Source organism: Calidris pugnax, unplaced genomic scaffold (genome assembly GCF_001431845.1).
Source record: "Calidris pugnax isolate Ruff unplaced genomic scaffold, ASM143184v1 scaffold448, whole genome shotgun sequence".
Lineage (NCBI taxonomy): Eukaryota > Metazoa > Chordata > Aves > Charadriiformes > Scolopacidae > Calidris > Calidris pugnax.
This window is the reverse complement of record NW_015091198.1, coordinates 654,475-725,964: the sequence shown is the minus strand read 5'-3', so window position 1 is coordinate 725,964 and position 71,490 is coordinate 654,475. Positions and strand designations below refer to the sequence as shown.

At 43.6% G+C, this 71,490-nt stretch overlaps 2 protein-coding genes across 3 annotated transcripts; both read left to right on the top strand.

Moving 5' to 3' along the window:
- The first annotated feature begins 22,018 nt into the window (after positions 1-22,018).
- Positions 22,019-41,661, top strand: MYL1 (myosin light chain 1). Of its 2 annotated transcripts, none has more exons than XM_014959611.1 (7): positions 22,019-22,311; positions 33,965-33,992; positions 37,196-37,339; positions 38,961-39,134; positions 39,650-39,727; positions 40,254-40,306; positions 41,349-41,661. In XM_014959611.1, exons 1-6 carry the CDS (start codon positions 22,189-22,191, stop codon positions 40,280-40,282), a joined length of 576 nt encoding a protein of 191 aa, XP_014815097.1. In that variant the 5' UTR covers positions 22,019-22,188; the 3' UTR covers positions 40,283-40,306; positions 41,349-41,661. The 2 variants fall into 2 exon arrangements, with proteins under 2 accessions (XP_014815097.1, XP_014815098.1); XM_014959612.1 differs by lacking the exons at positions 22,019-22,311; positions 33,965-33,992 and adding exons at positions 32,822-32,905; positions 33,688-33,712.
- Positions 41,662-54,335: 12,674 nt separating this feature from the next.
- Positions 54,336-71,123, top strand: ACADL (acyl-CoA dehydrogenase, long chain). Its single transcript, XM_014959640.1, has 11 exons — positions 54,336-54,409; positions 56,572-56,733; positions 59,331-59,468; positions 59,881-60,045; positions 61,004-61,070; positions 62,468-62,632; positions 63,417-63,518; positions 64,758-64,871; positions 66,539-66,666; positions 68,849-68,935; positions 70,470-71,123. Exons 1-11 carry the CDS (start codon positions 54,336-54,338, stop codon positions 70,561-70,563), a joined length of 1,296 nt encoding a protein of 431 aa, XP_014815126.1. The 3' UTR covers positions 70,564-71,123.
- Positions 71,124-71,490: the final 367 nt, after the last annotated feature.

Below are 71,490 nucleotides of genomic sequence, written 5' to 3'. Positions count from 1 at the left end.
CAGCCACACGGGCAGGTTTTCAAGGAAAAGCTCCACATCTTGAGCAAAAACACTCTATGCCTCCCCACATCACTTTTACAGAAGTTTTACCACCAACTGCTCCCAACTCCCAGGAGCCAGAGAGCCAATAACCCCTTTCCCCACAAGGCTGCCCTTGGCTCTGTGAAGTCTCCTGCACTGAACGTGCCTCCACTAGAACACCACAGGGCTTGGGGGCATCCCAAAAGGGCAAAAGCATCAAGAAAATCCAGCTGGGCACACGTGTAAGGGTACTAAGGCTCACCACTGAGACATTTTGATGGCAAGGGAAAAACCAAGCCTAGGTAGGGCTGAAATGGCTCCAGCAGATAGGCTTGCAGTGCTGTCCCCATTGGGACATGAAGCCAACAGGACCAGAGCAGCCTTGGGTCTCCTTGACCCTGCTGACGGACAGTCTTGGGAGTTTTCAGGCAACCCCTTGTTTCAGCCACATGTGGGGATGGAGGAGCAGAGAACTGGGCCCCATGGAGTGGGGGGTTTCAGACCAGTGGGTTTTCCCAGGTTTTTGGGGGGATCCCTGTGCACAGTGGGGTGCAATGTTAGCATCCAAACTCACTCTCAACGCAGCAGGAAGCGGATAACTAAGTTCAAACCTGCATAGACCCACAACCCCAAATTCAGTACCGTAGCTGGTGGGGATGGACACTGCAGCATCTGTATAGCTGAGCCTTTCAACTTAGCAAGCATAGTTCATTAACCTTGGCAAACAGGTAAACATGGATTTCCAGACTACGGCTGAAACTGAAAGCGTCGCTTGATTGACTGTTTTCCCTGAATCAACACAGCTTATACCTTCTGCTTTTTTTGTTTGTTTGTTTTGTTTTTCCTCCTTACCTTTGCTTTTCTTGGTGGCAGTAATGTTCTGGAAAAATTGTCTATGTGGGCCAGATCCTGAGCTGTGTAAAGCCCACAGAGTTAAGCTGATTTAGAGCAGTTTAGGACCCAGCCCTTCTGCAACAGCTGAATATAGGAGTCAGGGGGAGTTTAATTAACTTGGAATAGTTGATCAAATGTCAGTTCTAGCTAATAAACCTGTTTGTGCCTGACCTTAACAGCAAGTGTTGGCATATTAATTAAAGGATCCCAGCAAGATATGACAGGTAGTTTTTTGTTCTGGGTTTTGTTTGGGAGGGGTTTTTTGCTTCTTCTTTTGGAAAGAAGCAGCAAAATCTTTCATCATTCAGGACACCCCTCATCGAGCTTCATCTTACCATGAGCTAGAACCACCACTCTCCCTTTAACACAAACTTATTTCCAGTCCTCCTGTACCTCTTGTCTTTGCCAAAGATTACAAATATCACTTCATACCAGCTGGGCTTCAGAGAGCTCCTTCCCAGCTCTGGAGCAAGGATCAGGGATGCTGCTACCACAAAAGTGACGTTGCTTGGCTTGGGTGATGCTCTGCAAGCCCAGCGAGGAGATGAGGGGCTCACCACTCCGATGGCCATGCTGGCACTACCGTGAACGTGGCATTTGGTGTCTGGGGATGAGCATTGCCCACCATCCTGGTACCACCCCTTTGGCACAACTGACCTTTGGAAGCTGGATGAGCGTGAAGATCTCTGCCGGCCTGGCTGGGTGCAATGCACGGCTGCTCTGAGACCCGAAGAGGACCATCATATCTTTACATCCTGCATGATTTTTGCTGTTTCATAATCCAAACCACTCCCTCAAAAGCTGTTGGGGAAAAGCAGAACAAAACAGCTCTTAATACAGCTGCTGATTCAAGACAAGAGCCCACTATGGTGGTTCCTCCTGTTTCCTCCTGCAGCAGAGCTGCCTGAAGACACTTTTGTTTCTTATCTCTTTCCCCCATTCACTCTCACCCACTTGTTTCTGTCTCCATGCTGCCTTTATTGGGGAAGGAGGGTGGTGGCTTTTACTCTGGATCATTTCACAAACGCAGTTTGTGGCATCACAGCAAGGGGAAATCAAAATGCAATGTGGGAGGAGGGCAAAACCAGCTTAGCACAAGGCAACCTCTGCCCTCCCTGCTGCTCATGGGGAGGAAGCATTTGAGCGCAGCCCAGGACCACCCAAGAACAACCTCATCCCCAATATTTGGGCAATCTAGATGCTAAGAGTTGCCAGCAAAAAGGGGGAGAAGAGGATTAAATTCTCTTGCATGTAGCCATCAACTCCAGAAGCACAAGAGCCATTTGGTTTTGCCGCCCTCTGTGCTGGACAGGACACTTTGCAGCCACTCTTCACCCTCAAACACCATGCATCCCCTCTGCTTCCCCCAGAAAGTGAGAGACAGCAAATTGGCCCAAAAAGTACAATAGATCCTGTAATGAATGGTCACCCTCGAAACCTGTGGATGACAGCACACTGCTCTGCTTCCTCTGCAGCAAGCAAGGGAGAAGGTGCAGGGGCGGTGCTAAAACCAACTTGAAAGCCTTAAGAAGGGAAAAAAAGAGAGGCTGGCTGTGGGGAGCCATTTAACTTCCCTCTCCTCAGGGCTGGGGAATTTCTCGCTGGCAGGACAACGCGTGTCGGGCAGCCCTTGCGACAAGCTCGTTCTGCAGCCGTTGCATTTTGCTGCAGCATTTGCAGTGATCTCAGGCAGTAACCGAATCCACTGGTAGTACTTCTCCATCCATAAATCCCATTGGAGCCGGGCCCATAAATAGCTCCGCCACAGTCTGCAGCTGCATACAGGGCAGCAGCAAATGTCCACATAACGGCTGTCGGCTCTAATCAGATTAATTGAGGAGTTGATCATATTTCCACCATTTGGCCGAGTTTTATTATAGCTACCCCTCCCTTAAGGATGCCCCCCACTGGTAAAGGGGAGACCACGGTAGTGCCAAAATAGCTACCCCTCCCTTAAGGATGCCCCCCACTGGTAAAGGGGAGACCACAGTAGTGCCAAACAGCTTCACAGAATCACGGAATTGTTGGAGTTAGAAGGGACCTTCTAGAGACCATCCAATCCCACTCCCCTGCCAAAGCAGGGCTGCCCAGAGCACATCACTCAGGACGGCATCCAGGAGGGGCTTGAAGATCTCCAGAGAAGGGGACTCCACACCCTCCCTGGGCAGCCTCTGCCAGGGCTCTGCCACCCTCACCCCAAAGAAGTTCTTCCTCACATTGGAGTGGAACTTCCCATGTTCCAGCTTGTGCCCGTTGCCCCTCGTCCTGTCACTGGGAACCACTGAAAAGAGTCTGGCTCCTTCCTCCCTCAACCCACCCTTTAGATACTTATAAGCATTGAGAAGGTCTCCCCTCAGCCTTCTCTTCTCCAGGCTAAAGAGCCCCAGCTCTCTCAGCCTTTCCTCATCAGGGAGATGCTCCAATCCCTCCATCATCTTTGTTGCCCTACACTGGACTCTTTCCGGTAGTTCCCTGCCTCTCTTGAACTGGGGAGCCCAGAACTGGAGGCAGTATTCCAGTTGTGGCCTCACCAGTGCAGAGTGACTTGCAGGGGCAACCCAAAGCACCCCTTAGTTGCAGAGGTTTGCCCTATTCCCAGAAGCTTTTTGGAGCCTTTTGGTAGCACTTTGCTCTGTCACCAAGGGGCTCCTCATCCGTACTGATACTCTCAGTAGTGGATTGTGAAGTGATTGATCGGATTTTTACAAGTGGCTGAGAAAAATAAGAGAGACCTCAGTAGAGGTCTATGTTTAAGAGACTGCAAGAAGGTCACTATGAACCACAAACAGTGGATGAGAGCATACCCTCCATCCAGTGATACCCTTGTTAGGAATTTGTAGCTCATTTATCGCTGTGGGAAAGAGGACAAACCCCAACTGGGTGGCAGCTGCAGTGGGTCACATTTAGGTGAAAGCCACACCAAGATACAGCACAGCAGTTTCCAGAATAGTGTCCACCATCCCACCAGCCTGTAGTGCTTAATATTTACAAGCCTGACATTTATCTGCAAGAAGCTGGACTCTGGATCAGAACTGGGAAATTGCCAATAGAAGCATTTGGGAACTCCCTGGTGGTTCATCACCACAGAGGATAAATTCCAAGGTGTTTATAGCACCCAAAGCTGGGAAATATCCCATTCCAGCAGGGCTGACCCCCTGCTTTACAAGCATATGGAGAAGACAGAGCCTGATGTAGGGCTCCCAGATTAGTACAGGGTTTTGGGAGCACACAGACCCTTTTTAAAACAGGATAATCATCTTCCATTATCTTTCCCCCTCTCTTTTGTTATCTTCACAATACCAATAGTTCAAATTCCCTGGGTTTCATCAGCAATAATCTCATTCATTCACTCCAATAACCACTTAGCCTTCCACTGAATAGTCTATGCATTCAAGTGTTAAATTACTGCCTTGCAAAACCAGGGAGCAATGATATTAGCACTTACTTCCCATACCCCTGATTTGTGTCAGGCGATATCAGCGCGGGGGAAATAAAAGAGACATTCTCTGTAACGAGAGAAAAATGGCCTGACATCCTTTCCTTGCTTTTCTCACTTTAAGATTTAAATACAATATGTGCTTTATAATCAGACGGCCTGATTTGGGACCCTTCCCAGCTGCATTTTCACAAAACCTATAGGAAGATGACCACCTTCCTACACTGTGGTCCTTCTTCCTAATTTTGCTGGAATAGTTCAAAAGAGGCAGAAATATCACTGGGAGAAAAAAGAAATATGGACAAGCAAGGCAAATCCTTAAGCATCAACTTCTTAGCAATATAGACCAAGAAGAGTGAACCATATTACTCAGAGTATAGACGTTGCAGCCAAACTATTAGGTTAGCAAATGGATTAAATACACCTGAACATAAGTCTTTAATGATCCATGTGCAGCTTGGATCTTCCTTAGAAAAAATGAGAAATAAATTCCCCAATGAATTACACCATTTGTAAAAAGAAAACCCCGCTGCATTACTAGTCTTGACACATTTTCTGCTGTACAAAAAGTTCATGCCATGCCCATACAGACAGAGCTGAGCCCTTTAATAATTTCAGAAAATGGAAGTTTCATATGCCATCCTGCCACCAGTTCTGATCTAAGCACAAGATGCAGCATCTACACTGAACAGATTGGTTTTCAGGTGTGCTCCACCACCTGTCTCTTCTGTCTGTTCAGCTCAGGACACTGCCTCCGCGCCACTTCTAAAGGCAACTTTGGGAGCTCCACTATGAACTCAGAGAAAACTTCCATCCACTTGGGACTATCACAGGGTTGGACTCAAGCCTACAAAGTCTCTACGTGACACCCTGGCAATTCTCTAAACACCACAATTTCATCAAAAGGGAAGAAACTTAGAGAACAGGGGCTGGAGGGGATGTTTGAAAGCTGCTCAGATCAGACAGTTTATTCCAGTGGACATGCTTTGCCTTGGACCGGGACTCAGCAGACAAATCTTTCTCTCTCTGCAACTGCCAAGCTGGTCCTCCTCCAACAAGTCATTTGGCTGCTCTCTGTTTTGGTTTTCTCCCATTTCTTTTGCTCATTTTCCAGCACCTGAGGCAGGGTTTCTCATTATTTCTCGGTGTAGCACATCACATAGGGACCCCTGTTAGAGCTTGAAATCTGAAGATGCTTCTTTTGCATTTACTATACTGTAAATAGGAACATTTTTACAGCACTTTTAAAATGTTCAAAAGGTGCTGAGGAAGAAATAAGTGCCTAAAAAACCAAATGTACAAATACAGAACTGAAAGCAAAGCAAAATTAATACTATGTTTCCAACATTATGCCTTCCAGGTCTTGTGAGAGAATATCTGGGGGGAAAAAGGTCTTTACAGAAGTGCTTTATTTCCCAGACAAAGGAACATCTGAATGATTTCTCCTCTTATTAACCCATTATCATCATGCTCACAGTCCACCAGCAACTAAACTGTCATTAGTTCTTCAAAAGGACCATGAAAGTTTGAGGTACTTCACCTAAGTGCTGGAAAGGTCATTTGCCTGCATGGAAACCGAGTTATAATGAAGTGTACCACATTTGCTGGCCAAGACTGTCAGAGAGCTATTAAAAACAGCAGGGATCTCTTGGCCATCTATTCTACAGCAGGCCAGGCACCCCAAGAGCTCCAGTAGCTATTGGGCACATTTTTTTCATCTCCAGCTAAATCACTGGACATAACCCTTAGACATGACCCAGGGTTGGGAGCCTTGCATGGACACAGCTTTAGGGCTGGGAGAAAAGATAACATGGAGAGAAAAATCCAACTGGTAGTTTGCAATGCTTTTGAGAAGGTGAAAAGCTCCATCCCTCAAGAACATAAAAAGGTGGGAAGAAATGCACACACAAAAGATGATTATCTTTTGACCCTGAAACAGGGAGCTGGAAACCACACTGAATTGTAATCCTCTTAAAGTGAACTGGAAGTAGATACTCAAAACAGGATGCATTTCTGTCCAACCTGTTCTAGGTGAGCCTGCTTTGGCAGGGGGGTTGGACTAGGTGATCTCCAGAGGTCCCTTTCAACCCCTACCATTCTGTGATTCTGTAATTCTGTAATAAAATTCCCCATATCTTTGCTTTCCAGAGGGGTTAAGCACTTTCTGTTTTGTCTATGACAGCACTGGGATGGGAATTTACGTCCCATGATGTGGCCACTGCGCAGACATGTCCTATCTCCAGAGCTCAGAAAGGAAAGGTGTGCCAGACCCCTGTTAAAACTGTTCCCATCAACTCAGCATCCAAGGATTTGGACGTCATACCATTTCAATGTGCTGGGTACCAAAATCCTATTTGTAGGAATTTTCCTATCTCTCCCTATGCCTTGAACACACTTCCCAGATTGCCTGGCTGTATTTATGTCTTTGCTTTTATCCTCCTCATACCATTGTTTCCCATTAAGTTCTTTTTCTCCTTAATTTGAACCCTAATCATGCAACACACCATGTACAGCGTACTACACGTTCTTGTGGCCCCAGAGACATCATTAGAAGCAGACTTAGCTATCGCTTGCGCTTTAAAAACCCATCTGTAGTAACGGATTTTCAAAGTGAAGCGAGTTGAAACACCTTGATTTGGAGGATGTTCAGCTTAAAAATCCATGAGAGGCGGCTGCTTTTTTTTTTATAAAGAGCAGAGTGTTCATCACTTTCTGAAAACCCAAAATTGGTCTCTGAAAATCACTTGTGACTACTGAAATCCTTGGCCAATAAATAATAATTATCATCCTCATTACTGAGCAAAGGATGACAGGGAAAGTGGGTCTGCATCAGAGCACACGGAAGGGAAGAGCAACCCTCAGAGGCCGCTGAAGCTGCCACCAACATGTTCCTCCTGGCAGATGTCATCTTATCCCAAGAGCTGCCGCTGCCACTTTCTGCTGGACCATTTTCTTCAGCTGTCTAATCCTGAGCTGCAGCTCTGGCAGGCGCAGGGCTCCTCTCCTGGTGAGCAGGCAGATCACGAGAGGGGGTGTTCACAACTATGCTATGGGTTTGGGTTTCTCCTTGCCTTTGAAGGGACGGGACCGTGAAACAAAACACACTTGTCGAGCTAATTAGGAATTAGGGAATGTCAGTTCTGAAGTCTACTGTGAAGAAAGCAGATCTGCTAAATTAGATGCGCTGGGAGTGGGGGTAAGGTGCTTTTCAGCATTCACCACCCTCAGGTAGGGAAGCAAATGTATTAAATATTAAAGTCCACAGCAGACTGAGAGACTGGATTGTGGTTCTTCTTTAAATACTGTTAAAATGATAAAAAAGCCATAAAAAATCCTTGTGGAAATGGAACCTTTCAGAAGAGGAGATAAAAATTTTGCCTCAAACGTAATGGCAACAAAAGGGAACTGTAAGAAGTTTTAAACAAAAAAGAAAAAGAAAAAAGAAGTCATGCAAAGAGAAGATGGCAGGGATTGCATCCACACTGGAAGCTTCCTTGGGGATTTCTCTACAGTGATGCTCTAAAGGAGCATAAGGCCCATCTAATTTTAGAAAAGACTGAGAGTCTCAAATGATTTCAGATCACAAAAGGTACAAATGGGAGAGAGATGCTCACAAATCCAAAAGCAGCGGGCACAAAAATGACATTCCAGCCTCAAAACTCACAGGCTGGTAGCTATGGCATTATTAACTGTCCCCTCTCCTCAAGCTATCCTATAAAAGCTGGGCTAAACAGGAACAGTGTGGTGAGTAGGACTCAGGAGGTGATTGCCCCCCTGTACTTGGCACTGGTGAGGCCCCACCTCGAGGGCTGTATCCAGTTTTGGGCCCCTTACCACAAAAAAGACATTGAGGGGCTGGAGCGGGTCCAGAGAAGGGCAACGGAGCTGGTGTGGGGTCTGGAGAATAAGTCTGGAGAATAAGGACCGGCTAAGGGAGCTGGGGTTATTCAGCCAGGAGAAAAGGAGGCTGAGGGGAGACCTTATCACTCTACAACTCCCTGAAAGGAGGGCGTAGAGAGGCAGGGGTCAGTCTCTTCTCGCAAGTCACAGGCAATAAGACAAGAGGAAATGGCCTCAAGTTGCACCAGGGGAGGTTCAGGTTGGATATTAGGAAAAAATTTTGGACTGAAAGGGTTATGCTGAAGCTGCCACCAACATGTTCCTCCTGGCAGATGTCATCTTATCCCAAGAGCTGCCGCTGCCACTTTCTGCTGGACCATTTTCTTCAGCTGTCTAATCCTGAGCTGCAGCTCTGGCAGGCGCAGGGCTCCTCTCCTGGTGAGCAGGCAGATCACGAGAGGGGGTGTTCACAACTATGCTATGGGTTTGGGTTTCTCTTTCCCTTTGAAGGGACGGGACCGTGAAACAAAACACACTTGTCGAGTTAATTAAGAATTAGGGAATGTCAGTTCTGAAGTCTACTGTGAAGAAAGCAGATCTGCTAAATTAGATGCGCTGGGAGTGGGGGTAAGGTGCTTTTCAGCATTCACCACCCTCAGGTAGGGAAGCAAATGTATTAAATATTAAAGTCCACAGCAGACTGAGAGACTGGATTGTGGTTCTTCTTTAAATACTGTTAAAATGATAAAAAAGCCATAAAAAATCCTTGTGGAAATGGAACCTTTCAGAAGAGGAGATAAAAATTTTGCCTCAAACGTAATGGCAACAAAAGGGAACTGTAAGAAGTTTTAAACAAAAAAGAAAAAGAAAAAAGAAGTCATGCAAAGAGAAGATGGCAGGGATTGCATCCACACTGGAAGCTTCCTTGGGGATTTCTCTACAGTGATGCTCTAAAGGAGCATAAGGCCCATCTAATTTTAGAAAAGACTGAGAGTCTCAAATGATTTCAGATCACAAAAGGTACAAATGGGAGAGAGATGCTCACAAATCCAAAAGCAGCGGGCACAAAAATGACATTCCAGCCTCAAAACTCACAGGCTGGTAGCTATGGCATTATTAACTGTCCCCTCTCCTCAAGCTATCCTATAAAAGCTGGGCTAAACAGGAACAGTGTGGTGAGTAGGACTCAGGAGGTGATTGCCCCCCTGTACTTGGCACTGGTGAGGCCCCACCTCGAGGGCTGTATCCAGTTTTGGGCCCCTTACCACAAAAAAGACATTGAGGGGCTGGAGCGGGTCCAGAGAAGGGCAACGGAGCTGGTGTGGGGTCTGGAGAATAAGTCTGGAGAATAAGGACCGGCTAAGGGAGCTGGGGTTATTCAGCCAGGAGAAAAGGAGGCTGAGGGGAGACCTTATCACTCTACAACTCCCTGAAAGGAGGGCGTAGAGAGGCAGGGGTCAGTCTCTTCTCGCAAGTCACAGGCAATAAGACAAGAGGAAATGGCCTCAAGTTGCACCAGGGGAGGTTCAGGTTGGATATTAGGAAAAAATTTTGGACTGAAAGGGTTATTAAGCCTTGGAATGGGCTGCCCAAGGAAGTGATTGAGGTACCATCCCTGGAGGTGTTCACAATACGGGTTGACATAGTGATTAGAGACATGGTTTAGTGATGGTTTTTGTCAGAGTTAGGTTGATGGTTGGACTGGATGATCTTAAAGGTCCCTTCCAACCTAGACAATTCTATGATTCTAAACCGACATTCAACTCAGGAACAGGGAGAAGGGAGGTCCTGGCAGCAGGTTGCAAACGCGATACCACTTCCCACCTCTTGGGAGACACATCCAACAAGCTGACGGGTCCACCCATAACCACAGACAGATTTCCAAATGTCTTGATTACCAGATCCCTCAATTTTCCCAATATGACTTCACATAATAAGAAACGTGTATGCTCATTGCAGGGAACAGCATTGAAGCCAGGAGATCGTACCTTTTTATATAGCTGCTATACAAATGCTAAGTCCTCAAAAGTTTATAATTTAATTCTAAGCAATCTCCTTTGCCCCTGCCAATTCATTTAAGACCAATAAGAGAAGAATTGATAAAACATTTTCATCAATCATTATCTGTAACATTCACAAGGACAAATCAAAACACACACAAGAAATGATTTCACAACAGTTTCTGAAGGAAGAGCACTGGCTTGTGTTCACTGCAGCACGTACAGTTTCATGTTATTGCCAGTTAAAATATTCAAACATTCAGTTAAATTGTTTACTTTAGACATCTACCAGGAAAAACAACCCAGCTCCAGGCGCCCCACAGGGGATCAGCCACAAAACACATCATCGATAAAGAGGAGCCAAAAAGACACATTCAGCAGTACCCACCAGGCAGAAATGCTCCACAGCAACAGACACCTGGAGACAACACAGCTACGTGGATCCCACATCCATAGCATGACTCCTGCCATGGATCATCCTATGATCCTCCCAAGGAGGCTAATGCTATGACAAGGCATTTGGGATCACAAAGGCAGAGGAAGCTCCTTTGTGGTGAAGCCAACGTCATTTCATTTTATCATAACAGTTGCAAAACACTACTGGAGTTCTGCTCTCTTGGGACACTACAGATGCCACAGACCACTTCTGAAATAGCAGATAAATACCAGTGTTTCATTTCTACATGAGAGATTAAAAACATATCTGAATTTTGTAAAAATTGTGTAAAAAACACTAAATACCTTCATGGATAACACTGTTGTACAAATACAGAAAAAGAATTACTACAAAACACACCTGAATTTCAAAATCACTTCCATTTTGTGGAAATCTCTTATATTCTTTGGCAAAAGCCTTTACCAAAGCTATTTACTTTACAATTTTTTTAAAAAATATTTGCTTAAAACTAATGATGAACTTGTTATTGCAAAAGTTTTCTGCTAGCATCGCATTCTGAGAGTCAGACAAACCAGGAAGTATATAAAAATACTATGCGGTCTACTTGTTAATCAAGACCACCTAGATTTTAAGTTATGAATAGTCACATTTACTCATATTTGACAAACCCAGAAATTAAAAGTCACTTGCCAAAATGAACGAGTAAAAACTGTTTCATGTGACCAATGTCAAACAGAAAGGGTGGCACAACTAATTTAAAGAAGTCATGAGGCTGGAATTTGTGTCAGGTGACTCTTGAGTGGCAGCATCACCTTCCAGGATGAGATCTCCCACAGAGCCCCCAAAACCACAGAAGTGGTGACTTCTTCCACTGTACTCACCACTGTCCTTGCTACTAACATTCATCCAAATCAGCTTTGGCACTTAGGGTCCAGCTGCACATGCTGTTCCTACTTCTAAGATCCAATATTTCTCAAGGAGAAAGGTAGAAATAACCTCATAAGCAAAAAGGGTTAAAAGTCACACCTGCACACACACGCAGCAGCCCCCAGCCAACTGCTGCAGTTCTATCAGCTTAACACAGTTGCTTGGGAGAGATGAGTTTGGGACAAAAGTATTTAATAAAAATAACAGGCATTTCTGAACTACCTTTGGGGGTAACAGTCTTCTTCAAGTATGTCATCAGCCTCTTGCTGGCAGCTCTGAAGGCATCTCATGTTGCAAAGCATCTGACTTTGACAGAAGTTTAACAAGCAGGAGAGAAAACCCTCAGGGATGGCTCCTCAAGCAGAAGCAGCTGAAACTGGAGCCTTGCTCATATCCCACTCTCTAAGTGGACCCCCAAACTCCTGATTACATGCATCTTACGCGAAATAGCAACTTTAAATGTAATAGTTAAGAGAGCTGCAGGCGGAGGCAGAGGCAGCTTGCACTGGCTGCCCAACACGAAGCTTTCACAGGGTGTTTAAGGTGCTCAGTCCCTCCCTCTGGCCAGCGAGTCCCCACCAGGGAGTCCTTCAGCCCTTGTGCTCTGACATCTCGCCCAATCCCCCAGGATTTTCAGGTCCTGGATCCAGCAGCACCTTCTGTAAGAGGTGCTGTATATCTCCTGCTAACAACCTCTGATCTCATAGGTCACGAGAAGCAAAATGACATTCTTGAGCCTAACGGTGTCACTTGCCTCCCTACAGCTAAATAAGGGGCGCAGCAGCAGCGTGCTATCTAAAGAAAGCCAGCACAGCGACCCGACACATCCTGGAGGAGAGACATTACATGTGTATACATCACTGCTCCCCCAAAAACAGGCTTGCACCCCCAAGCAACTTCAATGGGAGGACTTCACAGAGGGTTTTTCCAACCGCAGAGGGAACTCAGAGGTGCTACAAGCACAACGCAAATGGCCCAGCTCCATCACAGGTACATTTAAACAGCTGGGCCAGGTTTATCCAGCGTATCACTGGCAGCAGTCAGACCTTCCTGCCTCCTGTAAGAAGCATCTGGCAGCTCACTGTGTGCTCCGTCCCCTTGGGCCACAGCACAACTGGTTGCTGAGTCTCCCCTCTGCCACTAAAGCATTAAGTGACCCGCATCATCTTCTCATCACGTTTGTAAAAGGAGGGTCTTTACCCCTGCCCAGATAAAGAAGTGCAAGGAAACCCTTGTAGGCCCTGCCTGCAGCCTCCTTTGCCTGCTGGTTGGAGGACACCTCTCCAGCCATGGTCCAGGCACTGGAAATGAAAATCCTGCTGGGGTAGGAGGACACAGAACCACCAGAAAGCACCTGTTAATGCTATGGAAGAAAGCAAGTCCATAGACAATATTGACCTTAGCACCATGGTGGCTGGGAGGCTGTGTCAGTTATAGAGGGATGCTACAGCTCAGGTGCCACAGGAAACACTCTGCCACCGGGCACGATAGCTTCAAATCCTCAGACCTCCAATGCAACATGTCAGCTCCATCATTCCACGTCAATTCTCTCCATACAAACATTTTTTACACAGGATGCTCAGAAACACTCTCATAGTGATTCACAAGAAAGGAAGAGCTCATCAAATGCTTTATGCTCATTTGTGTCCACTCAGACAACCATGGTACAGGTTATAGTCTAGATATTTGCCTTGACAACGTTACTTAAGAGTCTCAAAACAGTTTTCTGAGATATGTACAATCCAATTGATCATACGATAGTGTAGTCATAGCCCTCTCTCCCCAAAGAATATAATCTTCATGGATATGATTTAAAATGCACAAGTATAAGCAGGAGAGAAAACCCTCAGGGATGGCTCCTCAAGCAGAAGCAGCTGAAACTGGAGCCTTGCTCATATCCCACTCTCTAAGTGGACCCCCAAACTCCTGATTACATGCATCTTACGCGAAATAGCAACTTTAAATGTAATAGTTAAGAGAGCTGCAGGCGGAGGCAGAGGCAGCTTGCACTGGCTGCCCAACACGAAGCTTTCACAGGGTGTTTAAGGTGCTCAGTCCCTCCCTCTGGCCAGCGAGTCCCCACCAGGGAGTCCTTCAGCCCTTGTGCTCTGACATCTCGCCCAATCCCCCAGGATTTTCAGGTCCTGGATCCAGCAGCACCTTCTGTAAGAGGTGCTGTATATCTCCTGCTAACAACCTCTGATCTCATAGGTCACGAGAAGCAAAATGACATTCTTGAGCCTAACGGTGTCACTTGCCTCCCTACAGCTAAATAAGGGGCGCAGCAGCAGCGTGCTATCTAAAGAAAGCCAGCACAGCGACCCGACACATCCTGGAGGAGAGACATTACATGTGTATACATCACTGCTCCCCCAAAAACAGGCTTGCACCCCCAAGCAACTTCAATGGGAGGACTTCACAGAGGGTTTTTCCAACCGCAGAGGGAACTCAGAGGTGCTACAAGCACAACGCAAATGGCCCAGCTCCACCACAGGTACATTTAAACAGCTGGGCCAGGTTTATCCAGCGTATCACTGGCAGCAGTCAGACCTTCCTGCCTCCTGTAAGAAGCATCTGGCAGCTCACTGTGTGCTCCGTCCCCTTGGGCCACAGCACAACTGGTTGCTGAGTCTCCCCTCTGCCACTAAAGCATTAAGTGACCCGCATCATCTTCTCATCACGTTTGTAAAAGGAGGGTCTTTACCCCTGCCCAGATAAAGAAGTGCAAGGAAACCCTTGTAGGCCCTGCCTGCAGCCTCCTTTGCCTGCTGGTTGGAGGACACCTCTCCAGCCATGGTCCAGGCACTGGAAATGAAAATCCTGCTGGGGTAGGAGGACACAGAACCACCAGAAAGCACCTGTTAATGCTATGGAAGAAAGCAAGTCCATAGACAATATTGACCTTAGCACCATGGTGGCTGGGAGGCTGTGTCAGTTATAGAGGGATGCTACAGCTCAGGTGCCACAGGAAACACTCTGCCACCGGGCACAATAGCCTCAAATCCTCAGACCTTCAATGCAACATGTCAGCTCCATCATTCCACGTCAATTCTCTCCATGCAAACACTTTTTACGCAGGATGCTCAGAAACACTCTCATAGTGATTCACAAGAAAGGAAGAGCTCATCAAATGCTTTATGCTCATTTGTGTCCACTCAGACAACCATGGTACAGGTTATAGTCTAGATATTTGCCTTGACAACGTTACTTAAGAGTCTCAAAACAGTTTTCTGAGATATGTACAATCCAATTAATCATACGATAGTGTAGTCATAGCCCTCTCTCCCCAAAGAATATAATCTTCATGGATATGATTTAAAATGCACAAGTATTACCTGAAACCTACATAGATTCCATAAATCCCAAGTAGTTACTGCTAGACATGGAAATAGGTGAAAAATTTTAGTTCCTACAGCTTTGTTCTTGCTGGGCTGTCTCAAGGTTTGCACATGACTGAGCTACATATGACTTAAATTCTAACACAACAGCAAGATTCATGGGTGCAATTAGAAAACAGGGTGTTCTGGTGTATCCACCACATTTTGGAGTGTCTGGAGATTTAGCAATATTTAAGCAAATGCAGACTGCATGCTTGGCAGAGACAGGATTTCAATGACAAGGACAGAGAACATATGACCTTAGAGAGTGATGCTCACATCTCCAAGCCTTGTGTCTTGAAGGCTGAAGGGAAAAGGAGGTCTAGATTGTGACAGCGCCAGATTTCTTAAAAACTGATATGATTTCGAGTTTTGAGAGGTTTCAAGCCCAGACCATCCCTAACAAAAATTAGCAAAGCTTAACCCACATCATGTTAAGTGTGGTGATTTATCCCACCCGCCAGTTTGGCCTTTTGATCCTGGACTGACTCAAGACCTTCTGGAGCACGTTATGTCAAAAATGAGAGGGAGGAGAAAAAGTGAAAGAAAAAAGGTTGATGCCCCACAAGTCACGGGCAATGCAGGTATGTGGAGACTCTGCACTATCCTTTAACGCCCTTTCCAAGTCTGAAGTCACTTCATCTCTTCCTAGACTAAAATGGAACCTAAGACACAGTTCATTTTAAATGGCCAGTAATTTAACTCTTCTATTGTATGCTCCAGGGAAAAGAAAGAAGGGGAAAGGCACCAAATCCTTGCAGCTCATGCAGAGGCTGTGGGGCCCTGAAGCTGCAGGAAGCCCGATTGCCAAAAGCAGCACAAGGGGGATTTTATTCCATGTAGTGTGAGAGAGCGTGCAGAGATCAACGTCTCATGAAGTGCCTAATCTTCATGTTTAAAACTACATAGTACCCTTCCAGGCCCGTCAGCTAGTGCTTTCCTTGGTAAAGAGTCCTGCCTGGTGGGATTTGATTTGCACATTCTGCCTCAACTGCAGCCAAATCCTTGCAGCTCATGCAGAGGCTGTGGGGCCCTGAAGCTGCAAGCAGCCCGATTGCCAAAAGCAGCACAAGGGGGATTTTATTCCATGTAGTGTGAGAGAGCGTGCAGAGATCAACGTCTCATGAAGTGCCTAATCTTCATGTTTAAAACTACATAGTACCCTTCCAGGCCCGTCAGCTAGTGCTTTCCTTGGTAAAGAGTCCTGCCTGGTGGGATTTGATTTGCACATTCTGCCTCAACCCCAGCCCTTGCCAAAGGAGCTGGGCAAGAGGGGGGGCAAGACACAGCCCTGCTCATGTGTATTTTAATTCCATTTATCCAGACACTTGCATTTCAGAGCCTGATCGCTCATTGATCTACAAACTGATGCTTGTGCAGAGGAAACTGAGGCACCAAAAAAATGATCGAAAGCTTTTCAGGAGAGTGGGATGCAAACTGCAAAGGGCACTCGGGTGACACTGTTTCTTCCCGGGGGAAGAAAAGCACTGGGAAGGTGAGCTGCCCGAATGTGAGCTGAAGGCAGCCCCCGAGATGTCCAGCAAGAGCTGAGAAACAGGCACACCTTCAGGAAGCGGCTTCCCCCCTCGTTGGCCCTCCTGGAGCAAGGCTGAGGGAGATGCTCGCAGGCTCTCTGAGGAACGCCTTGTATGTCTCGCTGCCAGTTGCTGGGGGACGCTGACATCGCCTGGGACAGAATTAGAAAACCTTGAGCAGGAGGGCAACGCGGCACAAGTGCTAAGTCAGCCACAGGCTATATGTGGCACACCAGTTGGTGCCTGCCTTCTTTCCCCTTCTTCAGATAATCATTCCTTTGCCTGCTCCGTCCGCACGGCTTGACTTCAGCCCGCGCTGCCCTCTGACTGCTGGGTGCCTCTGGCTGCAGTCAGGCTACCAGCGCCTTACGCAGCACTTGGAGGAGGCAAGAGGCAAAACCTCCCCCTAAAACACACCCATCACTTCTCTTGAGCCAACAGAGCCCTCCATTTGTGCATGGAATCCAACCTTTTGTGCCATTCCATAATGCTGTCTCCAGCGTTCCTCCATCATTGTCCTATTTCCCACCACATGCAAATCCCATGGTGTCAGCTAGTCACATTCCTGCACGGTCACCTCCAGGTCTCCTCCTGTGCTATGTCCTGCTCTCAGACCACCTTCCCAAGGACAGGACACTCTCCTTGAACCAGGACCTCTGAACATGCTGACCTGGCCATTTATTGGGCTTGACTCTCTTCTGCACAAGCTTCCACAGCTTATCAGGGTGTCCTGCAGCTGAGAGCATCTTGCATAGCAAACGGCTTTGCTTTTCTGTGTCGAAAGAGTCTTGCACATTGTGAGCACTGACAAAGCCAAATCATTAGTAGATTAATTAGGCACCCTGTTGCACACAGTCAGCATTACAGCCTGAAGCTGAGATCCTGAGAGAATGTGCTGGCAGCAGATCCCTGGCTTGTTACTTTAAGCCTGTGGTGAAACGTGTGAGAATCAAACCAGCCGAGCAGGCCATCCGAGGCAGTCATCTCATTCTCTCATGGCCAAACCCACAAGTTTAAGAGAGAGAACAAGATCCCTGCAGCATCTTGATGAGGAAAAATTCACCCAGTCTCCATCACTTCAAGGACCACTTAAGCACAGTGGGAGGAATACGTAATCTATTCCAAAATTGTTATGAATTATAGTAACTCTTATATTCTTGATAACTACCTAAATGCTCAGCTCTTTTCTACACCTTGTTAAGTTCTAGTTCCTCAACTGGTCCCCCAGCAACAAGTTTAACAATCTACTGGTGTTGGAAAAGATAACATTCCCACTTCTTAGTCTTGAATTTCACTGAACCTCCCTTGTTTGTGTTCAAAGGGCTTCTCCATGAACTTCCCTGTACTTCTTGTGACTTTGGATAACGGGATGACTTCCCACTTATGGAATGAATGAAGTAGGTGGTTGTACCAGGGCACAGCTCCAAATCACCACAATCTTTCTCAAAGCTTGTTGCTTGCCAAATGGTACATGTACACTTGCAACTTTTCCCGCTGACATTGCAGCCACCCAACCTTCAGAAGAGGAACCCAGCAAATATTTAACAGCAACAGGTGTCCTCTCTTCCCTGTGATCAACTCCTATCTGACATGTCAGACAGCTGAAGTGATAGAAGATAAGTGTGCATGGGACAGGAGAAATGCTCCAAGAACAGACTGGAATAGGTTGACAGTCCTTAGGTATTCATATATTCACTGTCCATATTCAGTGTTGCCCACCTTGTCTGAAAGCAAACTCTCACCAGAGCCTTCTGAGTGACCAGCACCACTTTCCCTACTGCTTGATGTGGCATCTTGTGAGGAACTCACCAACAGTTTCACAAAACAAAGCAAGGAAACCACATTTGAAGCAGGAACCCAAATAGAGACACACTAAAATCACAGTGACACTTTTGTTCATAGAATAGCAGCATGATCTTGCCCTAAAAAGTATCTCTTCTCCTGTGGCCTCCTAAACTAGCCTTCTGGCAGCCCTGGCTATCTTGAGCAGAGTAAAGCACCCAGAAGGAAACTGCTGGCCTAAGCTCTTCTGAGCACACTTACCCTAGAAGAAGCCTGCTTTACTTTCTGACCCCCATGCAGCGCTGTGGATACGCTGCAGCTGGTAGAAATGCCTCTTGGGCAGTCATTATAGCATATGTGCCTTGGTGGACATATCAAAAGTGCAAAAGGAAAATCAAGTTCCTGTGTGGATAATGAAAAACTAAGTACCTTGGTTTTAAGTTACTGGCAAAATGGGAAGTTAATTGCATTTTCAGGTATTTCAGACAGCAAAAGGCAAAAGCCTCAAAGGGAGTTCATTGTGAGACAGAGCAGAAGCAGCAGTGCTCACCCTTTCATCTAACAGCTCTGTGGCTTGCATTCTCCCCTGAAATATGGGAGACCTAGTCTCCTACTTCACTGTATGGATTGAAACCATCACCTCCCTCCTCATGGAGGAGGGTCTGACTCCCAGGACTATAGGAAACCCCAAGACAGAGCCATTCTGTTAAAAAGGGAGCAGAAAGGCAGAGGCTTCAGAGTAAGTGCAGAGGGAGTGCAGCCAGCCCAGTGCAGGAACTCCCACTGCCATTCTGGTGCTGCAATCAGTGCCACCTCTGTGTGACTCTAGCCTGAAAAAAGGAACATATTCCACTTCAGAAGTGTCAGAATGAATCATGTCAATGCTCCATATGGAAAACACAGTTCCCTTATATTAATTCAACTAAGTGCAGCCCAAATGCATAAAAGTTTTGCATTGGCCAGAGCTGCATCCTCATCAATTAAACCGTTTGTAAAGAACAGACAAGCCCCACGCCAGCTAACCCATTTTAGTGAGTAGCAGGACTAACAGGGCATGGTTTCCAAACAACAGCTTTCTCTCTACTGGATTTTCTGGGGCCTTCTGAAATCTGAAGTTCCGTCACTGTTCCTAATGCCTCCCCCTGACATGGATTCTCCTGCAGGAGGGAGGCATCCACGCACTCCCCAGGAGCTGTGCACCCGACGAGGCAGATGCCAGCGATAATTTGCATCCCCAGCTGCTGCCGCCTTCCCTTAGAAGTGGATTTCAGCAAGTCCCAGCAAGCACAAGGGGGCTTTACTCTTGTATCCCTGCTGGGATGAAGCTGCTGCTAAAAGCAGAGGAGCCTTCCTGCTGCAGCCCCTGGAACCAGCTCTGCAGCCCAAGGAGAGATGGTACGGCACCGCCAGAGACCTGCAAACAGCAGCTCCCATGCAAGAGCACGGAGACACCGTCTCCTCTGCATCACCTGGGACAACTTGGCTCCCTAGGGACAGACCCAACACACTGCCAGGGATGTCTTGGGACACATCCAAGCTTGCCAGGCAGATAAACCAGCGGCGTCCTGTCCCAAGCCCAGAAAACTGACTGGATCCAAATCCTTAACCCAGCAATTGAAATAAGGGCCTGCCATCCTCCTCCTCCTCCTTTGCACCTGTTTATCTTCTCACCTGATCAATATACAATTATTTTGTGGCAGCTCCTCACAAAACCTCCTTCTCTGGCAGCATAAAGCATGTACAGGTGCATCGGCATTCTTAGACAGGCCACACTGTGCAAAGCCAGCACTGAGTTCATGCTTCATTTCTGAAAGCCTGTCTTCCTTTTAAAATATATTTGATGGTGGCTTTCAAGTCTTATTTCATTACAGACCTCAGGTGACCATAAAAACAATTAGATCATCACTGGTTCTTGCAATTATATAAAGTCCTCATAGGTATAGAGATGCATAAAAATGATTTTAGACAATTTCCACCCAAGTTAGACCTCTAGGATCCACTTCTACTGGTGAATTTTGCTAAAGCTTGGTTTGCACAATGTAAAACATCATCATCACTGGAGATGCCCTCATCAGGCCCCTCGGGGATGACAGCCTGCTCCTGCTAACCTGCAGTGGTGCAGGAGAGACCACCCCATTACCTTCCCAGACCAGCAGAGAAGGGATCCCTCTGTCAAGCACCCTGAAGGCAGCCAGCAGAGCTCATAAATCACAGGTTCTTTGTCCCGAAGCATTCACAAACTAAAGGGGAAAAAAAAAAGTAAGTAAATAAAATCTCTCCTTGTCTGTGTTCTCTAAAGCAGAGACTGAGCCAAGGCTTCAAATTGTATGCATGGGTATAGGTCTATTGGTTCAAGAAATGACTCAACTTCGAAAAAGTCTCTTGCTCAAGGTCATGGGCTGTAGCAAAGAAGAGCTCTGAGCACAGATTTTCTTACATGAAGAATACACCTTTAGCCACTCTCCATCCATTTTTTGGGGTGTGTATTTTTGTAAGTTTACCTTCCTTATAACACATTAATCTAAAATGCAAGTGCTTGGATAGCCTGCCAGACTGGACACAAAGTGCCTACCCAAGCCTTCAGGCTCTAAATTTCTAAGTAAAAAACACTTTACAGTACAGTTCATGACACAGAAATAAGGGCCCCATCAAAAGCCTTGCACTTACTAGCACAGAACTTCAGGAGTCTGGAGAGTAAATGGGAGAGAGATTGCTGGACAAAGAAGGAACAATCAGCAGTTTTGAATTTTTCTGCAGAAAATCTCAAATCGTATGGACCAAGGGGAACTATCAGGTTTGAAAGGGTTAGGAGCTGTTTTGCTGTGCTGGAAAAAGTCTACTGAAAACAGAAAAGCCATCTTTTCCTGAAAGTGGTGTCTCTCGGAGAGTGTGGGGAGCAGGGAGGTCCATCAGGAGACTGAGGGGTGGAAAGATAAACAAGAGACACTGGATGGGCAGGCAAACAAGGTGAAAACAGAAGTGCCTCCTTTGCCTGATAGCTAGTCTCCAAAATAAATACATAACAAAAGGCAACCTCTTGTGTGGGAAAACATAACATCCAGCTGATCTCCATTCTAGTGGGGCACATCTCATCCCAAAGAGAGGAAAGAAGATCAAAGGAAAAGATAAAGTAATTTTCCACTTTAAACACAATCTTAACATGATAGAAAGGAATAGTAAGAACAGCTGAAAGACACTCAGGGTCTGGGAGAGAACATCTTGGCTGAAGGTATTGCTGTGTTTTCCATATTTGTCTGCTTTATTTTTAAACACCCAGAGCCTTTGCTTGATCAACACTTCCTTGTAAAAGAAGGAAGCAGAGGAGGAGTGAGTGGCTTCGGGAAGAGAAGCAAATGAGGTTGGAAATTGATGATCTTCCTAGCCATGAAAGTAAAAATTCCTACTTGAAACTGAATCCTCCTGGAACGCTACACAGGCATGGGGGAAAAGGGGAGGGAAGGAAAGAAAGAAGATTTATTACTTAAGCAGAACTGAAATTCTGATGAGAAAAAGGACTGTTCAATCCATGCCTGAATGTCAAGAGCAGATCTGAAACTGGGTTTGTCATATTTTGCTCTCCTTTCCATGCGTTAAAAAAAAAAAAAAAATACAGGGAAGGCGGTTGGTGTTTTTAAAGACAAGGAAAAAAGCCACTGAAGTCCCTTTATCTTATGAAGCCCTGAACTCTTATATTCCATTTATAGCTCAAGCTGGAATGACATCCCCCTTGATTAGCAAGCTGTCCAATCCAGCTGCATGTGTCAGGACTGTACAAGGCACTAAGTGAAATATATATATGCCCTTATAGAGTTTAGCACATTGGGTCCACCTCCAGGGCACAGGCTGTAGCTCATTCTGACCACTGCTCCTCTCACGGGAATCACTTTTAAGATTTGGTTTTGGGTTGGCTTCTGGTTTGTTTGGTTTTTTTAAGTTTTTTGGAGGGGGCACCTTTACTTTCAAGTTTAAGCAACACAAAATGGCACCAAAGAAGGACGTAAAGAAACCAGCAGCCGCAGCACCAGCACCAGCACCCGCGCCAGCCCCAGCACCCGCACCAGCTAAACCCAAAGAACCCGCAATCGACCTCAAGAGCATCAAGGTAAATGGATGCACGTGTGGCTGATCGTGGACCCAAGGCACTGCCAAAGGGGAAAAATTAGCAGAGTCCCCACTGAGACCTGCAGTGAAACGTTGCGTGTGTTTGGTTCCGGTTTGGGGACTGCAGTGAAATGAATGAGTAGCCTCAGTCGATGGATTTCTTTACCTGCCTGAGCTGTGATTGTTTTCGTAGCTGGAGGGGTGTAAGGCATGGTGCATGATTTAACACGAGACTGAAGCCTGGTGATTTTAAAAGTATTTTGGAGTGTGGCCCTTAGAACTTTTTACCAAATCAGTATCAGTCTGACTTGTTTGGTAAAACTAAACTTAAAAAGAAAAAAACCCCAACCGCTCCCCCGAAAAAGCCCATGAGCCCATGAGGAAAGGGTTACTGAAGCTTGAAATGCAATGTTTTCCCACAGTGCTGCATTAAAACCAAACCTTATTTTGCAGGTCCCCCTCAAATTCCTTTCCAAATTTTTGCAAGCACTTGATGACTCTTTGGTCATGTGTTTTGAGATCAGCATGGCTTATCTTCAAAAACAGAAACAAAAAAAAACCAGTTTAAAAAGAGGGATTTGGCAGTTTCATCTATTTTCTTTCTATTTGCTTTGTACAACAAACATTGATAGAGATCATGAGCTGGAAAGCCATGGATGGAAGCATTTCAAGTGATTTTCTCTCACCTCTACATATTTGCTCAGAATTTGCAATTTGCTGCAAATTAATAGCAACAAGGAGGGAAAGTCTTTCATGGCTTATCTTCAAAAACAGAAACAAAAAAATCCTGCAGTTTAAAAAGAGGGATTTGGCAGTTTCATCTATTTTCTTTCCATTTGCTTTGTACAACAAACATTGATAGAGATCATGAGCTGGAAAGCCATGGATGGAAGCATTTCAAGTGATTTTCTCTCACCTCTACATATTTGCTCAGAATTTGCAATTTGCTGCAAATTAATAGCAAGAAGGAGGAAAAGTCTTTTGGAGGTTTTTCTCTGACTGTGCTTCCATTTGATCTCATCCTGTCTCTCAACATTGCATGCCAACCAACATCACTGATTGTTGCCTTGACCCTTTGAAGAAAACTCCTTCTTGGTGGGAAATTCTTTGCTTAGGAAAGAGGAGAGGGAGGTTAAGCAGTTAAAGAGATGAAGAGACAGACCAGTTTCTCTGGGTAGGACTATAAATAGTTATTCTCCACCTACCTGGCACGCTCATTGGTCCCAGGACCAATTTGCTAAATTCTACATATGGAATCATGCCTATTATGGAGAAGAGAAGAAGTACAAAGACTCCTAATAGGAACTACTCATTTTCATCTCATGATGAATTCTGTTTCAGGTATCTTAATATATATAGTTCCAAGATCATGACCCATTTAGTAAAAATTCTTGAAGTTTACTTTAATTTTCACAATCAGTAGTCAGTATTTTTCTGAGAGAGTATGTAGCTTCTCATAAGACTGAAGCTGAACCCACTGGCAAAGCAAAACAAGAGCAAAAAAAAAAAGACTTTTTTTAAATACTTGGAGTGATCATAGTGAAGGCTACACAAAAAGCCCTCTGTTTTTGAGAGTACTGTCTGAAAATTAGATTATACCTCACATTTCACTCATCTCCAGAGATGAAGGGAACACAAGCTAGATCTCCTACTAAATAATTTAATATGATTTGATAGCTTTCTATGTCCAGTTCATTAGAAGAAAATAGAATTTTCAACTCCAGCGATCCTAGGTAATCTATCTTTACGTAGACAGACTTAATAGTATATTACCAGCTAAAAAATGGTAGGCTGCAGTCTGAGGCATCTCTGCAGTTCACTCCTTAACCCAGACAGCTCTCTATAATGGCAGGAAATATATACCGGTAGCACAGAGAAAACGCTCCAGGTTTTGTCATATTCAGACTGATAGAAGAAGATAGTCTCCCTAACCTATCTTTCTTGTGAAAGATAATATCAAATAAATATTTTCCTCTTTGAAGTAGGGGGGAAAAACTGGGCTGGTAAGACATAACTATTCTTTTAACACTAATGGCAGCACATAAGCTGATTTGCAAGTAAGTGAAGATATGAGCAGCCTGATGGAGGTTACAGGACTACCCTGCAATGTGGTGGGTGGCGCAGCCCCCTGCCCTGCATGCTTATCACTAGCATGTATCTGTCTACGGGTATCTTCTCTACTCTTCATCATGCCCTTACCAGGCAAGGAGCAGGGTGCCTCAGAAGTGCTAAAAGGTGGAGGGAGCCCTGCAGTGGGGGAGTCTACCCAACCACACAGCCACGGCCACAAGGTAATAGAGAAACCCATGCTGCTCGCGAGGGTGACACACATCCTCTCTCACCTGAGACTCCACATCGGTCAAGGGCTGCCCAGGCAGATTGTGACACCTTTGGGCTCTTTGAGAAGGCACCAGGAACACCCATGGTGCCTTTCACCCTGCCTTGGAGCAGCAGCAGGGACTGGACAACCTCCCAAGGTCTCAACCAGCCACCTTGGATTATCTGTTTTCACCCTTTGAGAGCTCAGGCAGTGAAGGGAAACAACGTCTTCTCATAAGTGATTTGCCTGGGAGATGTGGCAGAGTCGTGAATCAAAATGTTCTGAGTCTTAGCCCAGTCCCTTAATAAGCATTAATTAATCCTGAATCCTTATATTCAGCCACCAAAGCCTCAGCATGGGAAAAGGCACAGCACCATTTCCAGCAAAACTTAGGAGCCAGGGAGGACATAAAACTAAGCTTTTGACCGGGACTCAGTGAGTGATCCCATCCTGGGGCTCTTTGCCCTGATTTACCAGGCGTGGAGTCAAAGCCTCCAGCACTTTGAACAAGGGCATCAAGTAGGGTCCCCTTCACTCCTCTGGGGAATTAGTGGCCAGGACAGAGCTTGCTAGTAATGAGATGTGATGGGGAATGCCAGGCTGCCACACCAGGATGGTTTGGGGAGCCACACAGCAGGCAAACACATGGGAAGGCTTTTAAAAGAGACATATCCAAGCCCCTTCTAACTGTTACAGCTAGAGCGGGTAAGGGTAGAGCTGCCTAATAAGGGTTTACAGCAGCCAAATAAGCCACATTTGGCCGTGCATTTCATTTTAAATTGGCATCAGAGGTCATAATATTCTCCCAAACAAACAAGAAGGTGGTTTACAAACATGGGTAGTGATTCTTTTGGTGGTACCCCTCAGATGCCCTGTTTGGGAATCTGACTTTCTGAACCTTTTGGAGTACACACTTTGAAAGCTGGGCTTTTTTTTTAAATTCCCCCTTTAAGAGGGCTCAAGCTGAATTATTGCAAAAGCAGGCACCCCAAAATTGCCTGTCACCATCAGAAGTTGTGACAGGCCTTTCACGCTCTTCTGTTCTCTTTTTCCCCACTTTAACCCAGTCAAAGCCAACATTTGGCGTTTCGCTCGTACTAACAGCAGCTGTTATGGGATTTTCTATTTTTGAGCACCATCTATTGACTATAAAACTGAGTAACAGGAATACCCAACTGCCAAAGACTCAAACCTCTAAAGTCAGCCCCTTCTCAGCAAATCTCAGGTTACAGTACAACAACCACACGAAGAAAGTCAAGGCAGGGAGAAAGAATTTGTTTTTAAATGGAAATGTAAAAACCCTTTTCCCCCTACTCAGGAAACAACAGAAAACTCAATCTGCTTTGCACAAGCCTTTCCAGACCAAATGTATATATTTTCCTTATTGCTAGCATGGCCTGGATTTGAATAATAGGTAGAAAAGGTTAAAGATTAAATTATAATTGAAAAGAGAAGAACAGGGTGATGGATGCATCTGAGAATTACCACCAGGAACCAATCATGATTACAAGCAAAATGACCATATGGGTTGTTTTCTTAGGAGACCCCCAAGAATTCTGTAGTTAAAACTGGCCTAGGACACTCCCAAAAAGATAGGTTATCTGTTTTGTCAACTTCCTTCTCCCACACAAGCCTGAAGTGAGAAGAAATGTTGAGTTGACCAATAGCACTACCATGGATCTATGTCTGCAATAACTGGGATGAGGCATTAATGATGAGAATGTCTCATGTCATGCTTGGTTTTGCAACTGAGGCAGTGGGAAATAGATAAGCTTCATATTGCTCAAATAGGTTTAACTCTGTCCCTATCACCAACAGGAAAAGTGTGGGGTGCTTTTTTACTGGAAATCCAAGAGCCCTTCCCAGTACACCCAACCAGTCCCTTAGCATTAACTGGGATGTTTAGGCATCTGGGTGCTGGAGATCCTGAGTGCAGTATTTCATAGGCTTCTGCTCTGCAGATGGTGATCTGAACATATAGCACCCTGATCTGGTGTCACACCAGGCCCTTTACTTCAAGGGTACACCTGAATATCCTCTCTCAAGCAGAGACAGAGATTGTATTCTTGCAAGTACCCATGGTCTAAGTAATGTTCATTTGGTGTACAAGGTCTCCCATGGTGGTGTTTTCAAGACTGAAATGCCAGGACACCAATTAGGCTGTGCCTGACTGCAGATAAGCTATCTACATCTTTAGGGGAAAAATAATTAAAAGCTATCAACTAGTAAAGACTTGCTAAGGCTTTGTGTAACCGTGTGATGCATGATGAAGCTTGCTGCATGGAAGCAAACCTGTGTGATCATTTGTTTTTAAATACAGAGCTCTTAAGGCAGTAAAAAGTGTTTCTCCAAGTATCCTTAATTCTTATTACGTTCACTACTCAAGTAGGTCATCTCTGAACAGACACTGTGTTGGATATAACCAGAGAGAGATAAACTCACTAAAATGCACTGACAGAAAGCTTCTGGGCTGGAGGGCAAGCAGGACTGCAAATGTCAGCTGAAGCGCTCGGAGAGCTGTTACGCTGCAGACAAACCCCATGTGAAGCTGCCCAGTGAGAACAGGAATGTTAACAGTAGCTTCACTCATAGTGCTAAGGCCTTTCTTAGGAACTGGCAGGTTTTTGCCTGAAATTTTTGGCACAGGCCTGCAAGTAATACCTGACCCAACTCCAGCGATGACTCCTGAAAGATTCCCTGGGACTGATTGCCATTGGGCAAGGTCACCAGTCCCAAGTGCCCTTTCAGGTACGAAGGGGACAAGTGCAAATATGACTTCACCTTAAGAGATGTAAAGGTGTCTACCTGATGCCATCCAGACCAGCTTCCTGCTACCTCTTTGACCATGATGATATGGCACCATTCAGCATCCACCCCAGAGCAGAGTAGCCCCAGCCAAATCCCTTGCCCCTCTGAACCCCATCATTGATGCCAGACACACGTTGGTGGCAGCTGCTAAGTTACTGCACAGGCAAGGCATGGCATAAAGACATCCCAGGACAGGTAACTTGGGCATCAGACTCAGCTACACACCAACACATCCCTTTGGGACACCGTTGAAAACCAGAAGGAGAAGCAAACAGAAAGATCACCACAGCTTTGGCTTCTTTTACAAAATTTTCAGAAGAACTTTGCCTCCTTTTCTTCCTAAAGTGCTGCTAAGCAAGGAGTCCCTCAAAAGTAGGGACTGTCCATATATATTAGTAGATGCTTTTTATGTCTGCTTATCTGAAAAATTATTTGGAAAACTAGTATTTTTTACAAGATCCAATCTTCATAATTCACAGCTTTGGCAGCATTTTAAAAAGTTATCTGTAGCCTTTGTGGGGTCTGGGGAGAAACAAACTTTGTTAGAAACAGTGGAATTTAAAGCAAATTACAGAGAGAGTAACATTTTAAGAGCTCACAGAGTAATTTCAAGCATTAACAGCAGTTGTGTGGCAGAGCCTTTTCCCCCAATCAATTAATAAAATCAAAACAACCCCACAATATCTCTAAAAGACTTTTTAAACCCCCTTAAAGTGCAGAGAGATTGTAACAGATAGATAGTAACAAGATATTTGAGTTTCTCTTACATAAGTCAAGAAGAAGGTGACTAATTTAGCCAATGACCAGTAAAGAAAGAAGTTGTCTGTAAGGAGATATGAAACAACCAAGCTGGAAATTTGCCCCCACTTCACTGCGGCTTTATTACATCTTATACCCTCTGCCAAAAGCACTGTCAACTGGCTGGCTTACTGCATAGCACTTAAATGTCAAGTAGCAATATTTTAAATAATGTTAATACTCTAACATTGCCGCTGGGAGGCATGTTAAAACAAGAAATCCCTGCGAGAACAGCGCTCCAAGCCCTCACATTTCCTCGCACATCCTCTCGATTATACACATTCATGCAAAACTAAATGCAATTAGAAAAGGGACACTTTTATAAATGAGCCCAACTGAATGCACTTCCCCCCTTAAAGCTAATGAAATATGTTCAAAATGGTATGATCAACAGCACACATTTCACTCTCACACATTCCAGAAGGGCACATTAATTAATTGGCAAGGCTCATCCACAAAGTTGCACAACTGTAAAGCAACTGCAAAGTTACAAGCTTTAAAGTAAACAAACTGGGAAGCTATCCAGAATGCTCAGAAAAAGATCAAATTCATCTGCAGTTAAGTCCATTAAACTCAAAGAGATTAAGTATTCTTCCAAACCTCATGTTATCTCACACACATAATTTTCTCTCCTTTATTAATGGTGGGCAGTTTTATTCTTCCTTCATTCGTATTTCCAGGCAGCTCTGTTCTCAAAACAGAGCTCTCTTTCTCAAGAGCTCATATGCTCCTAATGTTTCTCCACCTCATAAAAGACATGAGGCTAAATCCATCAGGCTGTTGATTCTTACTTAAATGAGAAGTAGCCTCTCTAAGATCTGTGGCATCGATCGCACAAGCTATTGAACCGGGGTGAGGGACAGGAGAATGACAGCCCACTTCTCAGAGGGATTTGAGAGCTGTGTAATCTTGCACTCAGTGATGTCTACTAGAAAATATGTGCAGCTGTATTAATCAAGGAGCCGGCATTAATGGTGAGTAGGTATCATATGAACTGCTGTAGGCACAATCCTAGTTTATCTCTACCCAAAAATAAAAAAGAAATCCCTCTAGTCCTGAATAGAAGGCTAAATATACAATGAGTATCCTAGGAGACTCTCCAATTTTTTCCTCTCTGATTTTCCAAGACATCTATATTCTCTGTTTCTTCTACACCTTTAAATATTGGGTGACTCCTAAGATAACTCGCTTCTCTGTAATTCACCCAAGGGGTTACAAGCAGATGGAGCAGCTGAATGCTTTAATTCCCAGCAACATCTCTTCCCAGGGCTTTTCATCCTGTCCAGACATTTATACATTACATAAACATTTACATTTATACATGTACATATACATTTACACACAAAGCGACTGTCACTCAGCACAGCTGTACTCAGTCCCAGTACCCACCAGTCCGAATAGGTGATCACAGCACCACACTGCAGAAGTCAGGGCTCTAAGGCCCATGAACCAGTGCTTTGTTGGGAAACTGGAACTCTGGTAATAATTTGGAAATAAAGATTGGTGTGGATTGGGTCTTCTGCTCAGCTGGTGATAAAGAGTTGCATACAACTCTATTCACCCCACTGTATGTAACTGGGACCTAGTCAAAATGCCTCTATATAGTGATAAGATGACTAGAAGGTGGTCACAAACTATACAGGGAAAAGCCTTCTTAAAACCAGACCTCCCCAAAAAAACACCCAAACAAAAACCTCAAAACACACCACCTTTTTCTTTGGCACAGATAACCTTCTGGACAACAGCTTTGTCCATAAATAAGGGCTAAGTCAACTTAGAGAAATCCAGGTCCATCTGACCTTTCCATGTGTTGCAATTCCTTCAGCCTTTTATGTTTCTACTGGGGAGGGCATTCATTTTTTAAACCAAGCTCCCTGAAATTTCAACATATTCCCTAAAGCCCTGAGACTCATCATATCCTCTGACAATGCAGAGAAAACTGCCAGGATCAGAACAAAGATCAGATCACCGCAAATTACTTCCTTCTACCTGTTGAAGTCTATGAAAGCTCCTTACAGAACCAAAAATCTTACATTTAATTTCTTTCAAGGAGTGCTTGAAATATTTTTTATACTGAGGCCATTTGTAGGTGCCCTTACTCAAAACAAGTAGCACTTTAAGCCCCCAACAGACCCCATTGGCTTAAAGCAGGATGATTCTTAATTCAGGTAAATGCAACAAGCCCATGCTAGAATATTTCCCCTCAACAAAACTTTGTCTAGTGAGCTTTTATTCAAGAATTAGTAATAAAATGAAGGGCCGATGGGGTGCACTACTATTTCCTCATCTAAATTCTGAGACAAAGACTCACATGGCCGAAACATCCATAAGCTTATATGTAGACCCCTCTTGATTTATACATAATTGATAGCCCAATCCAGGTACCAGTTTTCTACGTCCAAGACAAATGTACTCCAATTATTTTCTGCTTGGCACCTAAAGTCTTTTGGGATAAGTTTTGTTGTAGCCAACCATAAAGCTTATCTGGAAGTATGACAAAATGTTCAGGAAACTTAATCTAAGTTTAAAAAAATAATAATAAATAATTAAATCCTGTTTTCAGGGGAACATTTCCCAGTTGCCAGCACTGGAGAGTAACGGGCTGAGGGCAGAAGGAAAATTCCACAAAAGGCAACACACTGCGTTGACCCAGGCAACATTTCAGCTCTGCCAAAGTCTTTAGAAAGCTCCTCTATTAATGCATTAGGACTGATGGCCAAGATCTATATTCGTTTTCTCACTGCTCGAGTTCCAGCCCCAGCCAGTATTAATCAGGAAGTCTTCCCTGTGCTAAACTTACATTAGCTAACTCAGACAGAAGCATCAACCCTCTTTTCAACGTAACCTCACCTGATTAGAGCTACACTTTGTCCTGAGTACATCCCTGCTCCCGCAGGCCAATAGATTACAAATAGCAGAAAAACTAAAAGTGAAGGAATGGTAGTGGAGCATTTTTCGTACTCAGTATATTTTCCAGTTATTTATATAAACAATCTGTTTGGACAGAATGTTTTCCAGCTAAAACGGCAAGCTGAGGAAATTCTTTGTAGTTGTATCTTTAGCTTTTAAAATAGGAGGTAGCAGGTTAATGTCTCAAATCCAACCAAATACTTTGACCTATTTTTATTGCTTTTTAAAAAAAAAAACACCCAAAAGAAAAAAACACACAACAAAAAAAGACCCCAAAACCCCCAACAGTAAAGTCTGCTTGGATTTAATTCTTTCTTTCAGAGCCTTCAATATACTGAAAAGAGACATTCACAAAGGTTATGCTTATCTTCAGGGTAACTAAGTGAGCTACAAGGGAAAATTTCCCTCACTAATCACATTTTGTCATTAGAAAAGCAGGAGCAGTGCATGCTCAACAAAGTAGTAGAAATTAGGGAGGGAATTTGAGTCTGCAACAGGGAGTCTGTTGTTGTCACACAACCATTCCCACCCTGGCTCCTACATTCTTGACCCAGTTGAGGTGACAGGGAAAAGAAGAAATTTGGAGCAAAGTTTTCTAATTCTTTTACAATGTCTCACAGCATCAATTTGAAGGGTGCTACATGGAAGGACTAGATCTTTGCTACTGAAGAAGCTGCCACCCCTACTTCCTACCTAGAAACTCCCCACTGGTAGTCCCACCATGACCCCCCAACTCTGCAACCCAAAACCCAAGTCCCATTTCCCCACCATGACCAGTCATCCTTCCAGTTCTCTAAGCCTTTGGGGGTCTCAGCTTCTATCACAGCTTCTCCCTTGCCTCCACATCACAAAAACCTCAGCAGCACCTTCTCTCACCACACCTGTGAGGTCTGAAGGTAGGTAGGGGCCCTACCTAACTCTAGCTCCAGAGGAAGGGTGTCCTGGAGAGCACAGGCTACTGTGAATACAAATTTCCCACTGCCCTGCTGGATACATCTCCACATCAGCTGCTAACCTAGCAACACAGCTGGATCCAGAACGCACGGATAATTTTTCCCTAAAAAGTGTTCAAAATTTGGGAAGCGTGACCTGTGCAGAGGAAAAGCTTCACATCTGGACACCACCTCCATCAACAGGTTAATCTTCTGCTCATTGCCAACAACTGGATCACACTGCACAGGCAAGCAGCAGCACCACTCATCTAATGTCGGGTGCTATATTATCCGTACAAGGGGTTGAGCAAAGCCCAGCAAAGGTATGAAGACCATCCAGCTGCATCTAACATGCAGCCTTCAAGCCACGTGTAAAACCAGCCAGCTGGGCAAGCGCGTGGCACCTCTCGCCCTCAGCCCTCCTTGTTCGCTGACTTTATAGCTTCTTGGAGAAACAGAATCCTCCCCTATAAGGAAATCTTGGTAGGTCTGGACAAGGAATATCTGCTCTTGATGGTATGGACCCAGAAAGTGCTGACATGAATCAAACTTACTGCTTGCCACTCCCTGCCCCTCTCCAGCCTCCTAAAAATAGTCATCGTAAGATGTCGATCAAGACATGGAGCCTCCTGTCACTTTGCCCTAAGAAAGCTAAAGAACTCGCCAAGGGGAGGGACCACTCCTTCTGACACCTAATCCAGGCAATGCCGTCAGCACTGCTGGATAAATAAGGGGAAGAAAGGCCAGGAAAGCAGGACCACTCTCAAGACCTCTCAGCTAATCCCTCCTGCCCGTCTGCTGCTCTACTTTTCCAACTCTCAACCATGGTGGGTCCACTGGAAAGCTAATGGTTAGCAGCCAGCCAGTGTATTTTACATAAGTAAATTGGGCTTCTCGCTCAAGTTAGTTCTAGGGGAGGGAAGGACAATCCAGAAGACAGTTTATGTTTGCTTGGCTTTCCTCCTTAAACCTACGCAAGGTTTTCAAGCTAGCCTCAAATTCTGCACCAGGCAAAGGTAGACATGTAGCTCCTCTAGCTTCAGACAGAAGGGTTACAATTTGCTAGCGCTGCCTGCCGAGCGTTTTTTAAAAAACTCGTATGCAACCTGCTAAAGTGGCAAAGGAGAATAGTAATGTTTTTATATAAGAAAATATAATAGTTTGGTACTTTATGAAACAACGTGTTGTCAAAAACTAATTTGAAACACAAACTTTTAAGGGATTGCCTTAATTTCTATGTTAATGTAAAAAAAGCTGCTTGTTGAACAATATTACTTCAAATGGTCTTAATAAAACGGGTCTATACTAAAACAGTAAATGATGTGACAGTACAGTAACAACTTCTTTGTTAGTTAAGAGACTTCAGGTATTTGTTGCTTCTAGCCACAACTCTGGCTTTCCCTGGGATGCAGATTTTAACGGAATCTTTAAGAATAGATCTGGTGGTGCATTTTTACAAGGGAAATTGCTAGTTTAGGTTGCTATGGCCCAATTACTTTAGGCAAGACAGATGTGAGAGCGCTTAGCTACTTCATGCTATTTGCTTTCTCTCAGTGCATTTTCAGCAGTACTAGTTCTCTTTTCTCTCTCTTTTTCTTCCCAACTGCAGTCCTTCACTCCTGACCAAATTAATGGTAAGTGAAATAAAAGTTAAACTTTAACAGGGGGCAGGAGGGGGAACATAATGGCTACCGAATGCTAAATATTCACTAGTCTTAACAGCTCTTTTGCTATCTATCTGCATTACTTCTGCACATCTGACAGGCCACATTTTTGCTGTTTTGGAAGATGACTCATGGATTGAGCTGGATGCTTTAGAAAACAAACAGGTTCTCCCCAGCTCCCCCTTCCTAAGCTATTTTTTATGATTGATTTCCTTCCAACAGATCGAGTTCTCCCAGGAGCAACAGGATGGTAAGTTACAAGACAGCAGATGTGTTTTACATGTACATGGGTTCAGAGAGGAGCTACAGCCTCCGAAGTTTAACCTTTACGAAAAGATGAACTAGGACTTCAGCTGGTATAAATCACCACACTCTTGACTTTGGAGGAGCAGTGCTGACTTATGCTGAACAAGAATCTGACCATAGATTTACATGTAATTTATTTGGGTGCTTATGTGCTGCCCAAGCTGAGAAATGGTACAAAGAGGAAATATGCTGGTTTTACCAGCTAGGTAGAGCTCAACATGTTCCAGTTGTGCTCCTGCACTAGCCATTTGCAAGGATGCCAAAAACAGGTCTTGCATTCGAAAGTCATAGGAGAAATAGGCAGATGAAGGACCACAGAAGGGGGTAGTGGGCTGAAAATTTAACTTAGCTGCAGTGAGAAGGCAATTTTACATGAATGGAAGATGCAAGGGGCCTACATGTCACTTGTGCCGGGAGTTGTTGTGGAAGGGGAGGAACAAAGGCTCTTTTACTGTAAATATAATCATGGCACATGGAAAGAGTTAGCAAATAAGTAACTTGTGTAAAGTGTTGCTTATAAACACAATAGTGTGGATATGCTGCAACTCTCAAGCCTCTTGCTGCATTCTCTGCTTCACAAGCCACCAGCAAGTTCCAAATTTCTTTTCAATCTGCTAGAAAGCTGCAATGAAATATTCTGACATAAACAAAAATCCCCACTAAAGTTCTTGAAATCTAATTTGGGGTGTTTTAAATATCCTAAAAGATGCATTTGGGCTATATTAAATGACATAGGTTTAAAAAACTGTCCAAAATTCAGTAGCAAATATAGTAGACTTCTCACTGTGAACAAAGTATTTAGAATGGAAGATACAGGGATTTGCTAGAAGTCCAGAAGGAGAGAGAAATAGGTAGAAGCAGGTCTTAAGAGACAGCCCTAAACTTCCTAAACACCAGCCTGTTCTGGGTTACACCATCAAGGCAGTAAGGAGAGGCATAGCACAGTGAGACTGGAAACTTTTCTCTTCCAGCTGTCCAGATACTCCTGGTCACAAATAAAATCATTTGGACTCTTCCTCACTTTTTAATTCTAAAACTTTTACAAAAGGGTGGGGAGGGTTTATGGAAGAATGCCTTCAATTCAAAGCTGCTGGCATGTATAACAAAGCAAAGTATTTCTTACTGCTTCCCTACATATTTCAGATCATCCAGCTGCTGTAATGCCGTGATGACTGAACTAAGCAGCGGAGCAATTAAAAGCTATTTGAGAGAGGGAGAATTTCCCAGGAAGAGAGAGATCCCACCCTCAGTAACTATTTCCATGCACACTGGCTAATGCACCAGCAGTTGGTTAGTTCCCTCCTCAGAGAGGGATTCTAGTTGTGCTTATTCCAGCAGAGGTATAAACTAGGACTAACTACATATATATATATATATATATCAAAAACCCCCAAACACTAAAAAACCCACTAAAAAAACCCACAGCACAGATATATTGCAGTGAAATGCATACCTGAGAGACAACAATAAAATCAGGCCTTTTCTCTGAGCTGGGGAGCAGTGTTCAGAACTCAGTGAACATAAAACTTCATGGGATTTACAAAATGGAGAAACTCTCCTGATGGCTTCGCTAATATCAAACTGGCATTGTTTTATACCTCACTCTGGCTAAATGTCATTAATGCACCAGATGAAAGACTGGATCATATGATATAAATCACTGCAGCTGTATTGACCTCAGCTGCTCGAGCAGGAGCTGTTATCAAGTTGGTATATTGTAAAGGGAAGCTCTACACAGGTCCAGACGGCCTTGATTTCATACCCTGCAATAAAAGCTGTAAGGGGAGAGGGTTAGCAGTAAAGGGTTATAGGTCTCTCACATCAGACAGTAAGAGGATTAGTTTCAGATGTATTAGATTACAGTCTAGCAGGCCGACATCCTGTATCAGCAGTTTTACTGGGTGCCAGCAACTCCTCCACGAAGGTGAGATACGGATGGCTAAAGCAGAAACATAAACACCTCTGTGTCACATGTCCCCAGCACAAGATGAATGAAGACATGATTTGAAATGCGGTTTATTACTCCTAAATCTGCCCCGAGGCACAAAGAACATTCCACCTACACAAGCTGTGAAACACAAAGGCTGTCTGGCTGCTGGAAGTGCATCACGGCCAAGGGAAAGACATTTCACTTGGTTTACTTGGAGCTAAAACACAACATTGTCAGATGCTGCAGTGCAGAAAAGATCAACAGCATAGTCCAGATGCTCTTCACATAAGAGATTCGAAGTTGGTGTTTTAGCTGGACCCTTCACTTTCTCCCCCCTCCTCTTTTTTTAAAAACGTATTTCCTTATTCATTGCAACAAATACTCTGAAAAGCCTGAAAAATACAGCAAGAAGATTAACACGGAACTTTGGAACAGAAGACGGAGACTGAGAACACAATGAAGGCCAACGTCTGTGCTGATTTGTGTAGGAGAAATGTCTGTACTCCAGCCCTTGGTCAGCAGGAAGGGAGAAATAAGCGAATGTTGATCACTTGGCAGCACTGAAAGAAGCAAAGTCTCAAGTACTACCATCAAAAAGCCAGATATTCATGCATCTGTAAGAAGCAAGGACAGATTGCAAAGGGCAGAGAGAGAACAAACATGGATAGAAATGTCATTGTAAGGCAATTTTAAGGGAAAACAAAAGGAGAAGCATTTGAAATTCACCTTCAAGTTTCCTGTTAGTGTTGTGTAGTTGAGATGCTGGGATTGCAGGCAGGACCCACTGAAGCAGGCAGATGTTTTGGACTGCTAGGTACTTTGATAGAAGAGTCCCTCTGGCAAGATAAGGTGGACTGGATAATAACATTTTTAACTTCTGCTGCTGTCATGTAAAGAAACCTGTTCTTGAATGGCAATGTTTGTAGAAAGCTTATCTTTCCCCCTGCCTGAAATAACTACGGGGTCAATCACAAAGCTATTGATGGCTATTAGAGCCAGGAAAGCTATGAAAGATACCTATAAAAGTTTAAAAATAGTGAAACCAAAATGTCAGAGGGGAGGAGTTTTTCTTGGGATTGTGGGCCAAAGATTCTCCTGGCTAACTCCCCCAGAGTTGGTGGAACAGTGCCAGGAGACAACAGGCTCACCTCTCTGTCAATACAACTTGTCAATAGGGAGCTGCCTGGCTCAATGTAACCCTTGCTCTTCCCTTGCAGAATTCAAGGAGGCCTTCCTCCTCTTTGACAGGACTGGTGATGCCAAGATCACCCTGAGTCAGGTTGGCGACATCGTCCGGGCGCTGGGGCAGAACCCTACAAATGCCGAGATCAACAAGATCCTGGGCAACCCCAGCAAAGAGGGTAAGTACCCTCCAGTCTCTCATGGGCCCTTCTTGAGGCTGGGGAACAGTAATTAGGCAACATCAATAATCACAGCAGGAAGGAGAGGAGCTTTTGCTCTGATGGGGAGCAAAGGGAACCTGCAGCAACAATAAATAGGATTTCTCCAGTCCCTTTTGAAGAGAGTGATGGTGAATACAGTGCTCAGAGAAAAATGTTCTCCTTAGGATATGAAGAATTCTCTGTGGGGACCATTTTGGTGTCAGCTTGGTGTGGTGTAACACACATTCATTGCTGCTCACAGTCCATTTGTGCCCCTGCCCTTGCTGAGGAGCTCTAAGTCCTATTCTAAAAGCTGATACTCAGCTCTTCAGGTGCTTCCAGTGCAGCATCTTCTGTATAATCCAAGACATGTCCCGGGACTGGAAACCCACCTGTATGTTTGTGCCAACTGGAGTGGTCTTCTCAAAGCTCCTAAAAACCTAGGCATGCTGAGGCATATGTTGGCCATTTATTATAGTGCCCATTTTCCATTTCCTTTTCTCCCCTCTTAGGGATAAAAGAAATGGTAAATACTGCAGTCACCTTCTAGTATGGACCTAGCTGCAGGTGATCCCTGATGTCAGCCATGCAGAATCATATTAAGATGGGCTAAATTATATCCAAACCCTCAGGCCTGGTAAAGGCAGCTTTGAGGAACAATTCAGAAGACCTGAGTTAAGCATTAGCACCAGCAGGAAGCACTGAGCAGAGGACTAACACAGAGGTGAGACCATGACAGTACTTTAAGTGACTACAGCAATAACTGACAGTGATTTTCATATAGCTGGGTAGTAAAATAGTTTCTGTAACAACTGTATATTCAAAAATATCTCTCACGTTTCCATCTATTATATTTCATTGTTGCCCAGATGAAGGCTGCTCTTTGCAAAGATCCAGAAGAAAGAAAAAAAAAAAAAGAGCCTTTTAATTGGCAGTCTTCTCCAAAAAAACACTTGGGGAAGGCCTCACTGAGGACTGCAACTTCTGGCTCATGACAACAAAGGGGATAGATGCACTGAGCTTGTGAGTCCTTAAACCTGCACACTGAACATGTCAATAGTAAATTTGGACACCACCCCCACTGGACATTCCTTTTTTAAATTAGTTTATTCTTTTGCTAGTAGTCTCTGCTGCCACATCCAAGAGACTCTGAAGAGCTCAGTAGCATGTCAGCAACCTCAGGGGCTTATCTAAGTTGCAACATCCCCCTCATTACCTTTTCCCACTGTTGGGGCTCAAGATTTCTGTTTTACTGTATTCTGTAGTTCCCCTCTCCCAAAATCCTTTCAAAGATAACTCATACAGCAAGTTTTGTTTCTGAAAGAAAAATACAACATGCACATAAGCATATAAAATTATATGAAAAGAGGGCTAGAACAAGGACCTGAAAAGTCAGATGGATGTGAAAAGTCACTCCCATGATAAGAGAGAATCCAGATTCTGCAAAGGAACTGCCAAATTCCAAGGCAAAGACCAAAGGATAGAAAGAGGTGTGCAAATATGAAATGACGTGAGAGGCTCTCCCGTACTTCAGGGCAAATATCCCAAAAGAACACACGTAGAAGTGTCTAGCATGTAGCAACTGGTGCTCTCTTTCCAGAGATGAATGCCAAGAAAATCACTTTTGAAGAGTTCCTCCCCATGTTGCAAGCAGCTGCTAACAACAAGGAACAGGGTACCTATGAAGACTTCGTTGAAGGTCTGCGTGTCTTTGACAAGGAAGGCAATGGCACAGTCATGGGGGCTGAACTCCGTCACGTACTGGCTACTCTGGGTAAGGGATTATCATCTCTGTAAGGAACTTTAAAAATTGCTCCTGTTTGAAGGTGTGAGAGAGGGAAGAAAGATATTCTAACCTGTTTGGAGAGGTAGGAGGCTACAAAGCCAGACAAGACTCTGGGGTTCCTAACTAGGAATCCGCAAGGCAAGCAAACACAAAACTCAGTTGAAAGCTCAAAGGGAAAGGTTTGGTTTATTACTTCTAAATTCAGTCTAGTGTCTGTTATTTGAGGAATAGAGAGAAAAGGCTGTATGCCTCAGTCACGTAATGCACATGGACAAAGGTAGAGGATTTGCTGCATGTTTCTTTACTCTGTGGGAATAATAGAACCCCTGTGTTTATATGCACGTGCAGAACTTCTAAAGAAAGTTAAAATTAATAAAGCTCAGTTCATATATAGGTATTTTTGTTATTAACTCAGAAAATAAGAAAAGCCTTTGGAAATCTGTAGGGTTCAGCATCAGTTATGTGTCTGTGGAAGACTTAACCAAGCTCTCTCCACTCCTCAGGTGAGAAGATGACAGAAGAGGAAGTAGACGAACTCATGAAAGGTCAGGAAGACTCCAACGGCTGCATCAACTATGAGGGTAGGTGCAAGAGTTCAACACCCTCTCATCCTACATTTCTTTTCTCTCTCTCTCACACAGTATCATTACAGTTGGCTTTTAGATTCTCAGGCAAATCAGTTAGACAAAGCTACAGCTGAGTGAGGTTGAAAGTCTTATGCATGAAAACAACTGTTGCAATATGCTTAACCTGCAGTCACACCACTCCAAAGACTAGATTCAGCCACAAGCAGAGAAGGCTCCATCGGTCATTGCCAGATCTCTAGACTCTCTGACCTCCTGTAGAGCCGTTGCAGAGACTGGAACCAATCCTATATCTGATGCTTAGACAAAGTGCTGTATTCATCATATCACCCTTAAGCAGGAAGATAATTTGATTTGTGCAACATTAAACATTTAGACTCTCTATCATTTTGTTGGGTCAAATCTGATCAGGAACATATATTTTTAATGCCATCAGCTCATGAACAGCTGTTCTTTTTAAAGGTTATTTCCCAAAGTAACATTTGCTGCTCCTTCTCACTAGCGTATCTGTATTTTTCCACAGCATTTGTCAAGCACATCTTGTCTGTCTAAGTGGACCTCCCCAGACACCAAACGGTATGTTCTTCTCATTTGCACACATTTGCTATCTTTAAGGACCTATACACGCCCATGGCCAGCTACAGGTTCCAAACCAACATGACTCCATCTCCCCAACAATACAGATAGAAAAAAACGAGACTGTTGTCCAAGAGCAAAGAAAAGAGGAGTGCAGATTCCTGGCTTTTGTTCGTAACTCTATAATCAGTTGGAAACTGTGCTTAGTGAATTTTTCAAACATACCCAAACTGTGAAAAGAAATGCTCAGTTTATTCATAAGCATGGAAATGCTCAGGCTTAAATATCACCCTGGATCTCTATTGTCATACAAAATTAGAGTTTAAGCAATGCAAACAGACAGCCTGAGACATTTACCCTACAAGCATGTTGAGATTTTAGGGTTTTTCTCAAAAAAAAAAAAAAAAAAAAAAAAAAAAAAAAAAAAAAAAAACTGGGGGTATTGGTGAACAGTATAAGTTTTTGCAAGAAATGCGAGGGTATGTCCAAGACTTGCTTGAGTGTTTCAGTGAAAAGGGAAGGATGCAAAATTTTTAGGTTTTTTCAAAAAAAAAAAAAAAAAAAAAAGAAAGAAAGAAAGAAAAGCAACAGCTTCTGATAATTTGTAGATTTCTGTAAAGACAGAGTAGCCTGAATACTTGTGTGAACTACTGAGAACAGCTCTTCAAACAAAATAATCATCTGAAAAAGAATATTCTAACAGTCATGATCAATAAGCAAAAGCGGACTTCAAAAGTACCAAAACATTTAGCAGTTCTTCTACAAGCAGGGGAAAAACAACCAAAAATACCCACAACCTTGATATGCTGCTATTTTGTCCAAAGAAAAACTCAGAATCAGTCTTTAAAATGCAAACATAAATACCATGGGTCTGCGGGCTTATTTGTTATTTATTAGTTATTCTATCCCAGAAAAGACATATTGCCAACTCCTGTATAAAACAACAGACACCTCAAAATAGAAATCAAGGGCTCGGTTTGTCCTTTTGCAAGTGTTTCTTCAGAACATTGACTTCAATTCCAACCCTCCCATTCCTTCCCAGAACAAGTCAAATTCAGAAAGACCAGATGGCACTTGAGATTCTTGCTCAGTCTGTCACCATCAACATGGAAACGGCATAGAACTGGATGATGTGCCTCCAACCCCACTACTTTTTACCAGCACATCCATAGGTATCACCTCTGGGTTCCTACACTTTCATTTAAAAAAATCTGAACCTTCACCAAGGCAAGCTAGATGGAATAAACTGCTACCATCCAGGACCCATCCATCCCAGGCACCTCCTTCCATGTTGTTTGCATTGAAACAATGTCATCTCTTGGAAAAATAAAGCATCAATAAATCCCTGTAGTCATTTGGTGGCTATAAAGTCTTTTTTTCCTCTGAAGCTGTTCAAACCCACTCAGAGCAGCCCTCAGCACTTAATTTATTTTGTCTGTACATTGTATTTCAGAAAATAAAGTTTTATGAAAAAAAAAATAAAACCAGCCATCTCCGGAAGGTCGATCTACTTAATCTGAATGAAAAGTGTGTTCTTTGGGGACTGGGAGAAGGAACAATTACGGAACTACCACCTACATCAGCACTTAAACATTTTTGGGAGAAGGAGCCGGTGTCAGAGTGGCTCCCAAGGTGGCACCTGCCCTGGCACATCAGGCAAGACCCAAAACCAGCCAGGGTGGCCCTGCTGTGGGGGGGTCACGCAGAGCCACTCTTCCCAGCAAAATCTTCTCCATAATGCTTCAACAGGAGGTTCACAGCACTGCTGGGAAGGCATTCTAGCCGCTGCTTGTATTTATAGCTTTATGGACAACCAGAAAAAAAAACCAATGAGAAATATCAGCCACCCTAAAAAATTCAGTACCTGGGATCCAGCCCTGGGGCTGTCACTCCCTGGGCCGTGGCAACAGGAGTCTGGTCACCTCTTCTGCGACGACAGTGGGAATAGCCATCGCCCAGGAAAGTGTTGTTACCTGTGCCTCCCTACCCTTAAATGTAGCTCCTCTCTCTTTTCCTTAAGCGTTCATGAAACTGCCTTAATCCCCATCCGAGTCTCAGCTTGTTCTATTTAAGCCCGCCTTTGCCTTATTAAGTTACTATGCTCAGAATGACCATCATTCAAGTGCCAACAGGTGCAGCAGAGCACAGTGGGGGCAGCTGGCACCAGAATAAACTGCAGCCGTTAAAACAGCAGCTGCCTCTTATTTGAGGCTTCCCAAAAAAAAAAAACCAAAAAAAAAACCAAAAAAACCCTCCCATTTAAATCCTCGCCATCGCTGGCAGACAGGGCCAAATGAATCTGTGAATTATACCTGCCCAGAGACTGCAGTCACCACATGCACAATGTGAAAAGCCTTTAACAGAAGAAAGGAGGAGGGGAAAAAGAAGAAGAAGAAAAAAAAAAAAAGTAGTTGTTAATTAGCCTTATCCTAAAAAGGCAATAAAAAAATGTGTGAGATACCTTAAAGCAGGTTATTTATAAGGACTCAGCCTGGAGGCCGTTTCTTAAGGGACTGCTACACACCCTATTGTTCTTCAAAATACTGCCTCTACACACATGCTCCATGCGGTTCCTTTTCCCAAGAAACTGCAGGTCTCAGTTGCTGGGAAAGCAAACAAACAACAAACAAACCAACATTTCACCCTATATGCTGTCAACCTCCTTTTTGCACTGTCCTCTCCCACTGCACTGACATGTACTCACAGAACCAGCCTAGTCCAAGGTTGGACACAGCCATAAATGAAAAGCTGAAATTTCTATCATCTTTTCATTTCTGAAATTGCATGTTTTATTAATTTCTAAACCATTTGGGGCTCAAGCCCAGATGACTAAAAAAATGGAATGATTTCTCATCAGTGCAGAATTAGACAGATTTCTAAGCCACCCATTTAAAAAAACTCCCATTCGTGTTTTTATTTAAAACAAAATGCCAGATTATGAGGCATAACCAATCTGACAGTATTTCTCTGAACTCTAATTGCAAGGAATCAAGGTAACACTACTTTCACTCCCCAAAAATTCAAACAGAAATTATTTTTACAGACAAAAGAGATGAAAACAAAGAGAATACTCCTTGCCCCTTAAACTGAGACAGTCTGGAAGTATTTCATAGAGCTGCGTGGGTAATGATTTTTATGCTACCCAAAGGTCTTAGTAATTTAAAAAAATCACCCCAGAGACAAATGTCTGAGAAAATATTCATGTTCTTATAAGACACAAACATTTTTGGGTGATCTTAAATGATTCAGTCGTTTGTAAAGAATGGAAAACCTCTTCTACACTATCCTCTTTCAGCTAGTCTCAGAGACAGCTTCAACACAAAGCAATTTTTTTTTTTGTTATTTATTTTGAAAATGTAGAAACAAGATGGTTTGGAAATTCAATGACTTTTTTTTTTCTTTTTAATTGAAAAACATACCAAACCCTCTCTTACAGTTAGCTTTAATTTCATCAATAAATCCTATCCAAAAGATACCCAAAACAAAAGCACAGTTTGGAAATGCCTCAACAGCTCCAGTGCCTCATCTGTAAGAGAGCAGGGAAACCTCCTACTTTGCCTCAAAACCATTTAAAGGTTGAACTTGTTTCAGCCTCCTGCCTCCATACTAGTAACACGAGCAGCGCTCAGAGCTTTGATCCTGGGGGATGCTCCTCAAAAAAGGCTGCTTCCTCTTGTATTTTTTGTTCACCTAAGGAAAGACATACTCCACACAAGAAATGACACTGCACTCCCATATATGGCACATGATGCACCGTGACCGAGCTCCTTCGTTACCCGCAGAGAGAGACTGAAGGCCCTGGCAGCTGGGGAAGGACACCCTGCATCTGCTCAGGCTCTGCATGGAAAAAGTAATTCTCTGTCCCTGTCATCCGACACCTCTTGCCATCCTTACATTTGCTTTGTATTTTAAATAGAACATTGTTAATGAACATACTTTCCATTGCTCAATGCAATTGAGAGTTTAACTCCTCGGGAGCAGGGCTAAATCCCAGAGAAAGGTCAAGCTGGCCCTTGGTATGCAGCAGCACCAGACACAGCACCGGGGAGCAGGCAACCCACAGAACCAAGGTGGAAAGACTGAGGAGAGGCAATCACTGAGCCCAAGAACGTGATTCTGCTCTTGACACAGGGTGTCTTCACTGAGAGCAAGCTACCACCACACATAAGAGCAAAGGCATCCCTGCAGCTGTTTCCACCAGCCCAGGGATAGCCAAGAAGCCCCTCTGAAGAGGGGGATTTGTATGAGTGGGGTGGACATCAGCCAGCGGGGATCTGCAAGGGGAGCAGCGTCCCTCTGTCTAGCAACACTCGAGGGGCTGGATCCTCAGCTAGGAAAAGACAGAGGCTGTTTTGTGCTACTCACAGTGCTTTGCTTTGGAGATATCCCAGACCTAAATTGGCTTGCACAGCCGTCCACAGTATCAACACCTGCCAAAGAGACCATCCTCCTGTCCCCATCTCCCCACTCACATTACAGGTGCTTTCCTCTTACATGCAGGAGTTGAGTGTCAAAAACATGGACACCGGGCTCTTAAAAGGAACAACTGTTTCTGCACTCCATCAGTGTTCTCCCTAGACTTGGACTAGATTTTAATTTATTTTAGAAGACTGGTCTCCGGCCAGCGATTGGTGCAGTTCTGTGGGGAAACAGAGACCAGATGAACAGAACAGGGCATTTACCCAGGGCAACAAAACACAGCAGCCAGGCACGCCTGGTGTGTCAGGAGTTACTCACTGGTCTCACAGCACCCAAGTGTTGTACACAGTGTCCTCCACTCACCACCACAAGCTCGTCTGGGCAAAGGTTGTTCAGACATGGCTCCTCACAACACCCTCCGTGTAGCTTTCTTTTCTCACTCCTAGGAGCTGCTAGACACTGGTCATTTCTCCCCCCCACCTACAGGCTAAGAAACCAAGGAAGCACATCAACAGCTGTGTCACTCTTCCCTAGAGCAAGAAGGAACAGAAACTGTACTATTTGACCCTAACACTGTACATACTCACTGCCACCTCACAGCATCAGCCCAAGGCTCTGAAGATTTGACATCTATTTGGAGACATCATCTCCAACACTTTCACACAACAGCAATATATGTGATTATTTCCTATTATTGAGGTGCCTGACGTTACTGCTACATCACCTGCTAGCCCCGACCCTCATGCCATGATGGCAAACCCAGGAAGAGAAAGTTTTGCAAAGAAGTCCTCTTTCTGGCAGACAAACTTGGCTGTTCACATCACTAAGCCCTCTCAGTCATCACATCCATCTCCTCTACGTTAGTACTGAGGTATTAAAAGGCCACGGTATGTACAACGCTCCTGTCAGAACAATCTCCACAAATGTAACCCTCCCAGTGATGTAAACTTGCTTCCACACTGAAACATTTTCTTTTTTTCACATAGCTCCCCTCTTATGGCATTTCATACCATTATTACAAGAGCAATTGCTCCACTTCAGCAGGTTTTCAACCAAATCTCGGGCTTTAAACACAAAACATTCAAACAGTTTTCTTCCAAGTGCTGTCCATGTAGTCCTGCTGCAGATTTGAATCTACACCCTTCTTATGCCAAGGAGGCTGACTTTTACAGGGATACAGGAAAGTGCTCAAATGTGTAATGAAGAAAAGATGCTTCTTTAGTAACCTATTTCTCATTTATTTGATAATGAAAAATGCAATACTTCCTCATATACCCAGGCACTTGCATTTACTTCAAAATGAAATTTGAAATGTTGCTGAAAATATAAAATTTCACTTTGATATCTACATTCTAGATTAATTGGCACAATACATATCAGATCACGATCTGTTAGAGCATTAAACTGAACTTGCCATTACTAAAATCTATGGTTTGGGAGGACAGTACCTATTAGTTTATAAACATTTCATTTCTCTGCCGATGTAGCAATGGGGGGAGCAAATACTCCTAAAACAAACTGTTTATTGTAAAAGGAAGGCTATTGCCAATCCTCTGGGAAGGCTTTGCACTAAGAAATGAATGAGGGAGATTGATAAAAGCAATAAAAATTCACGTGTGCATTTTCTTGGCAGCATGAAAAGTATTTCAAGAGGTATCGTTCACACTGGCCCAAAGAAACAACGATGATAATTATTATTTGCCATTATACTTTTAAACAGAAAAAAATATTTTTACTGTGTCTCCATAGTTTGCATACATTGTTTATTCCCACAAGGGCATACAGAATTCTGCCAGATGAAGGGCATTTAGGTATGGAGAAATGTCACAGGGTGAATTCCAGCCAGTGGCATGGCTCTGGGGGAATTCAGCTCCTGCCCAACCTCACAAACATCCGCTGGAGCTCACTTGGCCTCTTTGGGTCTCATGAGTGAAACTGGGCAATGAGGAGCATGTTAAGGCAGGGACTGGGACAGATGGACAGCACAAAGTCTTGAGAAAGCCAATGACAAAAGCAGCACCTCACGGTGGCTCCTCAGTTATGTTCTCTACAGCCATCTGGAGCATTTCTCCTTGGTGCACTGTTCTCTGTGCTGACCTTTTCCTTCCTCACTTCCCTGTTGTATGCCAGGCAGCAAAAGGGACAGACTGCTGTGACTCTGGTCTACATACAGAGCACAAAGGTTTGAACAACTTCCACCCTCTTTTGAGCATACCCAGCATGACAGTGCTGTGTAGTACAGGCCATTTTCTGTGCAGGCAGATTGTTAAGAGGATCAGAAGTGAGGAGGAGTGCATAACACCACTTCTACCTCACCACACTTGAGATTATTTTCCCAGTGCTCTGCTACAATGACCGAGAGATCACAAGTGAACCCCAGGCTGACATGGAATAAGAAAAGTAAATCTCTCTTTCTCATGGTTGCCATGAAACTTGCGAAGCAGGCTTACAAGTGAGATGGTGAAGAAACAAATCACCCATCATTTGTTACATTTGGGCAAAACCAAATCTCGCCTGTCTTTAAACCAATCACATTTGGGGTTTTTTGGACTTGAAACTCAATTCACACTTCGTGTAGACTTGCAGTTGGGAGCCACAGAATGTTTGTACTGCATGGAAAGAGCCTTTTTAAAAAAACAGAAAGTTCCTTTTCAGAGCAAAACTATTATTTAATTCAATGCCCCTTCTGGAACTGGCACAGTTACACAAGTTTCTGTTTAAAGATCTCTACAGCGTAGCCATGCTTAACTTTTCCCAGCAAGACGCAAAGAAAAAGAAGATACTGAAGAAACCCTGCAGTCAGGTATAGCTTGTAGGAAGGTCAATATAGCACAACGTTCACAACCTCAAAAGTTAGTGTTTGTTACCACAAAAACCCTTATTGGGTATCTCCTTCATTTCACATCCTCTGCACACACTTCAAAGAAGCATGACAGTGATTGTGTCTGCCTATAGCTACAGTGAAGATGGTGGTATTTAGTTTCCTACAACCTAGCTAATTAGTTAGTCATAACATCATAACCCCATCCACCCTGCAGCAAGTTTAGCATGTCTGGGGACAGCACATAGTATTAAATGCTTGGAGAGAGGCTACAGAATGTCTGTGGATCAGTTTTAAAGCCTTACAAGAAATTATAACAGAATAAGACCTTAAAATGGCTACTAAAAAAAGAAATTGCCATCCACCCCATCATTACAGAACAGTGTAGAGATCCACTTCCCAAAGTAAGCAAAGTTTCTAGATTGTTTTCAAGAGTTCCTGGTAGTCAGGACTCATAAAAGGTTTCTTTTCTCTGAGGGGAAGCTTCTTTCCAGCTCTCAGCCCCCATGAACTAAACTCTTATCCAGGGCTCAAGCAAACACGTGCTCCACTGAATCCCAAAAGCCCTGGCAGAAATAAGAGAAAGCTACATGTCCTTCCAGGTAAAAGGGATTAATTGCTTCCTATACTCTCCTTACAGAAGGCACACATATCCTAAACTGGGTATTGTTCGAGGAACAACACGACCATTCTGTATGTTAACATGCCACATACACCCGGTACTCCAGGGGAAATTGGGGATGGGCATTTTTTGCTCACTCCTCAGGCTATTACACTTCTCAGCTTTATCAATTCAGAGACAGAAAAACAAAATAAGTTTTCTCTTTTATCTTTCCAAATATCAGCTCTCCACACTGTTTTCTCAGGAAGGCATTTTCTCTGGCTCTTTATGAGACACAACTGATGCATTTTTTACTCCATGCTATACTGAACACTACCATTTTTCAGGTTGTTCTCCTCCATGCAAATGACAGTACTTATTAACTGCCTCATTAGTTTAAAAAGTGGTTTCATTTCAGAGTTTCTCATCTGTACCATTCCTGTATATCTGAAAGACTAAGTTTGTTTTTAGAAGACAACTAATAAAACACCTCTGCCTTTGTTTATCTTACAAGGTTTCCTCTGGTCTGTTTCGTAGTCATTAAGGAACATACCTGATCTTCTGAACGAGGGTTGATGTTATCACTTGTATCTCTTGCGCATCCCTGATGGAAGGAAAAACAGCAATTAGTTGAGCCCATATAGGCCACACCACACGTAGCAAGAACACATTTTCACAAGAGCAGGACTTATCTACCTTTTGGGCAAGTTTGCTAAGGCTGGGAAACAAGCCATTCAAGGAAGACAGGCCAGTATGTACACAAACTCAGAGTACAGCCCGACAATTTGTTCAACAAACGCCTTTATGTGCCTTTTGTATTCACAACGTGCTGCTATGATCTACGTTACTTGAAAATTAAGCACATTTTTAGTGGTCTGCAGCTGATTTATGTAGGACAACAGCTCTGATAAAGAGACAAACTTTGCTGAAAGTTTGAACTCTTCATAGCCATCTTTGAGAGTTTTTATCCTGTGCCACATGCTAACGCAAACACAGACTGATCAACACTTGAGTAGTTTCCTTCTTTGGTCCCAGACTTAACAAATTCTCCCTACAGAGGAAACCAGGACTTCAGGCTGTAACTTCCATCTTTATTGGGAGTGCTCCCTGAAACAGCTGCCCTTCTTGAGCTTTGGTAAAAGTGATTTTGAAATAGTTTACTGAGCAACTCGTACAGTCCTGCTCCGAATCAGTACTGGCACATGCTGAGAAGGGCTGAAGCTATCCAACTAACAGACAAAGACTTCAGGCCAGCATCCTAGATTGGCAACCCTCTTTTAAACTTCATAGTTTGGACTTTCATGTTAAAAGACCTAGGAAAACAAAATCTTGTCCCATGGTGAGAGATCACCTGCCCCCGTCATCTTCAGGCCTGCCAAGTCACATTCTCAGCTCATGAGACTCACACACTTGACTCCCACATCCCTCTGCCTGCTGATACCCAGCTATTGCTGGACCTCACATGCAGGTCTTGGAGGGCTGTGGCATCTCTCTGGTGCTCCAAGGCACCCGCTGAAGGAGCTGTCTCTCCTGGTAGTGGTGTGTATATATGCCACGCGTGGTCAGAGAGCAAGAGCACGATTGTGGTGCTCCGCCAGGAACGAGAGCTGGTAACCAGAGGCCCATGCCCCGAGGAAGGCACAAGCATCAGCTGCAGCCTGTCCCTCTCTGTCACATCGTCTTGCACCCACATGACTAACACTGTGTGACCCCATACAAAGGCACACTAAGGAGAGTCACATATCAAGGGAGAGGTAAGCTGAGAGCTCCGTGTCTTATTCTAGCTTGCCCCACACTATAATGCCAACATAAAAAAAATGGATGAAGAACATGCAGGTCCCTGATGGGCAGCCATGTTAAATTGGCAGCTGGGTTCTTCTTGAAAGAAGACAGCACATAAGCTTTAAATAACCTACTCAGAAACCAAACCTCTAGGCTATTCATATCAGAGATGAATAGTTGGGCACACTCTTTGCAACACAGACTGAAAGTCTTAAAAGGGCTTTGTGAGATGGGTCAGTGCTGTCCCTTGTTGTGTTTTCAAAAATTCTGATCAAGACCTTGCAGCTTGGCTTTACAGACCGTAGCACCATCACATGTAGTAAGACAGAGAAATACACATAACCATACAATACACATAACATAACAATACAGATAACCTCTTTTAACAGGGGTCTCTATTATCCAAATACACAGGCAGCCATCTGGCAGAAACCACCCTCAGTGCTTGTACACGGTGTTCACCAGCTGTCAGAGGATCTCTTTTGAATGACTGATCAGCCAAGTAGAACATACCTACAAGCAGTTCTTCCACTTCAGATTTGTACCTTGGATATCAAATATTACTTAAGAGCCAAGTACATGCCAATGGCACAGGAAAAGCTCTGGGAAAAATTAGGCAATTTGCACTCAAAGACTGCATCAACTGGTAGTTTCCCGCCTCAAGTTGCCTGTTATCAAAACCAAATCCAACACACCTGGCCCTGGAGGAGAACATTCTTTCACGGCAACAGATGCTGCTGGAGACGTAATAGGACTCATAATGTCCCAGCTCAAAAATACACATGGAAAGTTGTAGGTGACTTAGTTGACAGAAAAAAAATGCATGCAGTGAGATTAATTTGATCAATTCCTTTAAAATTTCTTTGACTTGCAGTGGGAATGAGACACAGGAAAGAATCTGTCTTCTAAAGAAAGATAATTTCTTTTATATGGCTGTTCTGAGCTGAATATATTTGTACAGTCTTCATGTCTGGAGCACAGATGAACAACAGGAACATTAAGTTTGACCCAAACCAAATCAAATTTCATTTCAACCTGTTTTACCCACAGAGCTTCACTTGAACACTTATTCTCCAGGTAGCCTGCAACTCCCTAACTTTGTCTTGCAAGTCCACGTGCATTTTTTTTCCCAGCAAGATAATGCTTTAAATTACATTGCTGTAGAAAACATGTTAGACATTGTTCCCAACAAAGCAGGCACTGAAGAGAATGTAGGTCTTTCCAGCTGTAGCAATGACATATTAATGCTGGAAATCATAAAAAAGAACATAAATGGGTGACTCAAAAGAGACAGTTTAACCAAACCAATTTGTAACAAAGCCTAAATGTCACAGAGTCCTCAGGTCAGGGCAGTAACACACTGTACAGGAGCCCCCGACTTGGTGTCTTTACATCACACTGGCAACAATTCTAATAGGAAAGGGGTGGATATTGCTAGTGCTGGGTATGACCGGGGGATATAGTGTTTACCAGTGGAACACAGAGATCTCTAGCAGTTTGGAGTCTCAACGGAAAAAGTCTAGCACGAACCACACAATATGAGAGCAGGTAGAGCTACTAATTCAGGAAAACCTACACTCAGTGACATACAGCAAACCATATCCCTTTCCTGAGCCATGTGTAACAGAGGTCAGGAAGGACGGACAGGCCATTTACCGGTATAACATAACAAAGGGAAAGCATCACCATCAAGAGGCAGAAAATCAGAATTAGAGACTCACCCTGTGACTATGTCCACACAAGGAATGGAGGTGCAGGGACCAGACTGGGCTGGGAAGGGGTACACCACTGTCACTTAACCCCGGCTATGCTGTGTCTCTGTAAAGTCCCATTAGGCTGCTGTAAGAAAAGCACAATGCCAAACTGGAATCAGCACCTAGAAGGCGGCCAACAACACATTTGCACTCTCTGCCCTGCTGCAGTATTTATTTCTACTCTCTTTTCTGCAAGCACACACACACACACACACAAATCATTGATCTTAATGTCCGATTTTTTTACAACCACCTTTCTTCCCAAAAAAACCTGGTAAGAAAAACATCAATCGCTTTGCCGCTGTCTGTTTGAGACATTTCCTGATTCCTGGAACTGATACTTGAAACCTGGACAAAGTTTGCTTTTCTGTGGCTTAGGGCAGGATCTACCATCTCTCAGCTCCCTTATCACTTTACCCTGTGCGTGGGCGACAGGGTATGTGCTGCCAGATCTTCTTGCTGCAATGAAGCCACCAAGACTGCAAACTGGGTGGTCAGGGCATCCCCGGGAATGCGAATCTCCCTGTCAGCCTCCTGCCTGCTAACAGGCCTGAGACCAAGGTGCTGGGCTCACCCTGGAGCCTATGCCAACCCAAGGAGGGCACTCCCTAGGAGGCTCTACATGACAGGACCTTGTGAGTACGTCCAAATCTTATCTCTGGGCACCCAGACTCCGTAATTCCCAACAAACTCTGTTTTACTTCTTTCCTCTCAACTGCCCTTGCATGGTTCCCTCCTGTCTGCTCCGATATGAGATCGGACTGCCAAACGAAAAACCAGTAAAAGTATTCAGGCTGCAACTGGTTTTGTAACACGGGTGCTTCTGCCTGTAAGAGCAGACAGACAGACAGCTCTCTGCATTGCCAGTATGTCACACTAAAAAGACCTTTACCCTTTGAGAGGCAAAACTCCTCTCAGGCAGGCCCCCCTACAGGAATAAGCTATTCCTGTAGTGCCATCTTCTGGCTCGTGGTGTAGGAAGGCTGCAAACAGGGCTGATCAAAAGAAAAATATTTTTTCATCTGGTAAAAAACATTACAACAGGTTTAGACTATGGATCAATATACAGAAACACCCAAACCAGGGGAGTTCTCTCAACAGATTATGTAAAATTCACTTCCCAGTAAATTATTAGTTTTAAAATGACGAGATTTAAAAAAAATATCTTCTGGGCCGATCTGCTTTGTGTTTTGAGCCATTACAACTTGCTTTTCAGCTTTTGTTTTATTTCTCAACAAACATCAAGGCTCAAAACTCACAGTTTGCTTACAATTTTTGTGCAATCTCATGACTCTGGAAGGTAAGGCCTGAAGGTTCCCCAACACCACGTGGGGAGTAAGGAAAGCATATACATGGAATCACGGAATTGTCAGAGTTGGAAGGGACCTTCTAGAGACCATCCAGTCCCACTCCCCTGCCAAAGCAGGGTTGCCCAGAGCACATCACTCAGGATGGCATCCAGGAGGGACTTGAAGATCTCCATAAAAGGGGACTCCACACCCTCCCTGGGCAGCCTCTTCCAGGGCTCTGCCACCCTCACCCCAAAGAAGTTCTTCCTCAGATTGGAGTGGAACTTCCCATGTTCCAGCTTGTGCCCATTGCCCCTCGTCCTGTCACTGGGAACCACTGGAAAGAGTCCGGCTCCACCCTCCTTCAACCCACCCTTTAGATACTTATAAGCATTACTAAGGTCTCCCCTCAGCCTTCTCTTCTCCAGACTCTGACATCTTCATCCTTTCCCCCACTTCCAGTGGTTTTCTTTTCCTACAAGTAACACTCCATCTTTCGGAAAGCCCCTGCTTTCCACAATAACCATAAAACACCTTCTTTAGGGAAGCAGCCCTACCAAAAAAAGCAAAAAAAGAGAGATCTTCTGGAAATTAAAACCCACCGACATCAGGAGGAGGCCGTGGGGTGGTACTTTCCTCCTGTTGCCGCCAAAATGGCCGCTGAGGGGCGCTGTGAGGCCAGGCCCAGGGATGCCTTCGCGGCCCCGCCCCGCCTGGAGCAGCCCTCTGGGTCCCTCGCCGGTTCGGGGGGCGTTAGGCCCCCAAAAGCCGTCCTGCCGACCCGGAGAGGGGTGACAGCCCCTTCCTTCCCTGAGGGGGGGAAGACGGAGCCACGGCCGATCCGGGAGCGACCCAGGCCCAGCGCCATCGCACCGCCGACCCCTGAGGGCAAGACCCCCTCAGACCCGGCGGCCGCCTCGCCCTCCCTGTGGGTGCGCCTGAGCCGCCTGTGCTCCCGCTCCTCTCCCCAACCCGATTTCGAAACGGCATTAGAAGAACAATAGTAATGCAAGTGTTTCATCATAATCCTGTTATAAGCCCAGATGTATCAGAAGGGATTTATAACCGTAGGCAAGGCGGGAGCAAGGACGGCTGCAGGGGGGCCAGCCCCAAACCCTTCCACTCCCCACACGGGGCGAGGGGAGGCGCAACGCCGGCACACCTGAGGAGCTGGCCACTAAACGACCCGGAAAGAAAACAGTCTCAATAATTAATAATAATAATAGTAGTAACAACAACACGGCCAGCCTACATGAATTACGGCGCGGCGCCGTGACGGGGCGATGACCGCAGCGCCCCCGCCCCCGCCGCGGACGTTGAAGGCCGCTGCCGCCCCGCCTGCTCCGTCCCGCCGCGGCGCAAGATGGCGGCGCGGCTGCTCCGCCTGCGAGGCTTGGTGAGGGCCGCCGGCCCCCGCTCCTTCTCTGCCCAGGCCAGGTTAGCGGGGCGCAGGGCCGGCCTTGGTGGGCATCGCCGGTGCCGGGGGTTGCCTGTGCCTGGGGGGGGGCGGGCGGCAGGCGGGCGGGCACCCCTTGCACCTGGGCGCGTTAAGGGGGTGTTCTTGGGTTTGGCTTGTCCGTGTGGGGCTGGGTGTGTGGCTGCTCATGGGGTTGCACAGGCGTATATACGGCTTTATATATGCGGTGGGTGTACGTACCTATGTATATATTTCAGGGGTATGGGTGCGTGCTCTGTATATATGTGTCGGGATGCTTAGGGGCACAAGCGTATTTGTATGTATAGGCGCGTGTCTATACGTGGGCACCCGTGACCCCATCGCAGGAACCCCCTGAAGCTGCGGCCCAGGCCCGGGAGCCCCGCCCTGAGCCCCCCTGGGGCTGCGGCCCGGGAGCCCCCCTTGAGCCCCGTGGGGTTGCGGCCCGGGCCCGGGAGCCCCGCCCTGAGCCCCCCTGGGGCTGCGGCCCGGGAGCCCCCCTGAGCCCGCGGCCCAGGCCCGGCGGGGTCCGGGAGGCCGCTGAGCCCCCGGTGCCTGGCAAACCCGGGAGCCCCAGCGCATCCTCCCGTGACAGGGCCGACCTTTGCCCCACTTGCCGCCGTGGCTCCGGGGACACCGCGTCCCGTGGTGGCAGCAGGTGATGGGGCCGGGTGATGTCCTTGCCTGGTCACCCCCTGGCTTGGGGGCTGGCGAAGGGGCCCGGGGAAGGGGGATTTCGGGGAGCAGGAGCACAGGGTGGTGGTCACCACCTCTGCCGACCTTGGGAGCCGTGGCTCCGAGGGCTGTGGTTGGCCTGAAGGAGCAGCCCGTCCCGTCCCTGTGTGTCATGTGCGGGGTGTGAGCCGCAATTAGACGAAAGGGTGGTCCTGTGTAAAGTTCAGTGTCATCATCAACAGCTTTAAAAATAAGGTGGGGCTTTTGGGAGAGTCAGGGTACGTCTGTCACGAGAGGGCTGGGTTTGAGGGTACAAAAATACGGAACAAGCGAGTTGCAGTAGCCCGTTTCTTCCAAATACCACTAGAAATAGAGTCTGTGTTTCAGGGGTGTTGAATGCTTTGCAGTAGGAGGAGCGTGAGTAACTTTGTGAGGCTGTAAATAAAGACCTTCGTCTCCGTCATGGAGTAAATAAGTGAAGGCTCAGCTCTGTGGGACCTACACACAGTTACTGGGAAACTGAGGGACTGAGAGGTGAACAAAACCCTTTGAGAAAAGAACAGCAAATGTCTTTTCCATTTATTGTAGCTCAGCTCTGTATTTATAAGTCTGATACTTTGTGGCAATAAAATTAAAGCAAGTTGAAGAACCCAATGCACAGATACAAAAAGTGAATTTTCACTTCAGCAGTATGTTGCCCTTGACATTCTAAACCCATACAAAAGCTTTAAGCCCTTCTGTATTATTTATTACTTGTGTGGTTTTGACTACTGACATTTACCACTATTGCAGCTTTTATTTTTTGTTAAGCATTTTATCTTTATGTATCTTTCTGTCAGAGCTTTGGGAGGCTTAGCCTTCCTGTATGGCAAAAATACTGAAAGTTAGAAGGAATAGAAACTATTATTTTCAAGGTTAGAACTGTGCAGATACATGTGATAATGCAGGCTATAATACAGCCCTTGGGGTGTGCAAATCCATGGTGTACTCACTTTTATTTTGAGTGTATGAGTTTTTAGTGTCATGGATTTGCAATTTTGGGACTTCTTGGGGTATGTACAGAATGAACAAAACCCACAAAAAAAAAAGTTTACTTGTTTAAAAAGTTACCCCCTTGGTTTAAATTGAGCTGAATTGCATTTTGGAGGTTGTGTGGTGGGGGAAAAAGGCAGTGATGGTTTCTAGTATCTCTTATGAAGGAACTATCCTCTTCCCCATGTGTGTGTTATTACTATTATTACTGTTTTTAATTTATTTGAAGCATTAAGGACAAACCAGTCTTGCTTTACCTCCTTTCACAGCCCAGTGAAGTACAGAGTACATCAGGTCTTTGTATTTATTGTGGGTATCCTTTGAACCTAACAGTGTGCTAGGCTTGGGGTGTGAATTATGTTAAACACCATGTTTAATGTTTTTCCTCTCTTTTAAAAGCGGTGTGTAAATGGGGGTGCCTATATTCTAACAAATGCTTTCACTTGTCATTTTTTAGTCCTCTGCAAACTGAACAGCACGGCACAAAGCGCCCGGAACCATCTTCTGCTAAAAGTTTGATTGATATAGGCACTCGGAGGATCTTCTCGTCAGATCATGATATCTTCAGGGAGAGTGCCAGGAAGTTCTTTCAGGAAGAAGTGCTGCCTTTCCACGCAGAGTAAGATAGCTCATAAATGTTCTGGTTTCCCAAATTATACGCGTTTTTACCTGAAAGTGCTTTTTGGGATGTTACTCTGAATATGACAGAGTAAATAGAATACTGGTTTTCATTTACAAGCTTTCTATTTCAAATTTACCCAATTAAAACAAACCTGGCTATGAAAATCATATTTTCATATGATTTTTTCAAAGAAATTACGCATCACCAAAACTCACTGTGTTTTTGACCTCCAGTATAAGCAATCTGGCATCCTTGTCTTGGGCCTCTGAGCAGACAAACACAGTTTGCAGGGTTGCAGTGAAAGTATCCCTGGTTGTAGGTATTAACTCTTGACACTGATGTCTTGGGGTTACGATCTGGGAGAGAGTTCCCACGCTATTGTATTGCTGTTATCCCAAAAAAGCATTGACATTGTTTGTTTCTGGGTTACATTGCAGTAGACTTTGTAAATACAGTACATGTGGGATGGTAAGCTGGTTTATGTATTACCAAGAAGCTTGCACAAAATGTCTTTATGTAAATTTCCATCTTTTTCGCTTGTGTGGTGTTCTGCACAGAATAGAAGTGTCTTACTTCATTGAACTAGAGCTGGAGATTGTTTTTTTTGCCCTTGTTTTAGCTATATCTGATCCTGTTATAGTTGGGGAAAGAAAATAAATGAACGCAGAACACGTTTTTGAACAGAAAGCGTTAAGCTGCAGTAGTGTCTTAAGCAATTTTTACTTCACTTGAAAAACATTCCTGCAAAAACACTGGGGGGTAGCAAAGGGCTTATTCTTCTAGCACGCTGCTACATGAGGTTCCTGATGTTGCTCACAGCATGTATCCACAAACAGTTGAAATGGCACAATTGAGTGGGTGGGGTGTTGTGGCTGTGGGGCAGAAATGAGCAGCAGGAGGCAATGGAAACAGCTAACATCAGGGTTGTGGCCAACTATTTTTTCATCCTCAAACCATAACCTCAAAGTAGTATGCTTTTCCACTGTACAGTCATTATCTGTCCACAAAACTAGACGTTTTCCCTCATCTTTTGTTAGAATGACTTCTAGTGCAGGTTTGTGAACAGGTACTGGCTCTCCATGAGGTTACTGAAGATCCTGTTTTGCTGGCTTGCTGACCAACGACTTCCTAGAGGGACTGGAACAAGTTGGACTTGTGTTCTTGCATCACTTCAGTAACCTATGAGCCATTCTGTTCTCACACCTTTTAAGTACACCAGGGGGCTTCAGGCATAGTATATTAATTGGCTGGGCTGACATGAAGAGACAGATGTGGCATCAGTGAATGCAGTTGTGGATTACTGTGAGGAGAAGCTTTGGTGATGGGTGAAGTAGAGACTGGAATGGCCCTGAAAGTGGGGGGAACAGAAGCAAAGATGGTCACAAGCGAGATTTGTTTAAAATATCCAGTGTAGGAGCAGAAGCTCTGGGAATGAGCTTAAATGGGTAGGATAATATGCTTGATTAACTGTGGATAGTGCTGTGATTTAGCTCTGCTGCACACAGGTGTGTCAGAGGAGTGTCTCTGATATAATTTGTCTATGGCACAATGTTAAAATTGTGTTTATTTAAAAAAAGAAAAGACAAAACACCCACATTTGGGCCATTAATGGCCATCCAACTTTACATCAAGTTGGCAAACTCCATAGAGAAGTGCTAGAATAAGCAATTCCTGTGATGTTAATGTTTGCAAACTGTCAGCCTCAACTATCTACAAACTTGACATCACCTTAAACCAGTAATTTACGCTTTACATCAAGTTGGCAAACTCCATAGAGAGGCGCTAGAATAAGCGATTCCTGGGATGTTAATGTTTGCAAACTGTCAGCAGATAAGCCTCAACTATCTACAAACTTGACACTGCTTTAAAGCAGTAATTTACCAAGATACAGTATTGACTTGTAATAAGTGCACAGGGAGTGATTTTTGTATTAAAATGACTAATATATGTTAACGCTCTTATAAAGCAGTTCTCATTGGTAGGGTTGAAACCTTTCACAGAAGATGTGTTATACTCATTTTGTACATGGGGAAGAGAAAGACCTGCTTGTAATTATCCAGATGGTTGTGGCTAAATCTCCTCAATACCTGTCTGGCACTCAGACCAATAGGCAGCACTGCCTTTCATTTCAAGTCTTAAGGAGACATCAGGTTAAGTGTTGGAAGCAGGAGTTCAAACTTGTTATAGAGTTGGTGCCATTGTAATGCCAGTGGCATTTGTGGCCTTGAAGATAGACAACCTATTAATTAGTTGCACCTTCTTAGCTGCAAAATATAGTTGGCTGTGTACCCTGCGTGTCTGTTGTTGAGACTGAAAGTCTTTCTCTACGCAGTGAAACCTGCCTGCAGGTGTTCTAGCGAAGCAGCAGCTGTGACAAATAAACAGGAGCATGTGGGGGTTTTAATGTGTGACTCCCTTCTTGTGTTGATTTTGCAGGTGGGAGAAGGAGGGCCAGGTGAGCAGGGAGCTCTGGGAAAAGGCTCTATGCAGCGAAACCTGCCTGCAGGTGTTCTAGCGAAGCAGCAGCTGTGACAAATAAACAGGAGCATGTGGGGGTTTTAATGTGTGACTCCCTTCTTGTGTTGATTTTGCAGGTGGGAGAAGGAGGGCCAGGTGAGCAGGGAGCTCTGGGAAAAGGCTGGCCAGCAGGGTTTGCTGGGTGTTGCTATTGCTGAAAAACATGGAGGCATCGGAGCGGATATTCTCTCTTCAGCCGTGGTCTGGGAGGAGCAGTAAGTACTAAGTGCTTCAGGAAGAGTTTCAGTGATATTATCAAGAGATATTTTTTTTCTGTAAGATATCCTCATTATGGAATATGTTTGCTTACAGAGAATAGTGTTATCTTTCTCATGGAAAGGATAGTTTAGACACATGAAAATCCATCCCGTTCTAAGTATTCTGGATAGTTTTTTTGGTAACAGATGTCATTGTGCTCCACTGTTAGGAATTTGTGGCTGGGGGAAGCTTTTTTGCTAGGCTGATAGGTTATATACTCGTTTGGCTGTGAAAGTACATTCTGTAAATAACAGTACAAGTGCCACAAGCTCTGATTGTCTGAGACGTGTGTGTCATGGGGCTTTGTAATGGTGTAAAGCTTAGATCTCTGTAGTGCTTTTATTAACTTCATTTTCCCCACTCCTCAAGGATGTATGTTAACTGTACGGGCCCAGGATTCAGCCTTCATTCGGATATAGTCATGCCCTATATTGCAAACTATGGCTCTGAAGAACAGATTAAGCACTTTATCCCCAAAATGGTGGCAGGCAAGTGTATTGGAGCTATCGCCATGACAGAACCCGGGGCTGGCAGGTAAGCTAAGTATTAAAACAATGGTCTTAACGTTATGTGCTCCCTATTGATTTGTCAGTGAATAAAACTTATATGGTCATTTCAGTGGCTAGACAATATCCTAGATTAGGTAGGACCTCAAAAAAACTCTGTTACGTATGCGTTACTTTATTACAGCTTTGTCGTTTCCAGATATGTGCTAAGAATCCATTTCTCTATCATCCCACTGTGGGCAAATACGCTTTCTATTTGCTTTTATAGTGTGAGTTTATAGTTAACTAACCTGCTTGTCATGCGAACGTACTTCTAATATGCCATTTTCTCCTTACTACTTTTCATACCTTGGTAAAGAGGACTTGAGTTTACTATTAGCTTTTCTTATGAAATGGAATACCTTGTTTTCATTCCTCTGACTCCTTTCCAACAGAGAAATGTCCCCTCCTTGCCCGTCCTTATTGAAGGGCAGACAGTACATGTTTGGAGTAGGCACAGCTGATCTGGCCAGTTCCCAAAACCGAGAGGGACAGGTGAAGAGCAAAGCCTGTTGGTGTCACAGTTCTACGAGTGGCAGATGTTGCCTATGGCTTTTTACAGAGCCTCCTGATCAGGGCTGAGCCTGCTTAGAGGATGTGGTTTTGTCTGGCGTTTGTCATCTAAGGCATGTTGGTGTAAGGGGATGCTGACCTGTTGGTGTGTCACTGCTTGTTTTATACCACTTTTCCACAAGCAGATACGTTAAAATGGGACCTTATGTTCTTGTACAACTGCACAGATTTATCATCCCTTCCCGCAGCACTCTGGTGGTTTCTGTGTTGCGCTCTAAGCTATTCCACTGCGTTTCACTATCCTCATATGCATTTTCACTGAGTCCATGCCTGGATGGTATAAAATCTACCTTATTTTATGCTGGGTAGAATTAAAGATACAAATTGCAGCTTCTGAAATGGTTTCTTGAAGGACCTTTTGTGTTCTGTTTTAGTGACTTGCAGGGAATACGAACATATGCCAAAAAAGATGGAAGTGACTGGATTCTTAATGGGAGTAAGGTAAGTGAGCAGACAAAAATACCACTCATTGACTGTGGGAACTGCACACATTTAGACAGTGAAGAATGTACATCATTGTCACTCTTTCCCCCCACTCCTTCACTTCTGGTTTTTTGTGGGTTATGTTGTGGGGGTTTTTTTGCCCAGTTACTTTTTTAGTAGGATTTAAGATACTTCTGTCGCTCGCAATTTATGGCCAGGCTTCAGTAGGTTCTTCTTGTAGCTTTAAAATAACCCTATCAAAAGGCCTGTTTTTCCTTAAACTTGGAAGAAAAGGGGAGAAAGGGGAAGGGGAAAAAAAAAGTCCTGCGTAGTATGGACTGGACCAGGGCTGATTTATTTATTTATTTATTTAGCACTGAGGTTGAAAACCAAAATATATATACTACTACTACTGTGGAATCTTCTGTGGCCCAAGTTAAAACTTGTGTTGCCACAGTGCAAGCTGTGGAATCCTTATTCAGGAGCCTGCTGGTCATGTTAGCAGTATAAAACCCAACTGCATCAGGTGCCCTTTGTGTGTTGCCAAGCTGTTGCAAAGCTGGCAGCATTAACCTTGTCTTTCATTGCCATAATAAAAAAAGCAAGAAGGCAGAAATAGTGCTTGAATGGAAGTCTGGCTTCAGCATTAACCTTGTCTTTCATTGCCATAATAAAAAAAGCAAGAAGGCAGAAATAGTGCTTGAATAGAAGTGTGGCTTCAACAAGGCTTTTTTTTTTCTTGTTAAAGCTATGAAATGTCTTAATTTTCTTTCTCTCCCAGCTCCCCCTTTTCCTTTGTACTTGTGCTAATAACATGTTACTGGTGGAGACTTCTGGTCTTAGCTGAATTTGTGCAGACAGAGAATGTGTGCAAGCAAATATGCTCATACAGATGCTCAAAAGGGTACTTGGTTATGCTGCACAGTTGAAGCCAAGCAGGACAGATTGCGCTTTTTTTTTTTTTCTATTTTTTTTCTGGAGTTGAGATGTATCCCTTTGGCAGGTTCGTGAGTCATTCTGCAGGATTATAGTAAGCAGTTGTGACAAGAAGCCGTTCATAGTTTTGCATGTTAACGCCTTGCTAATTTAATTTCTAGGAAAGAGAACCTCTGTGTTCATTTGATACCATATTCCTTAATGATGGGACTGACATAAGAAATAGATCTGTGCATTCTTGAACTTCACATTTCTGACCCACACAATACTTCTCAAACTAATTTCTACTTTAATAGACTTTGTTCCAGAACACTTAATTTAGAAAGCTTAAAGCTTAACATTCTTCTGGATGCTTAAACCTTGCCTTTCAGTTCACCTGTGAAAGTGTCAGTGCAAATTTTCTTCCTGTTGCTTGATGATCTCTTGTAATGTCTATCCACCTAGCTTGTTGCTTTATTCAAAGTTGCATTTCTTTACAGGTATTCATCACTAACGGTTGGATGAGTGATGTAGTGATCGTGGTTGCAGTTACAAACCGGGAGGCCCGATCTCCTGCTCATGGAATCAGCCTTTTTCTGGTGGAAAATGGAACAAAAGGTTTCATCAAAGGACGCAAGCTGCACAAAATTGGCCTGAAAGCTCAAGTGAGTTCATACAACCCCTAACACATAATGCACTTGGAGGATGTCTGAAACAACTTAATTCTTGGCATTAGCTAAATAGATATAAAATGGAACTGTGGTGCTATTCTAATTCTTAGGCTTTAAAGCATAAATGATATACATGCAAAATATGTATGCAGAGCGTGCCTATGAAAGCCTGTGATGTGCAAGGAGAAGCTGAGAAAGCTTGGTGCTATTCTAATTCTTAGGCTTTAAAGCACAAATGCTATACATGCAAAGTATGTATGCAGAGTGTGCCTATGGAAGTCTGAAGCCTGTGATGTGTAAGGAGAAGCTGAGAAAGCTGGTTTTGTTCACTTTGAAGAAACCTGAAAGGACAGTATCTTATTGGTGTCTGTCGCTACCTGATGGTTGGCTGGAGAGATGGTGGAGCCAGATTCTTAGAGGAGCACAGTGAAAGGGAGAGTGGCAAGGGACACCAGTTACATTAAGGAAAATTCTAAGTAAGTGTTAAGAAAAAAAAATCCACCATAAAAGTAATCAGATACTGGAAAAGGGGCCCAGGGAGTTTGTGGAGCCTTCATCTTTGGAACTTTGGAAAGCATCTTTGGATGAGGCCCTCAGCTGCTCGCTTGGCTGGAGCTGCTTTGAGGAGGAGATAAACTAGATGACCTCTGGAGGACCCTTCCAAATGAAATGATTTCAAGTTAAAGTGTAGAATAGCATGAAAAAAATGGGACAAAAGAAGTGGGGTGAAGAGATGAGAATGTCCAGCTATAAACTGTTGTATTTAAAATCCTCTTAGGACACAGCCGAGCTGTTTTTTGAAGACGTGCGGTTGCCAGCCAGTGCCTTGCTTGGAAAAGAGAACAAGGGCTTCTATTATCTGATGGCAGAGCTCCCTCAGGTAAGAGAAACGTGAGTGTTTGCTGTCTGTAGGAAGAATATAGAGACACTTTTTGTCATTGGAAGATTATGTATCGTGGGGAGCTACCTTGGGCTCAGAATCAGGATGTCTAGGCAACATTGTGTTGACACTGCAGCTTTTTAACTGAAGTATGTGCTCCCTAGTGCTGAAAGTGCAATTCTTTCGGTGTTGGTAAAAATGTTGATATTCCATCAGCTCAAAGCCAGATCTCCTAGTCAGTAACCCAGCTATTGGAGAACCCGAGGGTAGTGTATTTAAAAGAACATACCACAGTTTTCTTATATACTTCTGGCATGGAACCACTTTGTGTAGTAAATTAAATATAGCTTGGAGGTCTACGATGCGTTTGGCATCCCCTTTAAAGATACAATCAAGCACTGCTGTTCTAGCTCTTTTACCAGTAGAAACATATTAAAGATAAAAGGAACTTTTTTATTTTTTTATGTCCATACAGCACAATAAAGAAGTTGTTTAGTTGCCAAAATACCTTGCTAGGGGAAATAACAGTTTACAACTTACTTTACGAAGTTTTGGAATTATTTGGGAGGACAAAGAGGCAATGTGGTTTTTTTAGAACGTGACTGTGCTTTGTCAAAACTAGACTTTGTGTTTGCCTCATCTGGTTGGGATCATGTTTATTTAATTTTATACTGTGAGTAAATACAAAACCTGATCAAAGAAAATCTTCACTGCTTTAAAGAAATAAATGCACCCATGAACAGGTTCAATGTGCTGCATCAGATTATTTCAATGGGGCTAGAAGTAATTGTTCTGTACTTAGTTTCTCTTCTTCAGCATGTTATGAGGAAGGAAAATGCAGCCAGGATTTTTTAATAGGTTTTGTTTTTTTCTAGAGGTGTCTTGTTGAAATTGTTAAACAGAGTTGTTTAAATTGAGCAGTGAAAACCAATAATTGAAATAGAATTCTATGTGGATGTTTCAGTCAGTAAGAGATGTTTGATTGATTTGTAGCTTTTTTTTTTGAGTCACTGTGGTAGAATATTACCTTGGAAAAGACTTAAAAATGAGCTTCAGGCAGCAAGTCATTTGTCCCACTCATTAATTTCAGTAATGCAGTGTGTCTGGTTTGATACTTAGTGGGACTTCTGCCCCCCTCCCTTAATGAATAGCACTGAGCATCTGTGTCCCAATTGTGCATCTGATATGGAGAAATGTAGGACTAATTCAACTGGATTCCACAATTTTGTGTTTCAAAAGGAAAGACTGCTAATTGCTGATATGGCTCTTGCCAGTTGTGAATTCATGTTTGAAGAAACAAGGAATTATGTGAAGCAAAGAAAAGCTTTTGGGAAGACAATTGCACACTTGCAGGTGAGTTTGAACTGAGAGACTTGGATACGTATTCCAGTGTTGCTTTTGCCTTGTGTCTGTGAAATAGTGAGCAGATGACAATCACTGGGCTGTTTTCAAAGGGCTATTTGAACAGGTTTCACTGTTGGACTGTGGCTGTTTGCCTCCGTGCCCACTGTTCATTTCCCCTGAATGCCTGCAGAGGTGTTTTGTGTTCAGCTTTATGGATATTGTGATGGGATTCCTCAGCTCGCTGGGTATTTAAGTGACTGTGTGTAAAACTGTTGGGTCATTCTCTGTGAGCATACCTCACTCCTGACAGTGGTGGTTAATTGTATTTTGAGACATTCATGCCTACGCTCTTCAGCTGCAGTCATAAAACAGATGTTCCTTTCCGCAGTATTGCGATGTTACAATTTTCCCAAAAACCACATTAGTTGTTAGGGCTTGAAGCAGACCAAGCTCTTGCATGTTTGGTTTATAGGATAGAAATGACTCACATGGGTTAGAGGATGTTGGCTGACTTTTTTTTTTTTTTAAATACACTTTTGAAATAATTTGAAAAAAAAAAAAAATCCCATTTCTAGGTCTTGATACTTCCTTTGTTGAAATCAGATCTTTAGTTGTGAATAGCAGCAGAATTGAAGCCTTTAGAGGCTGGAATGCTAGCTATCTTCCAGAAAATTATGATCTTCATCTGTTTTTAAAGCTAACATTCAGAAATCCATAATTACAGATGGAATTTACTTCATAAACTTCATAAGGTACATTATTTTTGCCAAAATAATCCATTCTTGCATACCTCTTCAGTTTCCTTTTTTGTTGCTGATGGCTAGAATGTGCATATAATCAAAAATCCTTTCTAATTAGGGTTCTGCCTTGCCTAATTCATTTAGTCATGGCACAGTCCAGTGTTTGAAATCAAATCTTTTCTTTGTAATAGTAGACCGGTCCATTATATTTATTGTCAAAGGAAGCAAGAAGATTTTTTTTTTATATATATATACAATTTAGGACTGTGAAATTAGAAGAGCTCTTGCTACTGGGTGGTGTTTTTATCACCTCCCTTCCAGAATTACAAGATGATGGTTGAACGTTTGCCTGGTCTGGTTTTACATAACGATAGCGATGGATTTCGCCTCTTCTATCTGGAAACTTTTCCAACGTGACTGAACTCGGTGTCGAAAAATCTTCTGATCATCTAAAATGTCCTTTGTTTTCGCTTGTGTCTCTTTGTGTATGGATTTAACTGTGAAGAACAGAATGCACAGAAAAAGCGTTCAAGAGATGATGAAATGTTATTGATTGGGGAAATCAGTGGCTTTTCACAAAGTGAAAGGACTTTTCTCCACAAGAGGGAGCTCTGAGAGTCAGAGCACCCGAGGCCGCCTACTGCGCTCTCTAGGAATTTGTTTGCAGGCTCCTGGGTTTTTTTTTCTTTTAAGGTCGTGTTTTGAGTTGGTCTTGAAGCAAAGGGCAGTAATTATCTCTAATAAGATTGGTATAGACATAATGGTATGAGAAGGAAGCCGTGCTCTGCTGGTCAGAGCCAAACTATTTTGAAATAGTGGTTTCTATCAGAAATCCTTTTAGAAAATGCTCCATTTTCTACTTCAAATATCACTCAAAAACTGTAACGCTTCTGCTCTTTCTTTCTTCTGCCTTCCTCCATCCACTTCCAAAATAAGACTGTACAGCACAAGTTGGCAGAAATGAAAACTCAGATTTGCGTGGGCCGAGCTTTTATGGACAACTGTTTGCAGCTGCACGCAGATAAACGTCTGGACTCCTCCACAGCTTCTATGGCAAAGTACTGGTATGTGGTTAAAGTAATTTGGAAGTGTTACTTGCATGATCTTGACAGGAGTCTAATGAAAAAAAACACTGAACTGTGCAGATGTAATAAAAAGATAAAATTGCTTTCTGATTAATAACAAAATTGTTAGCTTCTAATAGGGATGACTAGCTTTAACTTTAATCATGTAGTAAACAACAACAATAGTTACATTGAGAACCAGTGTGGGTTAAACAGATCAATTTCAAAATAACAGCATGCTTTTAAAACAGGCTTCCATTAATAACAACATCAGGGCTTGGCTTTAAGTTCAAGTAACAGTGAGTCCTTCATTGGTATTAGATGAACACTTACATTTTACTGTAGCAAATTGTTGTTGGGAGTTTTGGGATGGGTTTTGTGTTTTGTTTTTAATCAGGGGTGTTGTGGTGGTGGTTTGTGTGTTTGTTTTTGTTAGTTTTTTTTTAAAAGCACAGGTTTATTTGAAGCCCATATGATACTTTTTAGTTAATGTTACTTAGCAATAGCTGTTTGGCCCAGCCAGTTTCTGAAGCTGTCTGGTTTTGGGAAGAAATAGTTGGCTGCAGTTATTGCTGTAACTGAGACTAAACAGTGTTTTCCTTTATTGGCCAGAACTCCTTCTCCCTCTCCCCGTACTTGGTGGTGTTATCTGTTAATTTAGGCTTAACCAGAGAAAACTGGATGAGTAGAAGAATCTAAGATAGTGGCAGATCAAATTGTATAGTTTTATTATGCTTGCAAAGATGGGAGGGGGGAAAAAAAAGTATATCAGATGTGAACAAATAATTTTATGTAAGATGCACAAGTTTACAGATTCTCGACTTTTAAAAATAAGTATAGAGGAAATGAGCAGAAAACACTAAGGGAATCCAGAAAGAGTATTTACAATGAAAGCATTTTGATTGAGTGCTATTCCTGGCACTGATTACCTAGAAGTACCAGGTACATACGCAGAGGCATTCGGTTTTGAGGGGGAGGAAACAACTAGTGCCAGCTCAGATATGTAGACTTTCTTACTCAACTATTTTCCCAAAGCCAGGCATCTGAAACTCCCCCACGCTCCCATCTGCTTCGTGCCACAGTTTGTTGTGGATTTCCCCTTTCCCTGATCGAGTCCTGGTGACTCCCTTCCATAAAACTATCCTAGAAAACGCTTGAATGTAGAGTTGCTTTATTCCCTAATGTTTCAGGAGACTATCTGCAGTTAATTTCAATTCAAACCTTCTGTGTAGTCAATGTCTTGAGTTAGAGCTTTGAAGGGTTTTAAAACATAGTTTGTGCATCTCTTTCCTAATATCTGATGAACAGTCTGTAGGTTTTATTTTGTGGTGATGGGTTGTGTTAAATACACCTAAATTAATATGAAAATATGTTTAGGAAAGCGTTGCAGTAACTCCTTGCTGCAGACTTAAAGTTGGTACAATAAATTGTAAGGCTTTGACTGGGTGAGGGGATGGTTTGGAGGAATGGAGAGAGGTGATTTGGAGGAGAAGACTCTTACATTCTTCCACGGGAAGCAATTGACTTGAATGATCACTTTCTTTACTTCTGTTGTGTCTCTGAAAGTTACATGTTTAGAAAGTGGATTTCTTCCTGTCTTTTAAATTTACCTTAAACTTCCAGTATAGTTAAAGTCTTATTTGGCAGTTAAATCCACATTTTGCTGTGAGCAATCCCACTTTAAAAATTAAAGTATTTTTTTAGAATTGAAAACTATGAAATCTACTGAGGAAAATAAATTATCCCCAGGTGACACTGAAAGAGCATCATGGTGTGTTGCGGGTGGGAGTGTGTGTGTGAGAGCCTGTGATGCTGTTAATTTTTGACAAGGCTGAAAGATTTCAGTAAGAAAAGAGTCTCTACCAACCTGCTTTACAAAAGAAATCTCTTGGCCTGTAAGAAAGGTAAAGAAGCTTGTCCGTTTTAAAAGCTTTCCTTTTCCATAAAGAGAACAGATCTTTAATAGATTAAATTGAACAGTATTTATTTATTACCAATCATGAAGGAAGAAAAAAGTCCCTCAGAATATAAAATATTTTAATGGCCCAGCATTTAAGATCAGCTTATATAGAGTAAAAAGGTTTTGGTTATATTTTTGTCTTGCTAACTTATCTGTACCTCTAGTAAATGTTTCACAGCATAACATCCTTCTCAAAACAAATTCTTTTTTTGGCCGTTTAAGGTGTTCTGATCTCCAAAACAGCATAGCTACACAGTGTGTGCAACTGCACGGAGGATGGGGGTACATGTGGGAGTATCCAATTGCAAAGTAAGTGTAACACTTCAGACTTGAATGATGAAAGATTTCCACCAAAGTAAAAAGAGGCACTTCCTTTATGTCTCCTTGTCAGTTGTTTTGTGTTAGTTCTGATTCACTGTTCCTTTTCTCATCGTGTTTATTGAAAGGCAATCTACTGTACAGATGTCTGCAGGAAGGCTTTGTTTTGATTCTCCAAATAACTCATAAGCTGTCAAGCAATTATTATCTGGTTTTTTTTCACAAAATAGAAGTTGCTTTTCTAGAAGAAAATGTTAACTGAAAAAAACCAGAGAAGCAATGTAAAAAAAAAAAAAAATTAAAAAAAAAAATGGGGAGATAGTTTGAATGTTTAATCTGAAATTAAATGTATACGTATGATGGAAAGAAAACATGTTGGTCAGTCTAAATCTTGTGTAATACCACAAAATAACAAATTGCCTAATCAAGAGCATGACTGGCTACATTCAGCTTTTTCACACCTTTTTAAATGGAAAAGCTATGAGATTTATATGTAGAAGGAATTTGCCATTCCGATTTTTTTTTTTTTTTTTTTGCTTGCTTTATGAATTTGGGGACACTTATGGAGGAGTTTTATGTATTTCCTTGTGTATTATCTGCTAAGATGTTTTCTTTTATATACATGCAATTTGCTACACTAAGTAGAGGTTTTTGTGCTTTTTTAATATATTTTTTTTTAAAAAGGGGGGTAATCCGATAGTAGAAATAGCAAAAACAGGACTGCTATGCAGTTGTCATAAGCAGTTGAAGTAATTTTTTTAACTGAGTAGGCTTAGCTTTTTAAAAATTCTAAATGCATTAAGAGCATGAAATGCTGCTTTAAAAATACACTCATTTAAAAAAACACAGGAAAAAGTAACTTGTGAGTGTTCTGCACCCTATCTTACGAAATAGGAAGGCTGGTGTCAGTAGAAGGCTGTAGCCAGCTGATGTGAAACCAGGTGGCACTTTTCTTTGCCTGCCAAGGTGTTTTGAGTCCCACCTAGAAGAAAAAACTGACAGCACCACCGTTAGCAAGTCCTCTTGGCAGGATCAGACAGGCCCAGGGCATTAGAGCAAATTACTGTGATAACTATCAGTTTGGTTCTGCAGGAGTTGTGGGGTTTTGTTTGGTTTTTTTCACAACAAGGAGGCACCTGGGTCTTGCAGTTCATGCAGGCTCAGGTGATGTGAGGAAAGAAGGGAACAAAAATGGTGGTGGTGGGGGTAGAAGTCTGGTTTTATTGAGCTTAATTTTATTCTGGTTTAATAAGGGGGGATAAATAGAGACTTTACAATGTAAACAAAAAGCCAGGGAGGAGTTACTGACCAAATCCCAAGTTGGGCATAGTAACCTTGAAAAGGTGAAATATTTTTGGTAGTTGAAACCTTTTTGAAAGTGTGAACCTCTTCAAAAAAAAATGAGAATATGGAGGGATCTTCAAAGATAAAATTTGGTATTTTCTCCTTTCATTCTATGTCCATTCTGAGGAGCTGTTTTTAACCTTTCCTTTTTTTGTTGTTTGTTTTTTTTTTTTTCCCTCAGAGCTTTTGTGGATGCCCGTGTTCAGCCAATCTATGGTGGTACCAATGAAATAATGAAAGAACTTATTGCTAGAGACATTGTCAGTGACAAGTAGGGCAGACGCTTACTCCTTTGGAGAGTCTCCTGGCATCCTTTTATATTAATATATGGCATAAAATCAGACATCAGAATGTAAGTAAAATGAATGTGGTGTATCATATTCTTTCAAGGAAGTGACAATATTAAAAAATGCATATGGAGAGTATCTAATATTTAATGAACTTTCAAGTTAAAGATCTTTGGATGACGCACACTAATTCTCTGGGTTCCTAAAGTTCTGGTAGCAAAAGGCAATTTTGTGTCTGGAACTTTATGGGTAGCTTGGTCCTTCAGACTTGACACCGTTATATTGAATCTAACCCTCGCTTTTGGGAGACCAATCTCTTCTCTGGGCAAGAATTAACAAGTAAACAGAAGTTACATGTTAGTATACCTCCAAGTTTTTGTTTCCCCCTTGACAAATATCACTGTGTCCAAGTAGAACTTGCCACTTGCTCACAGGGCCTGGGGGGGGAAGCCCACCACTGACTGCTATGTTTACACGTAACCCTGAATGCCTTATTTTTAATCACTTTGTTCAGAAAAAAACCAACACAATAAAGCATTTCTATGCAATCTGGTGGTTGTCTGTGTTACTTCAAAGCCTGAGGTGACCTGGGGTGCTGCCTCTGCGCCCCTGTTCACCTCAGGGCTCTGAGGGGGAGTCTGAGGGAAGGGAAGGTGATGATGCTGGTCGATATTTTCAGATATTTACAAGTTATTATCCCTAATACAAATGCTAAAATTTCTTCTCTGTTTTTATTTCTTGTTTTTTTTTTAATCATTTCTGCATGTAAGGGGTTGTATCTTCATCTCCACGCCCTGGGGAGCGGCGCCCTCCCCCCCCACTCCTTCTCCCCTCAGGGCCCCGGCTGCTCCGCGCGCCGCCCTCCCTCTCCCGCCGCGCCCCGCGGAGGCGCGCGCGCGCGGCAGGAGGGCCGTG

Excerpts from the sequence above, each read along its gene's own strand:
- MYL1 (XM_014959611.1), top strand. The coding sequence starts at position 22,189 with ATGGCACCAAAGAAGGACGTAAAGAAACCAGCAGCCGCAGCACCAGCA. Across the intron at positions 37,340-38,960 it reads GGGCAACCCCAGCAAAGAGG|AGATGAATGCCAAGAAAATC; the intron begins GTAAGTACCCTC and ends CTCTCTTTCCAG. Across the intron at positions 39,728-40,253 it reads CGGCTGCATCAACTATGAGG|CATTTGTCAAGCACATCTTG; the intron begins GTAGGTGCAAGA and ends ATTTTTCCACAG.
- ACADL (XM_014959640.1), top strand. The coding sequence starts at position 54,336 with ATGGCGGCGCGGCTGCTCCGCCTGCGAGGCTTGGTGAGGGCCGCCGGC. Across the intron at positions 59,469-59,880 it reads GCCGTGGTCTGGGAGGAGCA|GATGTATGTTAACTGTACGG; the intron begins GTAAGTACTAAG and ends CCACTCCTCAAG. Across the intron at positions 66,667-68,848 it reads GCTTCTATGGCAAAGTACTG|GTGTTCTGATCTCCAAAACA; the intron begins GTATGTGGTTAA and ends TGGCCGTTTAAG.